Below are 72,089 nucleotides of genomic sequence, written 5' to 3' on the forward strand. Positions count from 1 at the left end.
TAAGAATTTCTCAATTGTCATCTTGAATACCATAAGTACCGATGGACTATAATCCAGAAATAAAAAAGCTCTTGAGATCTTCAATATTCTTTAAGGATATAGTGGGATCTTGAGACCAAAAATTTTGAGAGCTGCTATGAGACGGTAATAGATATTTTCTTTTCTGGTTGTGTTAAGGAAAGAGAGAGTGGGGAAGATATAACCACATCTTAAGCTCCATGGCATAAAAGTGGAATCTATCAATTCTGATGCGATCCATTGGTAAGAACTAGCATGTGGTCCATGGTAAAGAAGGGTGAAGGTTCTAGGAAACAAAAGCCCTGTCAGGCAGCCACTCCAGAGCTACAGTTCGATGCTCTGGAAAGAGGAGCACAAATCTTTGGTAGACAGACAACTGTCAGTTCCATAATGTTCAATACAACAGTCATTATTCTCTTGGAAACATATTTAAATCATTTGGAAGAAAATGCCTTAGTTGAGTTTTCTGTATGCCCCCTTATATAGTAGATGAATCATTCTTCTTTAAATAACGTAGCCATTTTCCAAAAGCAAGATAAGCAAGCCCAACAAAATGAGTAAAAATTATTCAGGTCATTAAAGAGATAGATATATCACACTGTGCAGCGTTTACCATAGAAAGTTATACAGGTTGTTCATCAAATAAAGTTGACAGCCACAGAGCTCCTTGGAAGCTGAAGTCCAGCCAGCTCCTCTTAGCAAACTATTCACCCTGGTACTTGCCTGTTTCACCCCCCAAAGAGGCACACTTTCTTTTTTTAAGAAAAGCTCAAATTTACTTAATGGTATGCTTTTATGTAATTTGCACAAAGGCATCATACAAGCCATAAGCAGCCCTGTCTGCTGACTCTATGAAGACAGACATTTTAAATGTCTAAATTAGTTCCTGATACATAGTAAAAACTCAATAGATATTTGTTGAATAAATACACAAAAGCATTGAGCCATGGATCGATATGTAACTAGAAAGATGCTTATAATGGCATAGTTTAATACTCTGTCATTGACCTTGAGACTAGTCAACATTTTTATTAAAGCCTTAGCTATAGAAAGAGAAATAATAGGCCAGGCGCAGTGGCTTACGCCTGTAATTCCAGCACTTTGGGAGGCCAAGGCGGGCAGATCACGAGGTCAGGAGATCGAAACCATCCTGGCGAACACTGTGAAACCCCGTCTCTATTAAAAATACAAAAAAAATTAGCCGGGCTTGGTGGCGGGTGCCTGTAGTCCCAGCTACTCGGGAGGCTGAGGCAGGAGAATGGCGTGAACCCGGAAAGCGGAGCTTGCAGTGAGCCGAGATCGCGCCACTGCACTCCAGCCCGGGCAACAGAGCGAGACTCCGTCTCACAACAAAAAGAAAGAGAAATAATACTGATTAAATTTTCAGATGAGCCACATCTGAAAAAAAAATTTTCAAAGGAATTGATGACAGTATCAAGGTTCAAAAATAAAAATGACAGGGTAAATAATTAGGGCCCTCACTAACACAAGTCAACTTAATCAAAATAAATATCTCGCTTGTACACAGAATAAAAATCAATTTTCTAAGTGTATGCATCTTGACAAAAAGCAGTTTATATTTTTTAAAAGCTTTAAATTCTTTTGTTGACTAAAATTATAAAAGTAATTAACAATATGATGCAGTGCGAAAAATAGCAAATGATTAATTAACATATCCAAACTTAAAGTAGACTGATTTGCCATTATACATCTTAAGTATTATATCCAGTTTGAGATGTCATACTTTAAAAGCTTGGGTTTTTTCATAAAGGCAGAGTTTTTCCAGAGCAATACTTGGCCTACAGAGATAGAACGAGGGGGAAACAATTAGCGTTTATTCAGTATTTGTCAAGCAAGTGACAATTGTTACCATCTCCCGTGGAGGATTCCAATGAGGGGAGAATAGTAAAGAGGTTAACAGTGCCTACCACTGGGAGCAGCAGTCATGGAATGTTAACCTACTGCATGGTTCGCAGGTGTTGGGATCTCCAAGAAAGACTCACAGGAGTACTGGATGGAACAATGCTTTACTATCATGTAGAAGAGACAGAGAAAGCCCAGTTTCAACAGTGAGTATCAGTTCAGTTTCTTATGACCAGTGGGTCTCGTCCCACAGTTGACACAGGAGATGACTTGCATGCACCCATCTTGGGCAGCAGGTGAAGGACCCCATTTCCTCCCAACCAGGAAGAGACATAGCAGGGGATGCCATATGATGAACATGCTTAAGCAGAACAGAAGAATACACATCACGTCTGGAACAGGAAAAATATTCCCAAACAAAGAGATACACCCAGCACAGGCTATGAAAGCTTTCTATCTCTTTTTAAGAACTGGTTCCAGACCCAAAGCACATTCTTAGCCAACCATGCAAGAATTAAAAGCACATACCCATGATGGCCTTTCGCAGCAATATTTATCTTCAAATATTTGAATAATTGTTTTTGTTGTTGTTGTTGTTGCTTTTTGTTTGTTTGTTTTTGTCTTCCAAAAGAAGTCCAACCTTACTTTGAGTCACTCCAGATGGTAGGACCTGAATTTATACTGGAAAGGTACATGGAAGCATACTACACCTCAAAGTAAGAAAAGGTGTCAAACAAATCTATCAGAAACCAAAATGGGCCATATTTAAATAATTGTGCTTTTTCTTCTAGATCATATTCACAAAGTTGACGATCTTAGTGCCATGGCGAATAATTGTCCCCTTTATCAGGAAACATAGATGACTTTGAAGATTTCTATCTTGGCCAAGATTCTATGCTACAGTGTCATTCTAATTCTAGTGTGAAGTAACAATAATATTAGATAGAAAATAAAACAAACAGTATCTTCTTCATTTATTGCTCTAGCAAAATGTTTATGGATTGGGTCATGTAAACAACTGAGCCCCCATCTCACCAAAATGTTAGAAACTACAAACGTACACACAATTACCCTCTCTAATTCTGTCTCTCTGCTCCCCACCTCTCTCTTGCTCTCAAGAGCGAAGTTATTTTACCAGCTGTAGAGGCAAGCTCTAATGCCACCTATCAATTACTCTGTATCCTTACTTTCTCACTCCCATCAATTTCTAACATCAAACTCCATAAAATGTTAGCATATTCATTCATGAGGTCATCCTGCTTACAGAGAGGGCATCCTATCAACAAGGATATCCAAAAGACATATTCATTAAAGAGTCTTTTTTTAACCCACAGAAATATTGAAGTTATCTTGTGCAGACATGTTTTATTTTTGTCACTTTTAATCACTATACTAACCTAAAAATTAAAAAAAATAGTAAATTTTAGTTTATCTCACTCATTGTATTTATTCCTACACTAAAAGCTAGCTTTCCCCCAAAGTCTACATATTAGGTTTTCTAAAAAGTGAGATGACACAATGATATTATAGAAAGAAAAGTGGATTTAAATTTTCTAATTCATATAAGCTATATACCTACATGCATATACTATTATAAAATTTGGTGGAAATGCTAGAAATAGCACATAGAGTTAATTTTCTATAAAAATTTTTTAGAATACAATAGAAACAACTTGTCTTAATACATTGAATTCAAATAATCTTTGAATGGAAATAACACAAACAGCATGACTGTCATTTATAAAAGGAAACAAAGCCTAGAAATTGATAAATACATACATTACAAATTAAAATTTCACTGTGACATTATTTCTTACCCAGTAGATTAGCAAAATATTTGAAAGTATATCAAAGTATACTTTATTCTAGACCAAAGGGAAATAGAAAAATATATTGCTGGTGAGCATGCTTAAAAGTGGTACAATTGAAACATTTAACAATATCTAGTAAAGTTGCAGATGCATTTGGCTTTTGTCCCTGAAAATCTCATATCTAGGAATGTATCCCAAAGATACACTAGAAAAACTATAAAAAGGTATAGGCACAAAGCTGTACATCAAACGATGGGTTTTATATAAGTAAAAGAGTGGAAACAACCCAAATATGCATCAATATGGGACTTCCTTAAGAAATAACGGCATGCTTCATAAAAAAGAGAGCCCTCTGCTGCTGTAAGAATAAATGAGGAGGCTTCTATATGTTACTATGAAGGGAAACTCTCAGATTTTTCATTATTGGGGGGAAAAAGCAAGATAAATAATAAATGTATTTTGTCACCATTTAAGAAAGGAAGGAATGTGAATATATATGCCTACATTTGACAAACGATGGAATGAAAAACTAAAGTGTGTTTTTTTTTAATACTTAACCTACAGGCAGAGTGAAGGCATAGGATCAATGGCACAGGGATAGGAGCCAGACATCTTTGAATACACCTGTTTTCATATATTTAAAAAAGCAAACTTCCCAAATAAAAAAGAATATAAAACAAATAAACCAAATTGTGTAACCTGTTTTTGACATAACCACCCAGAAAGTGATTATTTCAAGAGCCTGTAATACATCACTTAGCAGTTTATCCCTGATGTGAGATATGCCAGAGGGGGAAAATACTGCAAAAATTGTTTTTAAAAAATTCTTAAATTGATTTCACTAATCAAATTGTTGGTGAAAATTGGCATTGTCTTCTAAGACTTTCATATAAGCAATTATGTGATATCTTCATTCTATCATTGCTGGTATTACTGTGAACTTGTATTTTCCATGTGGCAGAAAGGAGATTTAAATTAGAGTTGATCAAATAAAAATTCTGTGGTTTTAAACTGTAATTGGAAGAATCAGTTGAGCTCATAGTATATTTAAGCTTTTTTAAAAAGTAACCCTACCTCCACTCACTGAAAAGAGTTAAAATTAATGACCTATAGTTGCCTATAAGCTAAAAGGAACTAGGGCTCCTTGGAAAAATGGCCATTCCAGATATGGAGCCGATACATACAAGATGAGACTAGAAGCTTGTACCTCTTAGTAATATAGACATCAAATACTACCTTAGTCATGCCAAAGGGAGTGTAAGTAAATTTAAAGAGGCTTCCATTGGCCAGTGAATGGACAAGAAGGATAATTGCTGCAATGTAGGGAAAATATCAAATATATTTGAAATAATGATTTTGCAATTATATTAAAACACACAAAAAATCTTATTTGGTTGAACTATACTAGATAACACACAGTTAGTTTAAAAATTGTTAAGTAAAAGAGAAAATCCAATCCTTTATTCATCTCTTCTACGTGCATTTTACCCAGCAGTAACCAAACAGAGGATGATGGGAATTTTGTATTTCTGGAAATATGACATGTAATAAATGAATAAAGAATTTAAATAATCAAAGTAGATAGATTACTAATAGCTGTCAAATAACAGAAAGAAAGATAAAATTATGTGCCTACTAATTAAAGAACCTATCACCACCAATGAAGGAGATTCAGGAAAAATATCATACCTGAATATGTTCAAGCTTCTAAATTCAACTACCAATGAATAGGCTACACATTGACCAGACAAATATGCTAAAAGATACTATGAAGATTCAGTAGGCTAAGTTTGGACTGTGGGGAACTCTAAAGGAAAGATTATAATATTTTCCAACACACAAACATCAAAGAAAAACAAAGAAAGATGAAAGGAAAATCTGTATTGAAGGAGAGGTCAGCAGCACATTTCAAAACAAATGCACTGTGAAAACTTTATTTGGATACCTAGTGAATTAAACTACTAAAAAATATATTCATGAGAAATTGTAAATTGGGATCCTAATTGCTATTTTGTATATTAAGAAATTTTATCATAGGTGTGATCATGGTAATGCTTTTTAATTTTTTCAGGAATTTTTATTAGAGATACATATTGAAATACAGATTAAATGTTATTTCAGGGTTATTTAACTCTAACATTGTAGGTTCTTCGTAGGTGAGTGTGTTAGCTCAGGTTCCCCAGAAGGAGACCTTGAGTCAAGAATTCATGGGCACATTTTGTTACATGAGTATACACACTGCTACAGAGAGCAGAACAAGAGTATGTAAGAAGAAGTAAGATTTTATGCAAAGTCCTGCAGAAGGTAGCTTTAGCAAAATCCTGTAGTGGAAGTCAAGAGTACACACAAATCTTTGAGACTTCCTGATTCAATGCAAAGGAGCTATGCTTCTATACCCTACCTCTGACAGTGACTGTTTGAGAGCTGCCCAGGGACTAGTAAATTGCCAAACATTTCTGTCTTGGAAATGAAGGTATGGAGGCACACAAATAAGAAACTGAAGAATTGACTTTGAATGTTGCAATCGCTTTACGTAGAACAAGATTAATCAGGAGTTGATAATTGTGGAGACTGGGTGACAGATGGTGGAAACACGGATGTTCTCTGTATTGTTCTGTGTATTTTTGAAACTGCTTAATCTCATCCCCTCCTTAAAAACGCTTTAAATGATAAAAATATTTCAAAAACTAAAATAAAAGGGCTGATTTCAAACTAGTCCCCATCTAAGGTATACCTTGAGATATCAAGTTGGAGGTTGATGTATCAAGGTGTCAGTGAGGTGCTACAGAAAGGTATCACTGAGCTCCATGGAGGGAGCATGAAACAGATCTTCAAAAGCTCATTTTCTCATTGCCTCCAGGCCAGCATTTTCTCATTGCCTCCACCTCCATTCCAAGAGTCAATCACCCCTACATGATAATCAGTCAAGAGCTGTCACTTGTAAACTCCTTTAGATGGCAGAAGTCTTTACAGAGAAGACTGGTTCCACAAATTAACTAGAAACAATTTGGGAAAAAAAAAAAAGAAAAGAAAAGGTACATTCAGCCTGATGATTCAATTGCAGGCTAAACCAGAATCTAATGATTTGGTCTGCATTTATTCTCAACATGGCTTGGATACAAAAGTACACCCCTGGCTCTCATGGTTTCCATGCAATGCATTTTTAGGTACAAATAATAGCGCTCCTATAAAAAGGACTTCTGTTTACCTCACAAAAATTGCACTAAAACAATCCACCACTCTGAAGCCACTTATTTTAACAAGAACCCTGTCTCCAAGCAAATGAGACTATCTTGAGAGTAACTAAGTAAGATTTTCACATAAACAAAAGCATTCTAACAAGCAGCAAGCTAGGAAAATGGGTTCTGGATTTTTGTTCTGACTCCACCTCTTTTTTCTTTTTTTCAGACGGAGTCTCACTCTGTCGCCAGGCTGCAGTGCAGTGATGCGAACTCGGCTCACTGCAACCTCTGCCTCCTGGGTTCAAGCGATTCTCCTGCCTTAGCCTCCCAAGTAGCTGAGACTACAGGCGCCCACCACCACGCCCAGCTAATTTTTGTATTTTTAGTAGAGACAGGGTTTCACCATGTTGGCCAGAATGGTCTCGATCTCTTGACCTCATGATCTGCCTGCCTCGGCCTACCAAAGTGCTGGGATTACAGACGTGAGCCACCACACCCGGCCCCTGACTCTACCTCTAAACTGACTTTGGGAATATCATTTAACTTTTCTGAGCCTCTATTTTCTTAGCTGTAAAATTAGGAAATAATATTTATATCAAAATGTTACCGTGAATAATAATTGAGATAGTAAGAATGCACATTATAAACTGTTAAGTATTATTCACATGCCTACATATCCACATATCCTTATTCTGAATCCGATACTTTAACCAAGTTCAAAGGAATACTGTATAAATTAGAGAATTAGTCATCAAAGTTATTTTATCATTGTTCTTTCTTACTTTTTAACAATGTGAATTATAAAGCCTGAGAAATGGAACAGACACAGAGCTTTTACTTTATGTAAATTTCTCCTCTGCACTTGCCTTCTCAAAATATGTTTCACCGTTCAATTCATATATTTATTCAAAAAGTTCACCCAACTACACAAGGAATAGGCAAAGGAAATGATGTTTTTTTAAATTTACTATGAGGCTGAGCTGTTCCTTCTTTCTTTTTTTTTTTTTTTTTTTTTTTGATTTAACTTTTACTTTAAGTTCAGGGGTTTATTATGTAGCTAAACTTGTGTCATGGGGTTGGGTTTACTGTGCAGATTACTTCATCACCCAGGTATTAAGCCTAGTGCTCTTCTTTCTTGATCTGTTCTTTGCTTGATTAGCAAGGGAAATGTTAAATGTCTAAACTCTGTGAACACTTCTGAGATGATAATTTACTAATTCCTTCACTTAATGCTTAGACATTGAATTTTTTTTAAATGCCCAGTTGTTCATATTTCTGTCTTCCAACTTCGTCTCAACTCCCCACTAGCCAACATTTCCAGAATGGTCTCTGGGTATGTATTAGTTTTCTGTTGCTGCCTTAATAAATTGCCACAAACTTGGTGCCTTAAAACAACAGAAATTTATTCTCTTACAGTTCTATAGGCCAGAGGTCCAAAATCATGGTGTCAATAGATCTTTTGTCTTAGCCTGTTTTATGCTTCCATAACAGAATACCTGATACCAGGTAATTTATAAATAACAAAGGTTTCTTTCTATCAGTTCTGGAAGCTGGGAAGTTTAAGATTGAGGGTCTGGCATCTGGTGAGGGACTTCTAGCTGTATCATCTCATGGTGAAAGGCAGAAGGGCAAGAGAGAACCCACCCCTAAAAGTGATGTAAAACAACATGGTATAAAAAAGGGGGGCAGGGTCTTTATGCATTGCTGCCTCTCTTTCCTCTAGTTCTCCATCAATACTTTGGTTACCTCATGGCTGCTTACCCCACAATCATCTGCTGTATGGTCTTCTTAGTGTGAACTGCTAAGTTTACTTTGTGGGAGCTGATTCATAGTCTGAAAGAGGAGAGTCTGCAAATCATCTCATCCTAGAATCTAAAAAGTGGCAAGGAATAGAGGCCACATACTTATTTAATGCAGCATCTCTCCAATTAGGACTTTAGCCCAAAGAGGAGAAAACAGAGACACTATTCTAGCTTCTAGAAAATAAGGACACTCTCTTCCTTTCCTTTCTCTGCTTCTCATTGACCATCCTCAGTGTTATGAAAATTGCCACCACACCTTTTCTTCTTCCCATACCTTCTTTTCTTCCTCCAAAATAAAAAGATGTAGAAACAAAAAATACAGTCTCTAAACCTCAAATGAGCTTTCTCAACTAAGTCAGCCAGACTAACCATTGATATATTAAAGAAATTGATAAATAAATTTACAAAATCCTTTTTCAGTCTAATTTGCCTGATTTAAAAGCCTCATACATCTCAGTGCCAGATCCTTGTAGAAAACATAAAAAGTTAAAGATTTTCTGGGTGCCTCACTTTGATTATTTCAGTAACATTGCTAATAATTTCCCATCCCACCCCCATTTGCCCTAAACCTGTTCAGGTCCTGGGCATGAGAAATGCATATTTTGGCTAGATGTCGTAAAAATCTTGTACTCTGTATCCTAACCTTTTTGATAACAAAATAATAGGCATGAAAATGAAAAAGGCAACCGGAAGATCACAATTAGTAAGAAAAAGCACAGAAATGAAAGTGAAGTGGAACTAAAGGCCTCATCATGGATCTTTGTGACGCCAGCAGGTTCCAAGCTTCTAGCAATTTCTCCTCACTGGCCCTGTTTCCCTATTTCTCTCCTGTTTTCTTTTCGTCTTGTTTCCATGAGGGCTCCCCAGCTTGCTTTTCTTCATCAGTACTCCAGCAGTTCCTTCTAGAAGATCTTCCTGTGCTACGGAGAACAGCCTTCTTGCCACAGTTTCACCAGCTGCTCAGCACTGATGCTGGCATCTCCTATTTAGGGCCTGTTTTTTTTTTTATGCCCCCCACCCCGATCCCGCTTCCATACTCAGCAAGCAGCTGATTTCCTTTAGCTCCAGTTTAACAGCATTAACTCAAAGCCCCCGTGTGACAGAAACTTAAAAGAACATCCATCATGGAACTCTTTGCATATATGGAATGGAGAGAAATCTAAAAACCACACAGAGAGGAAGGAGCCCCTTACATGCCTTCACCCATATAAAGGGGGGAAAAAAGTTTTCCCAGCATAGGTGGGATGGAGGAGAAGTGAGAGGCTTTCCTTAAACCAACTCTGAGGACATGCTTGAACAAATTTACAATGCATGTTCAGCTTTAATCAGAAGATCTCTGCACAGCCTCGAAACCTAACCTCAGTTTCCAGCACGCAGCACTCACTGTGCCTTATCCTGTAACATCAGTGAACGCTCGGGTGCACATATGCACAGTAGCTGACTTTACAAAATGGGTAGAAATGGCACTCCAGGGCCAGAGCTTGCCCTTTGTTTAAGGATGGATCAGATTCATGTTACAGTTTATTGTTTTTAAGATTACAAAAGTGTGAGGTTAGTTCTCTTGCCTATAATTCATCAGTCCTTTGAATCATCAAATGACATGATGACTCATGAATTTCTTCCTTCGTAGGTCATATTTTAATCTTATATGAATTTCATATGAAAAATGAGAAAAGCACCCACTCATCATACAAAAGGGACACGAGTGAGTTTGGACTGAAAAAAAGATGACAAAAAGGAAAAAGAACCCGGCCAATAATGCAGCAAAATTCTATTCTTTGACGATCTTATCCACTGGAATAGTCAGAGGTGAGTAAATACACAGTTTTCTTCATATTAGTGAGGAGATCATCCTTCTCTTTAGTCAAATTCAGAGTCTTAGTTTTCTTTGTTTCACCAAGTTTATATTTTTTTCATTTTCCACTTGGTAAAATATAACTTCTGCTGAGGCTGGTTACTTAAATGTTCTATCTTGAGTTTAATTTTAATCACATGGCATTTTAAATCTGAAAATTCACAAAAAACTTTTATTTAAATCATGTAAAAAGATCCCTTTCCTGCTATTGAAATTCAATTATTATAAGAACAGTACCACTATGTTAAAATATAATCACCTTACTCCTTTTGGCTTCATGACAGTGTTCGTGAAGTGCTTAATATTCATGTAACATGCTACCTCACCCTGTAATATCACTATATTTATGGGAAGAAAGTGTAATCCTCTTTACTGGCTCAGGTTAATTCCAATAAAATATTAAATCCATTTTCTAATCTAAATGAGTTCATTAGGAGAGGCATGGTACTGAGAATACCAAACTCTCTACAGAGTTCAGCTTCATTACATTTCCGCACTATGCGTTTCCAGAGCTGTTGTACTACATTTATGAGGATTTATCTGTACTGTTCCAAAAACATTCATCCTAATTCTACTCCTTCTGTGCATGCTAATCATGAATATGTTAAGTGGAAATACTAAGCTTGTAGCCAATCTCATCCCCAGATGGGTTCAAGTTATGATTACAGAAGCAAATTTGCCATAAGCACTCTTAGAGCAGTGCCAGGGAGGAGGAAATGAAGGTCTGGAGCAGCACTCAGGAGAAAAAAAAAGAAAGTAAAAAGACACTTTGAGACAGAGTAGGAGTGTCATAGATGTTAGAGACATAGAGAGAATAAAAAAAGGTATTTCCAGATTGCTGTGTCTCAGAAAGACTTCCAATAAATTATAAATAGACCTGTTCTGAAGAAATTTGAAATACATACAAGAATCAAATCATTACCTTTAAATGTTTGGAGTCTCCACAAGTCTATAATCCAGAGTTGAACTTTACATTATTCATCTTATTATATCTAGCAAATATTCACTCCATTAAGGCTTCCTTTTGAATAAAATAATGGATCTTTTAGGAAGGAAGACAAGACCAACCTGGGATATTCACATCGTAAATAATTATACAATCCCCAAATGTCTGCCCATGGAGTGCCTTGACTTCTTTTATTTATTTACTTATAGATTTTTACATACACCTAGCAGATTTGTTTTCTTTCCTCTAAGGTTAGAGAAACAATAATAGGTTATTTGATTCATGTTATCACAGAGGGTGAAACCATCAAGAATCCTTGTCACCTCCTTTATGTTAGCATGTGCAGTGACTTCATAGTAAAACCATTTTAATCTACATTTTGTGTATTTAGTGAACAAAACAAAGATTTCCCAAATAGACAGGTTGTAGATATCAACCTATTTTCGTAGAAAAATGAGATGAAGATGAACAAGAAGCAAGATGTTTCTGACTGTTGGTTATTAAAGCCAGATACAGGTTCATCTTCATAAAGTCTGCAATAAAGGGTGAGCCTAAAGTGAAAGGCAGCAGCCACTGGTTGTCACTGTTGTACCACAAAACAGCAATTGCCGGTCTATTCTTTCAAAAGGCTGCCTTTTGAGAACAGTTTGAAATGATGTATTTGACTATTTGGTTTATCATTAAAACTGAGCACACAAACCTGCAAGGCTCCACGGATTGCAGTCTAGTATTAGACATTTTGATGTGGGAGTTTGACAGAAAAATAGTTCTATATGAATTACATTGAAATATGAAATAAAGATTTCATTATATATTTAAACAAATACTCTGTTTTTAAATGGTCATGTGAGATACATGCTACCTCTGTTAATTAAAGCACACATTCGTTCTGATGTTTAAACTAAATATCATTATGTTAATGCCTAGTGTGTATAATTGATCACTTCAAGGCTTAGATACATTATTCAAATGAAGTGTTTTCTAATGATTGAGCTTATATCATTTTTAAGCAGTAGATGAGTAGACAGCCTTGACATAATCTTCCCTTTTCCCAAATCTGATTAAAACTGGCAAGACAAGAAATCAATGGGATCCTGAATATAAAATCCCCAAATATTCTGCTGTGTTTGAAATTAATTAAGTATTGTGAGGCAGAAGCCTCAAATCAATAAACATCAATGATGGTAGTGTTAAAGATGGGAAGAGTTGGCAAGAAATCAGCCTGGTGTTCATGGTTGTAAGATGATTGTCTACTCTAAGAAATTAAAGTTTAAAATTAGAACAATTGTGCTTAGGCAAAATGCAGAGACAGGTTTTGAAAGGCAAGAACAATGACTGTGTTTCTGAAGACAGTCTTCTAAATTTGGAAAATTATACTTCTTAAGAAAACATGAACTAGTACTTCAATTGTACCTTCAATGAAATCAGATCTTTCCAAATTGAGTCAATAATCAATTTAAAAAATGGACATTGGTGTCTTCCAGAGATCACAGTGAGAGTGCCATGGAGTAGGTGGGGAAGCTGAAAGTATCAGTGGTGTTTTATATATCATTTCTACATGACTAGCTCAACTACGGAGTCTACTTTCACATGAATTTTCCAGATTAAATACTATTGTTTTTCAAGGTCATTCTTTCTTGCGTTATCTCTATATTCTCTACTTCTTTCCCTTGTTTCTTTCTTTTTAACTTCTTGCTTTCTTGCTTTCTGTTTTTCTTAACCTCAGGCATAAGCTGTAATCCAAAAGCAATGAGGTAAATGCATAATCAGGAAAGAGAATATAATTAATGCTACCTATGTTGTTAAGTAATAAACATTTGTCACATTATTGAAATTTTTCTGATTAAAAATAGGTAAATATGTGAAGAAATCACTACAGTCATACCTCTTGTGTGGGATTCTATTTTCATTCAGAGGTAAACATTTTAAATACATTGATTTTTTCCTTAATATGGCAAATGAGAATAATTGTCTTCTCTTGAAAGAGGCAATCACAGTGGCAGAAACAATTTCACAAGGAAGAGATTTATGTCCAAACAATTACACTATGCCAAGAAAGCTTATCAATAATGGTATCTATTCATATAAACTTCTCAATGTGTTCTTTAATCCAAATGCTTTTAAAGTCAGAGGAAGAGTAGCCACATAATCAATACAGGTACTTGTGAAAAATGACAGTTTCAAGCCTTTACATGAGACCTAGAGAATAAAGATCTCTCCATACAGCCTCTAAATACATATTTTCAACAAACTTGAAATGATTAGGAGCATTAAACTTTGAGAGTCACTCTTTCTGTCTCATTAAAGAAGAGAAGAAATGAATATATGACATTACAAATGTTATAATTACATCATTTTCATGGTCAATGGAGTCAAACGACCAGGGTTTTATGACTTAGATGAACAGCTCAGAATAGAAGGTAGCTTTATATTAATATTTATTTCCTAATATAATTATATATTTATAACGAGATATTTCATAAACCACATGGAATATAAACTCTAATTCAAGAAAGGGATCTTTTAAAAACATGTAGGATGAAAGGGGTTCTCACTAAATATATGCATTCATTGGCCACAATAACAACAACCAAAAAAAGGTCTCCACATTTCTTCTGTCCTGTGTCAGCTGTTGTATCATTGCCCTGTTTACTAAGGTTTTATTAGGTATCCACAAGTTGTTAGTAAATTACTTGAGGAAAGTTTCTTCGTGTTCCAATTCTTTGCATGTCTAAACTACTCAGCTCTATTCATGTAGTAGGTATAGGGTAACCATTTGGTGAATTAGGAAGTTAATTAAGCACACACTGCATACTTCTGTAAGGCCATAGATATATTCTTTAAACATTTAGAGTAAAGCACATTTTTGTAAATTAAATAACCTTCAATTTAGTGCTTAAAGTAAAATCATTTAATATCCAACTACACTCTGGTGCCACACGACCTCCATGTCTTCTGAAAGAGGTGCAATGAATGCATAAATAGCCTCAACCAGATGCATAAATAGCCTCAACCAGAGAAGGAGGGACAAAAAAGATTGGAAGGAAAGAAGGCATCAAGGTGTAGTGCAGACATGGCCAAGCTGAGATTTAAGGCTGTGATCCTTTCTAGTCTCCTCTCCATTTTAGAGTTAGAAGCCACCTTCAGGTTGTAGGGGGGACACAAGCCAGCTAGCTAGAAGACTAGAATTCCCAACTTGCCTGGAGGCTAGGTGTGGCCATGTGACTGAGTTCTCTCCATAGGAATATGAGATTGCACATATCATTTTCATAAAAGGGAATTCCTTTCCCTTTTTATTTTTATTTTCTTCTCTAGGAAGTTAAAATACTAGCACAGTGGTGACCCAGCCTCAGTCTTGATGAACTATAACACTCTAGAGGAAGCACAGTAATGTAATAGAAGAAATCTTGGTACTTACCAGATGGATGAGAAGAAAGTACAGTTTTAGCTTGTCTGAGGTGCTACATTTTTAGCCCCTCTATCTTAGCCTATAACTGAATTAGACCGCACACAAAAATATGTTGTAACTATGTTTAAATGCATTAATTCGCTCCATTTTTTTTTCATCAATGAGTTGACTGATCATAGTGCTGACCAGAAGGAATAAGAGGAAGTTTAATTGGTGGAGTGAGAGAAACTCCAAAATAAGGAAGCATAAAAAGACAGTCAAAATCTTGGAAGAGAATTGAGAAGAATGTTTGTCCTACTGAATAAGAGAACTTGAGGGCAGGCAGCACTCTTCAGTCTAAAGATAAAGTGAAATGTTTAATATTTTAAAGTGAAAAAAACTTAGTTCTTGTCTTCCCTGGGGATAAATGTCATATCCAGAAGATACCTAGAATAAATACAAATTATTTAATAATTACTTAATAAAATTAGATAGCATGCAGTGTATGAATGAAATCAAAAGTAAAAAAAGCCCCAATTTAAAGTAACTTAAAGAATACTTGGCTCCCCGTTGTAACTCATTTAATACAATGTTTTAAGACACACACTTTATGTCTTAAAAATGAAAGTGATACCTGACTACTTCCAATATATGAAATAGTTATATCTTAAACCTAGATTTTAAAGTACATATACTAACACTGTGAGTTTCAATTCATGAATATGCCATTTAAGCTAGATGTTTTAGGTCTCATATTTGTGTACGCCACTTTTTCCTTCCTGTGAACCAAAAATATCCATGACTTTAAAGTTGAAACAAGCTACCACCGCTTAACATTTGTAAAAACTTGATCTTTTGAGAAGTCAATACAGAGAATAAGCAAAACAGGGTGTTAACAGTGCAGAAAGGGGTTTTGTAAAGACAGAGAAAGCTAAAATAAAATTACGAGATAGGTCACATTTATGTTCACAGTCTTTCATTTCCCCCACCTCCCTGTTTATCACCCTCACCAAGACGACGCCTATGAAGCAAAGTCAACCAGCCCAGCCATTGCCTGACTGGCCTCCGGTGGTTGCCAGTCACTCAGCTATATAAGGATTCTATTCAAATCTTTGTCAAACTCCCAGATTCTGAACCAAGTTATTTCCCTCAGCTATGCAGGAAGAGGGCATGTGTCATCTTACTCCAACCCTGCACTCTGGCCTTATGTCTTCTCTCTTTACCCTTAGCAAAATTTCCTGAGTGACTCTTATAGCCCAAGAAATTATCTCTATATAGTAAAAATGCCTGAGTCTTATGTTTCAAAAATCTCTCTGTATACAGTATAAATGTCAGCGTAATTTTGCAAGAAACTGTCTCTATGCTTTTTAGCCAAATAGATCAACTAGGACATAAAGGGAAAAGTGATGGCCACTCCTTTCTCTTTTCCTCTATAAAATGAATGTGTGTGTGTGTGTGTGTGTGTGTACACATATATGTATAATTTTAGGTAGACTTTTTGATCACCACATCTGGTTAGAACAGAACAGAGACTCTAATGTTGAAATTATGAGACAATATGGTAAGGGAAAACCATGTAGTAGGAAGTCCTCTGAAAATTCACTAGGAATAAATTCGTGTGATTTGTTCATACCCATTGATGTAATTTTTTTAAACTATGGCATACATAAAGTTACTAAATCAGTGAGAGTTTGTATTTGCAAAATTGATTCAATTTCAAGTCAAATTACATTCTTTTTATTAAAATAAAATATTAAGTATGCTTTGAACCTTCAACCTGTTATCATTACATTTTACCTATCTACTATTACAATGATTATTCAATCTGTTCCATTCTTATTTTCCATTCTATGCTTCACGCATTTATAGCAATGAGAATTACTGTATATTTGAACTCTTCATCCTCTCAAGCTGCTACGGAACAGCTAAAAAGAAAAGGAAAAAAAACAACAACACAAGACTGTCATTGTTCTTATCTCAACACTGCCACATAGACAACCTTGAAATATCTAAGATTTTCATCCTTCTTGGAAATGGTTTTCAGCTTAAAGGCATTTGACCTGGAGTGAGGTTATATTTCAGTCAGCCTACTGAATGGTATATAGAGAGGCCCGTCAGCAGAAGCTTGGCAGAAAAATGTGAATACAAGTTCAAGTGTCTGGTAGCTGAGAAAACTGGAGGAGGGCAAATCAGCTTGAATATCAAAGCTAAATTCTATCAGAATGGCAAAAGTCATTTCTAAAACAAGACATCTCGGGAAGGCATTAATTGTGAAATCTCAAATAAGAGTTAACCTATTTGACTGAAGGTCATCTTAAAGAGTTCTGAAACCATTCCTTGGGACACAAGCCTAAGACATTTTTATTAGGGGTGAAGAGATAAGATGCATGGCCAGAAGGTGTTGGTATAATGTGGCATGTAACCTCTTACAGCATCGTGGATGAAAATAACTTATTTCAAAAGCCAAGAGCTTGACAAGGATTCTAGGAGAATACTGACATGGCATATGAGCAAAGAGTCTAAGGAATTTTATTCCAGGATGTCTAGTCAGGATATTTATAAACAGGAATCAATTCTAAATTGACAGTAGAATAGACTATGCCAGGCTGAGCAATGATGATATTTTCTGATATGTGTAGAAATGATCAGGAGAGAGAAAATGTTTAAAACTCATAGATTGGCACCAGGTTAATCAAGACAGGTGTTAGTGCCTAGGTCAGTATTCTGTGTATTCAGAGATGATGGCACAAAAGCCATCACTGCCTGGTCCTATGCAACATTTTTTCTCAAATTGAGCAACCTGATCTGTGAGGGCTGCCCATAAGCGTTGTCTGCTGGGCCACTTGGCAGCAATTTTCAGTCTATTTCTGTAAATTGAGCTTCACAGTGCCCTTTGAATGTTTCCCCTTCCAGATTGCCGGGGCTCCAATGCTGTTTAGTTTACAGGGCTCACTTTCAACTCTAACTGCCTTCCAACATAATGGGGCCTAGATAAATTGAATGGTGCACCTCATTTTTATGAGCCCAGTAAAACTCCCACCAGCAGAGCAAGTGCGGGTTCTTTTCAGGTTTAGTGGAAGATAGAGGAAAATCATCAGAAGGGCAGTTGGTTATCTGTTTCTAGGTTTAGAACAGTGGGAGATTCAAACTGCCCCAGTTTCTGGCCCAGAGTTTCTTTCATGATTCTGTAAGATTGTTGTAGGAGGTTCTTCAAGAATAAGTGAGCAGGAGTTCTTATGCTTCTGCAAGCTTGTGCTTAAACTGACTGAACAGTAGTAATCAGATATTCCCTTCCTAAGAATGGGAAGGTGATATGCACCAGGAATTTCTACTTGGGTCTTGTGCATAGTGCCACATTCCAGTACCCATATGTTGGGAGCTTTAGCCCAGGTATCTCTAAAATGGTAACAAAGTAACTCTTCCTGTTCCCTCACTAAGATTTGAAATGCATGAAATTACTCATTATTGACTCTGAAAAACAACAGAAATTTGTTGTTGAGAGCAGATAGGAGTAAATCACTGCCTCCCATTACAAACGGATAGCAAGACATTCCTGTATATGGGTGTACCTGTCCTTCCTTCAGACGCATTCACACAAAGGGCTGGGGGAAGATATCAAGGAAGACCATGAAGGGAGCATGATTTCTTTATAAAAACTGGCAAGCGTTAGAAATAGCATGTCTGTTTTCCTAATAATTTCCTCTCTACCCTGGGAGTTTTCACCAGTAGATATTGGTAGAAAAGGAGAGCAGTTTGGTTACAACAACACATTATTGTAATCCTAGTTCAATTTGTAAGTATTACCAAGGAAGTGAGCTCATAAATTGAATATTCATTTATTGTACCAATATTGATAAGTTAGGAGGCCAACACTTTGAGTCTGCTAAAACTCATTTACTTGCAATGACCAATAGGCAGAAAGAAAACTAACAGCCCCGTAGTACATCAGCAATCCTCGAACATGCGTGACTGGACAAATCAAAACCCCTCCTTCCTTTGTGTGTTTTTTATTCCATCTGTGTGCACTTAGTGCCTCTCTCAGTGTTCTAGTTCACACTTTCCTGCAGGAAAGTACCAAAACACGGTCCCATATTCATACCCAACTTGGCTTACATATCAGCTATAGGAAATGGCTTGGGGTCCTTGGCACCCTGTTGCCACCATCACAATCCTTTCTTGCAGGTAATCCCAAAACCAATTGTTTTTCTTCTAAATATACATAAACCACAGCCTACTTTTGTGAATCAAAACTATGTTTGAACCAGGATTTTATTTTCTGTTATATTAGAGACATTGGTTGATAATAAACTGGCTTATTTTTATTAAAACTCATATTTAGGTCTACTTAATTTTTTTCCGAAAGCTTGTTTCCTTCCAGTCATTAATTCTGTTTATTTAAAAGTAATATTTGTACTTGAATACATTAATAGTTTCCATTGTTGCTATTACTACTTATCATTTTATTTCCCCAATCTTTTAAATCCAAAACACTAGTACTCCTTGTTGTAGTTACACCTCTATGAACCCAAAGTATTCCTTAATACCACTCGCACATGAATATAAAGGCTTCTAAATAAAAGGTCTGTTTGAAGAGTTTAAGAAAATGACTGTGAAAATTTCCAATAATGTGGATTGAAATAAGGCAATGCCTCAGTAATCATAAAAACTCAATTTATCTATTTCAAAGCACACCATTTAGCCACTTTTCAGTAATTCGCATATTCTCCTAGCCCTTCTTGCCCAGGCTACCTGAATCTGTGGGATCCTCCTTTGATTTGAATAAAGTTCCCTGAGATTGTGATAAAACCACTGAGGTATAAGTGAAGATAAACATCACACACTATTTTACAGAGTTAGAAGTGATTATTTTTCTCTGTTACAAATTTCTCACTGCTGTTTTATCTATGGGATCTGCACTTGGCAGTGTGGATGGGATCCCTGTATTTCAGTTTCACCTCTTCTACTTTTGGTGATTTAGTTTTCTTAGGCACCACTCCACTCACAACTCCAGCTCTCCTTTTAAACTGGAGCTTAAACATAAGCTTTTCCTTTCAAGCCCCCTGCAGAAAACGTGCTGTTTCTCAATTGTCCCTAATAAAACTGAATAAAGAACACACTTCACTTTTGTATGTTATTTTTACTTTTGTTTTTAATAATAACAGTAGTCATTTTCTAATCGGCATCTTTATTCAAACACGATTACTCCTAATCCCTTTATTTCTTTTTAGTGACTCTTACTAATTTTACTTGAACAAAACAGAGAACATTTCTGTATCTCTTCTTTTTCCTGACTCCTTTGACAAGAAAGGATAATGAAAATCCAATTTTATTTATCCAGTTTTTTTCTTCCCACATGGATGAATTCTTTTGGTTCAAAGGGAATTTAGCTAAGGTTCAGGTTTATATCAAAGGAGAAATCCAAATTTTGCACTCAGTACAATGTCTGGAAAACTGTAAGTGCTTTCTAAATATTTATTAAGTGAATAAGCAAATTAAATATTCTCTTTATTATTGCTATATTGATGTAGCAAAATAAATAAAAACAAAAAATGTCATTCAGTTAGCAAAAGTATACTATGTTAATAAGATACAACCAAAAGAGAAAAACATAACCAAATATTAATATATTAAAAATATAAGTTTCTACCTTTTCTCAAAGTTAAAATTCTTCCTGTATTAAAAAGAATTGACCAATTCTAATGTAGATAACCTTTCCATCACTACCATTTTCAGACTTTTTTGAACATACAGTGATCTATGGGAGAAAAACAAAAACAGAGTTCTAAGATTCAAGCATTGGTATACGTAAAAGCTCCAACTGTAGAAAAATATTTATATATGAAGAGCAACTGCAACCTTGAGTAGGCTCCCCAGGCTGCCGGTTTTAAATCAAAATGAATCAAATGTTGAGGAAGATTCTTGATTTTATATCACCAGTGGCCCCAAGGGCAGGGGTAGAAGCTCAATAAATACTTGTTGAATTGACTTTCAACACTTTGAGAAAGTAACTCTTTGGGGAATTGATGTTTTACTTTCTCTCAATTTTTCACAGCCCATCCTGCCTAAAAGAGAGAGAAAAAAGAGAGAGAGAGAGAGAGAGAGAGAGCATCATTTTTAATATTTGCTTTACATTTTCCATGTTTTTCTTAAATATTAACATTTCACAAATGGCTTAGTTAATAATTCTAATTTTTATTGGTTTCAATGACAAAATAGTGAAAAAAAGGAAATGAAGTATAATTTTTTAAAAGGGAATGGAAAGAAATACTTGAAAGGAGAGAAAATCTGCCTGAAGTGGCAAAGAGTTTTATTATCATATAATATAAAATTGTGGGTTTGCATATGTGCAAACATAGATACACTGTATAAATTGGAATTTACATTTGGCACAAATGAAATATAAAAGAGTTGAGACATTTTCACTGGGTTAGTTTCATAATATTTAAGTAGCAGAGATGATTTTCTTTGGGAAATTTAAAATATCAGAACTGTCTAATAATTACTTTAAAAAACATTTTCCAGGAAAATATTTCCTTTCAGGTCACAAACTATTTGAAATACGCTGTTTTTTCTAATACAAAATTCAGAATACTGTCTCCCTGACTTTTAGAGAACTATTTATTTTCACAATATCACAGTATTTATATTCTCAGGAATTCTGATAATTTCAATTTTACAACAACAATAATATGTTTAGGAGATGAGAAGCTATGAAAATGTTGAAAAGTTTTCAGGATTTTACATATTATAAATGTACATACAAACATGTCATATTTATAATTACAGATGACATTTGGATTGATCATTTTTATTTCAACATTTAAAATCAGATTCAATAAATTCTGTTTTAGTTTTGTTTTGTTACAGCAAAGAAATGATAATGGTCTCAAAGAGCTGTAAAGCTCATTCTATTGAGGCTGATATTTGCCCCTAATTTTTTTTTTAATGTCGGATTAGTTACCACCTTGGAATAGTACAGCTTTAAGAAATCCTCAGGGGTTTTTTTTTCCCCCCTTGATAGATGTCATATTGAAGACAGTGGGTTGTTAGACCTTGGTAAGTAAATTTCACTATACAATACTTGCCTGTATGTAACTGAATTAACACTTTCAGGATAGCAGTGAGTAAACTGAAAGTCATCATCATTAAGTAAGGATTATATGGGTGAGCAAGTTATTCTTAGGCTGTTGACTCCTGGGAAATACAGCCTCCTTTCTTATTCCTTATTCTATCATATAAAGGTATAAATTATTTCAGTAACTAGATACAACTAAATTTTCATCAGAGAAAAAAATGATTAATAGGGTTAATTGAAAACTAAACTTAAAATGAATATCAAATATTTTGCATATTCAAAACGCATAATGATTACAAGATTACTTCCTATCGACTGGGAAGCATTCTGAGTTGTTTGTTTGTTTGTTTGTTTGTTTGTTTGTTTTAACAGCATCTGAAAATATTAAATGTGGTTGTTTTCCTGATTATATATCTATTGTTCCTTGAAAATATTTTCTGCAACATCTTTCCGTTAAGCCAAAAGCAAAGTTGCCTATTCATGTGCTGCCCAGAAGTCAAAGGAGGTAATTAACCGTTTTCCACTTTATCTCCTTAGGCAATACCTGAATTATCTATAGAATCTAAACATTTTTCCACTTCCACTACTTAATAAAGAAACCATAATTTCCATATACAGTGTGGTGATTTCCTTCTAATGAGAAATGAATTGGGCTGTTTATACAATTGCTTCCCTTTCCCCAGCTGCAAAATTCTCTGGGGGCTTAGTTGGTTTAGCAGTGACTAGCTTTTAGTACACTCATAATACCACAGTTTCTAGATAAGCAACACCTATGTATACATATATATATACACACACACACACGTATATACACATATATGTATATTTACATATATACACATATATATATTTACATATATACGCATATATATTTACATATATACGTATATATTAATATATATACACGTATATATATCGCATATATATATTTACATATATATGCATATATATTTACATATATACGCATATATATTTACATATATACGCATATATATTTACATATATACGCATATATATTTACATATGTATACACATATATTTACATATATGTATACACATATATATATTTACATATATACACATATATATTTACATATATATACACACATATATATATAAAAATATCAATTCTTAAATTTTCAAATCACGTGTTAAATGATGCCTAACCTTTGGCCATCACAGCAGGCTATTCTTCTCTAAGTCAATAGTGATAATATTTTTACAAGTTCTAGAATATTTATAACAAAAACACATTTGGAAAAATAACTGAAAGGAAGGCTGCTAAAAGTGTCGCTGAGAAGATATAGAGAAATCCAAGCCCTACCAGGGTGATCAGAGAGTTCTTCGTAAAAATCAGATCAGTGAACAGCCAAAAGTCTGCAGGGCTGGAGTGTGATTCTAATTGAGGAAACTGGTCAACAATATAAACCTTAGAAAAACATGTAAATGGGATCGCAAGATGTTTGTGTTTATCTCATTCATAAAATAGGAGAAACACATTACACTAGGGGAAAATTAGCATTTAAATCATTTAAAAGGCATTTTCTGTTATGGTTATGGATGTTGCCCTAGACTTTACTCTCTATGAGTGAGATATTCCTTTCTAATACTCACCACCATTTTGTTCTCATTCCAAATGTATCCATTTAGCAGTTCCAAAGCATCCTGATACTGAGGAGGGCTTCCACAGAGTGGTGGAGGCAAATTTTCTTGGAATTGGAAAGATACTTGTAAGTTAATGTGGGATAAGCTTGATTCATACATTGGTCCTTGTACATTGTATTAATGCGAGTCAGTCCCTGCCTGTACAACATCAGCTTTAAGTGAATTAATAGAAAATTGTTTTGGAAAGTACAAAACTAGGGATCAGACACGGAAGCAAAACAATCCTTATCAAGTGGAAGCCACTAAGTCAGGACACGTTTGTGAAGAAAACTGGCCTCTCTAGATGACATTATCAGGAAGTCCTCACTCACCGTGATCCCTTGTGGGCCAGGAGTCATGTCTTATTAATGTTGGTTTTTCTAGCACTGAGCAATTGCCAGTCACATAGTCAGTGCAAAGTAAAGTGCTATGATGTGATTGAATGTATGCCTAGGTTGTTTCTCTCTCAATGTGACACACATTTGCTCATTGTGTTATTTGCTTCTTATTTTTTTTTTTCCGAGACGGAGTCTTGCTCTGTCACCCAGGCTGGAGTGCAATGGTGCAATCTCAGCTCACTGCAACCTTCACCTCCTGGGTTCAAGTGATTCTTCTGCCTCAGCCTCCTGAGTAGCTGGGACTACAGGCACCCGCCACCACACCCGGCTAATTTTTGTATTTTTAGTAGAGATGGGATTTCACCATATTGGCCAGGCTGGTCTCGAACTCCTGACCATGTGATGGGCCCACCTTGGCCCTCCCAAAATGCTGGGATTACAGGCGTGAGCCACTGCGCCTGGCTTGCTTTTCAATTCTTTAGTTTATCCTAAGATGGATACATTTAACAAAATTTTTATTTAATTATTTATTTATTATTTATTTATTTATTTATTTATTTATTTATTTTGGATGGAGTCTCACTCTGTCGCCCAGGCTGGAGTGCAGTGGTGCGATCTCAGCTCACTGCAAGCTCCGCCTCCTGGGTTCACGACATTCTCCTGCCTCAGCCTCCCGAGTAGCTGGGACTACAGGCGCCCAACACCACGCCTGGCTAATTTTTTTGTAATTTTAGTAGAGACAGGGTTTTACCGTGTTAGCCAGGATGGTCTCCATCTCCTGACCTCGTGATCCACCCGTCTCGGCCTCCCAAAGTGCTGGGATTACAGGCATGAGCCACCGCGCCCGGCCCATTTAACAAATATTTATGGGGTGCCCCTTACATGCCAGACACTGTTCTACATATTTGGAGTACACAAATAAAGCAAGCAAAGATTCTGACCTCTGTGGGATTTACTCAGTCCCTCTCATTTAAGGGCTGCCATCTGTCTCTGGTGACCCTCTTCACTGTTTTCCTCAGTTTTTCATTTTGCTGAAGCTCGTTCTCTATACATAGCGATGCCTCTTCCTTTACTGACTGACATTCATATGTTGAATCATTTTATGTTCATCTAGCCCATATATCTGTGTTATTTCATATTCCCGGTTAGATCACAATAACTTTCATAGCAGTAATTGTGTGTTAGTACCAAATCCAATGCTTGGTTTTGAACTAAGCAAAGCTCTAGATGGTCTTAATACAGATACTATGTGGGTGCAATCTCTGATAGTGTCTTAGGTCAGGTTGTCCTCCAAGAAAGACTTTGATAAAAAGAACGGTCTGCAGGACGCTTATTAGAGAGTATCCTCAGCAACAATGTCTGTGAGGAAATTAGAGAAACAGAATTAGAGGACGAAATAGAATTTGTTTTGTAATTAAAGCAAACGCCCGAAATTTGACAAGTCCTGGAACTAGGATGACCTGTTAAGAGTTGTTTCTAATTAAAGCAAGTTAAGCTTTAAGCCATCATATTTAATAATCGTTGAACATGGGCTATTGAGGACTCACTGTGAGCTATCAGGTGGCAACCCTCAAGAGTAGATGAGAAATGAATACCTTGGTTTTGCATAAAAGAATCTGAGCAGTGTACATAGCATCCCCTATAATCCACCTCTAGGGTTGCTGTAGCCCCTGGCTTTGTTTTAGATGTTCACCATATCTGGAGACATCTCCTCCAGGATTCTGGATGGTATCTTTTCCTGATGAAACTTATATGAAGATGGTTAGTGAAAAAAATATATAGTATTATTGCTGCAGCTGCTATCAGGGTAATGCTGATATTTATTTATAATTCCTTTCCTCTGTTAACTATTCAAGATTTCCCTTACCCTCCACTAGCACCTCTGTAAGCCTAAATGGTTTACTTGGGGATAGCCCAGACCTTCATTGCTGAGGGCTCCGAGTCCCTAGCCACCATCTCTTTCTCTAGCCATAGCTTCAGTGCTGCTCATTTGCTGTAAAAATTGGGTAAGCAGTAGCAAGAGACATCCAAGTTGATCACCTGGGAGCCATGCATGTCCTTGCCTTTCCCTGTTATATAATAACAGTTCTCACTCTTCCTGAGGTCAGGGTGAATTATCTCTCCCAACGTGGTGATTCCTTTTCTTGCTTGTTGGTCTCCTCCTGAAAGGAGTCTCTAATGATCTGGTGGCAAACAAAGCTGAAAACTGAAATGGGGCTCTTTTTGTGTCCCCCAGCAGGAGCATTCCACTTCTGAGCATTATGATCCCCAAGCTCACAGAGTCTAACAACTTATCCAAGTAAGTCAATGGGAATAATGGGTAAGTAGGGCCATTTTTACTTCTATCCCTTGGTGCCTGGACTCAATATTGTCCTTTTTAAAATACAGACCTGTCCTGAAAATTGGTGCTCCTTCTAAACTGGCACCTCAACTATGCTTACCAAAGGCCCTCTGTTGTTCTATTATACTAGCAGCTTCTGGATGGTGACGTATGTGACAAAACCAGTGGATGCTGCTTCCTTTGCTGTCAAGTGCGTCATTTGGTCTGTCCTGATGTTGTATAGGATTCATATTAATGTATTAAATACTTTGTATGTCTGCAGATATAAGGACTGGCCCAGGCTGCAGTAGGACTGGCTACATAATTTGTTGTTCCCATAAAAAATAAAAATGTGGGGTCCCTTGTTCATGTGGCTATACAGGTCATATGCCAACAAAATTAGCCATTAAATATAGGCATAAATAATAAATTCATAATGGAGTGTGTGTTGATTCTAGGCCAAAAAAAAAAATCACTGCCTTTTCCAGGGAGCAATGGGTTCAATGTAATCAATTTGCTGCAAAATGACTGGTCTCAGGGGATAGTACTGTTGGTGGCTCAACGTGGTTTCTTTGCTAAGATTGGATATTCAGCAATGCCAGATTAGCCTTGGTGTATGGAGCTTATGCTGTTGGGTCTATACATAGCTTGCATCCCTGTCACCATGGCTACCCTATTCATGAACCCATTGTGCCAGAATTATTTTGGCCAATGTCAGAGGCTGGCTGACAACAGCCGGCTGAATCACTCTTGTCTAGCTAGTTATTTAGTGGCTCTTTCATGGTGGATAACCTCTGATGAGAGTTAATATCACATCAAAATGTTAACACATTGCCATCGGTCCATCAACATGCCTCTTACTCAGATCACAAGCTTCCTTATCTATTTTCTTCTGTGCACCTCGCCAATAAGCCAGGCTATTCACCAAGAATATGATTTAGTATATAGTCTTACCTCAAACAACTGTTTCTACTCAAAGTAGATTATTGGGTATACTTCATGAAGCTCGGCTCATTGAGAGAATCTACTTTCACAGCCATGCTTTAAAATCATTCCTGATTTGGGTTCAAGAGCAAAAGTAGACCTTGCATATACACACTGAGGTCACATATCTGTGAGCCAAGCTCAGCTTTTCTCCTCTACCATCAGTTGATCATACGGAATCCCCCATGGGTATGTAGGTGTGAGCTAAGAAAGAACAAAAGTGTAGCAGTGATAGTGACAACAGCTTATGGATGAACTCTGATCCTGCTGGTGCTAGAACTTGAGTGTAATGAACAGGGTTCTTCAGAGAAATATAACCAATGGAGGAGAGAGAGAGAGAGGGAGAGAGAGAGAGAGAGAGAGATTTATTATAGGATTTGGCTCATGCAATTACAGAAGCTGAGAAATTTCACAATCTACCATCTATCTGCAAGCTGGAGAATCAGGAAAGCCAGTGGGTGTCATTCAGTCAAAAGTTCTGATCTGCGTTCAAATACCCGAGAACCAGGAGAACCGATGTCTGAGGGCAGAAGAGAATAGACGTGCTAGCTCAAACACAGAGAGCAAATTCACCCTTTGCTATAGTTTGGCTGTGTCCCCACCGAAATCTCACCTTGAATTATCACCTTGATTATTAAATCCCTACATGTCAAGGGTGGAGCCAGGTGGAGGTAATTGAATCATGGGGTTGGTTTCCCCCAAATTGTTCTCATGGCAGTGAATAAGTCCCATGAGATCTGATGGTTTTACAAATGGGAGTTCCCCTGCACAGCCCTCTTGCCTGCCATAGTGTAATACATGTCTTTGCTTCTCCTTTGCCTTCCACCATGATTGTGAGGCCTCCCAGCCATGTGGAACTGTGAGTCCATTAAATCTCTTTCTTTTATAAATTATCCAGTCTTGGGTATGTCTTTATTAGCAGGATGAAAACAGACTAATATACCCTTCCTCTGTCTTTCTGTTCTATTCCTGCCCTCAGTGGGTAGGATTATGCCCCCCTACATTGGTGAGAGTGTCCTTCTTTACTATACCTAACAATTTTAATGCTAATATAGTCTGGAAACACACTTGAAGACACACCCTAAAATAATGTTTTACCAGCTAGAGGAGCATCCCTGGCCCAGTCAAGTTGACACATAAAATTAACCGTCACACTAAGCATATTCTTTCTTTCTTATAAGAGATTGCCACCCAATCTTGTGTGTGACAGAATTCACCTCATAATGTTTAGTTTCATGATTACTCAATGTTCCATGATTAGGCACTTTGTCTGTGCCAGATCTAAGTAACATGCAAGAAGCTATTTTCAAATGGTGTATATTTTTATTTTGCAGATCACATGGCCTTGCTTCAGACACCTATGGCTCCAAGTTGTTATTCTCCTGTTAGGGTTTGCCATTAGCTCTGCTCGGCAACGTTGCCTGTCACAGGTATATCTAATACTCTAGGGCCTTCTAGATGATATGGCCCAAGCGAAAGTACTATTTGCACCATGGGCCAGACCTACTAACACAGCTCTTCTCTGGACCCCTTTCAAACCTGGCGGTTTTCCATGCTACTCAGTGAATGGATTAGAGAAGCATTTTTAAGTGTAGAATTTGTCAATCCCAAATCCAAAGAGACCTACAAGGTTTTGTACATCCTTCATAGTAGTAGGAAGTGTGAGAGGAAATAAGTTGTCCTTTACTTTATAGGAAATGCCCCCAGCATGTCACAGAGCACTAATGAAATGGGCTCCTGAATCTCTGCAGGTTTTTTCCCATCTTTTTGAGTGCATATGATTGAAAATGCCCTCATTGTATTTGGAAATTCTTGCTCATCTTGTCTGATTACATTATATAATCAATGACCGGGCAATGTGATGTTCTGCAGAATATCCTGATGGCCCAAACTAGACTGTGATAGGATGAAAGAGAGTAAACACCCACTTGGGTCAAGACTGCAGAGGTATCCTCTTCTCTGCCACATGTGAATGTGGACTACTTCTGGTCCTCCTTACAGACAGTGATAGAAAAAAATCCATTTATCTGACCAATGGACATGTATCAGGTACTTGAGTCCACGTTAATCTTCTTTAGCCAAGATACTACATGTAGGAGAGCAGCTGCAATAGGGGCAAATACTTATTTGAATTTGCAGGAGTTTAACTACCCTTTAAGATCTGTCTTTCTTTGGTAGTAGGCTAGTAAATTACATGGAGGTAAGATAACGATTACTACCTCTGTGTTATTTAGAAATTTTAGAATGTCACTAGTATATTATTGTTTTTAATGTATTATATTCGCCGGGGGTTACTTTAAAAGACTTCCACTTGCCTTTCCTTACTGTCAGCTCTTATGCTACAGGCAGATAAACTGATGTTGGGGTTTTGCCAACTACCAGATATGTCCATTCCAGTTGTACACTTGGGATTGAGGAAGGGGCCCATGGAGAGGTGCATGAACACATCTGGGCCAAGCAAGCCATTTATTACCTGACTCTCCCATGTGCCCATGAAAGAAAATTCTAATATAAACCATAAATGAAAAAAAAAGCAAGAAGTAATTGTACAATAAAGGATTTTAATAAAAATATGTATATGAGGTCATTAGTATTCACCAATATAGTAACACTGTCCCTCCCAGTAAGAAGTTCCCATCAAGATAGTATTTAGAAAATCATATGAATTTTTTTTTTTTTTGAAACGGAGTCTCACTCTGTTGCCTAGGCTAGAGTGCAGTGGCGTGATCTCGGCTCACTGCAAGCTCCACCTCCCAGGTTCACGCCGTTCTCCTGCCTCAGCCTCTCGAGTAGCTGGGACTACAGGGGCCCACCACCACACCTGGCTAATTTTTTGTATTTTTAGTAGAGACGCAGTTTCACCATGTTAGCCAGGATGGTCTCGATCTCCTGACCTCATGATCCGCCCGCCTCGGCCTCCCAAAGTGCTGGGATTACAGGCATGAACCACCGTGCCCAGCCTCATATGAATGTTTGATTCCACTAATAATCTATTTTAAAACAAACAAACAAAAAGAAAGAGGAAATAAACAAAACATCAGGAACTTTGTTTCATTAATTATAACTCCAAGCATTTTGAAGGATTGATTCAATATGGAATCATAAATTTGAAAATAATTTTACATTCAGTGGATATTCAGATTATTCGGGGTAGGAGAAAGATAACAATCAGCAAAACATTTAAGTGATCTTCTGGACAAGGAAGAAGCTTGGACACCAAGGGGTACAAGAGTAGAAAGATTTGGCCCTTATACATTCCTGCTTCATTACTACTCATTAATTACACTACCACCAATGTAAATTTGCCATCACACTCTCACCTAGTCATTCTGTATTACAGAGTTCTTTTATTGCAGAATCTGAGCTTAGGTTTTTCCTTTTTTCGTTAACCCATCGTGTATATGATCTGTCTGACACATGTTCCTGTCACCATAGCCTCAAACACAGCCTGGCAGTTGGTAGGCCTTCTGTAAATAAAGATGGACCAAATGAATGAGGGCACATGTCATGATCTGAGAGTACAGCGCTCAAGAAGCCTCAGTTCTGGTCCTTGTGGAACAGCTTTTCAGTATGGAAGATTATCATGTTAGCGTGTAATCACAGTGTAATACTATTAGCCAAACGCAATATAATTGGAGCTACTACAGGGAGCTTCTAAAGCTTGGGGCTGCAAAATAAGGCTCTCCATAAGGAGTGTCACCTCATCGAAAACCTGGAAAATGAGTAGCAGTCAAAGAGGCTATGTATGGGGTGTGACTGGGTTTGTGGTGACACAGGAAAGAGCATTCCAGGTGAAGCGTTACAGCTGATGAAAAGGCCTGGATTCAAGAGAGAATTAGGTAAACAGCACTTGGTTTGCCAAAGTCCCTTGATGTATGTATATTTTTAATATTTTGTAGGTTTCAACTTCCAATCCTTCAGAATACTAAAAAGCAATAGACAATGAAAATAATAAACATGATTTATATTTGGTATTAGGCATATACAACAAACACCTTGATCTTCAGAAAAGCTAAAGATAGAATCCTTATGAAAAAAGATTTTGATTCCATAAGGTACAATATTCCATTTCATTATGCCTTCTTCTAATGTTTATAATGATAAATAGGTTGTCATCCTAATTCATCAGAGAAACATTTTAAAAAACCCCATGAAGACTAATAATATGATAATGTGTGTCTATTATACGCCACCTTGAGGGGAAAATCTATAAGTAGTAAAGTAGTAATTTTGTGTCATGTAGACATTTCATATTATCAAATGGCAGAGGCTGAAAGTTAAAGTGTTTACCAGTTTGTAGGCAAGGTGAATTATTTACATGATGCAGTTTTATTTTTACAATCTATTAGATTAAGAATAACTTAAAAAGACATTTGATTGTATCTAATATTCTGGAAAAGTGTGAATATAGCACATTATTTTATACTTACAAATTAATATCTAACAGTTTTCTCAGGGATTTTATATATATTTACTGGAAAATGCCAACAGATGTTTTGTTAGAAGCCTATCGCCTGGTTTATACTGATGTTAAGAGACAGTGCAGGAAATCTAAAAAATCATGATTTAGCTATAAACTTTTTTAGTATTCTGAGTTTATTGTTTTGACATATTGACTATGAGAGCCACTGCTTATGGAGGAAAACTCTATATTTCCATTGTCACTTGGTCTGAGTCATTAGCAATCTTATGGGCAAAGTATTTTTAGGGTTAAAAAATATAGAAAGAGTATAATGTCCTTTAAATGTTCTTTCATGCTGGTGTTTGGATCCTAAAAGTAATGGAAAGAATGCTGCAGCCGTGGTGATATGAACAGCATTGAACAATGTTGTTTTATATGCAATGATGGTGCATAACAGGAGAAGCCAAAATGAGTCAGACGAGAGTATATCAAGTCCATTTTCCTCGTTTTGATTCAGAGGTTTTTTGCTAAAAATCAGAAGCCAGTCTTAGTGGCAAGCTTCAGAAAACTTGCACAGCTCTGATAAGAAAGGACATCGCTTATAAATATTCATTAAAAATTACCTTTTCTGGATCATGAATTTTTCAAGCAGACACTGATTTGACCTCTACAAGGAACAAAATCCAGCCTATAGTGGAGTGTCTCCTATTTCTGACAAAAAAAAAAAAAAGGTGAAAAATTGGTTTTCCCAGCTAAGCAGCTACTTTGTACACTGTGTGAGGTCCGAGGTCAGTTACCTCTGTGCTCCACACACTTGAGCATTAATATTCATTCGAATTACAATCTTTAAATTCTAAAGTCCTGTTCTTACCTCTTTGAAAAATTGATTGTAAGGCAGGCCAAGGTTTGCATTTTAACTAATTTTTAAAGTAACTTCATCTAACTTCTCTGTTGCTAAAAAAATGTATGAATTCAGTAATTTTCTTTTTTTAAAAAAATCGCATCTGCCTGTTTTGAATATATATGCCCTCTCACTAAGGATAAAAGCCACTTTTTCCTGGTAATTATCTGCAGAGTGGGTGAATGGATGGAAACGTCTATACTTATGTCTATCAGAGAGCTATTGTCATTTAATCTTCATATAGCGCCTCACATTGGGTACACACAAAAAAAGCTTTGCATTATTTTGGGTGTGGCTTTTGTTGTCATTGTTCTTCCTTCAGGGTCACAGTGGGGTAGTCAGTATTGCCACCTGCATTGTTTAAATAAAGTAACTGATAACTAGAATATGAATTATGATAGCTAATAATGTTCAAACTTGGCATCTAAATCAGGATGTTTTTCCGGAACTTATCTCAGGTTCTTGTTTCAGTTTAAATTCTAGACCTTATACTGAAGGTTCAGAATTCATGTTTGGGTTACTTCAATGAGTAACAAATAGTGGCCAGAATAACATGTCAAAAACTGTAGTTCAAGCTGTCATGGAGTAATTCTGATTTTTTTTCTTATGCAGCTAAACAACAGTAACGGTTTTCTTATTACACGGAATTCTAATCTCAACTTCTTCATTTTCTGGATTTGTGACCTTGAACTTAATTTTAATCTTTCTTTGTATTGCTTTTGTATATGAAAAATGGAGGTACCTAGTTTAGAAGATATACAAGGCACCTAGATTTATGCCTGACACTCAAAAATAGTTATGTTTTAGTATAGAATTGCTTGATTTGAGTACCTTGTAATTTACCACAAAGACTGGTAATATAACTTCTTCTGTGATGTAGTCTTCAAGACAAATGACAACGGGTCAAACTGGAAGTTTTCTCCTTTGCCCTCTCTAAAAAATGTCTGTAAGGAAGTAGCAGAAGAAAACAGGAAGTATCGCCAAAAAGGTGATTGAATTAGAGGTCCTGTTTCTTCTAGATTCTTCTATTTTTATTCAAAATTCAATCCATACTACCTCCTAATTTAGGTGCACATGTGATTGATATAGGACAATTCTTTGGGGATGAAACCTGCATTTTGTATCAATGGCCTTGGTGATTTAATAAGTAAGGTGCTGCTAATGCTGCATCTTGTTGACCTTCTCTCCTTTTCTAAGTCCTACATATCGATGCTTCTAGATACAAGAACCCTCAGCCTTTCCTTCCTCGATACAATCGTGTATGACCCCACTTCCACTTCTTTAATTTCAGAGGGTGGAAAAAAGAAGAAAAGTTATGTAGGGGAGGCCCAGAACCAGTCTGGAGTTTATCTGCTCCTGCTTCCATTACCCTTCCAATGCTTTCTTCACGCCAGGGCTGCCAGATTTAACAATGGAAACGATATGACATCCAATTAAATTTGAATTTCAGATAAACACTGAATTTTTACTATAAATATGTCCCACACAATACTTGTGACATAATAAAAGTTGTTTGTTGTTTAGCTAAAATTTAAATTTAACTGTGTACCCTGTATTTTATCTGGCCACTTTCTTGTATTTATTCAAAGATTTATTCAAAGAATCTCTTACATAAACATTTCTTTTAAACTTTTGCCCATTATCCTCCTCACTCATATAGAATGACTGAATAAGTCCCCAATGTAGTTTGTACTTCCTTTTTATACTTCAGATTATGCCTTAGATGTAAATAACCAGATACATTCCCCATGCTTCTATTTCTACTGCAAAGCCATACACAACTAGAGGGAGTTAGGGTCTGCATTCACCAACCTAGATAGAATTCCTTAATGGTCAAACATACCCTTAAATATTTGTTAGGATGTCATCTCGTAGGCTCTCACACAATCTGTTAGCAAACCCATTATGTTCTGTTTATCTTCCAACATTAGAAAATACTGCTATTATGTTGTTGATGATGTAGTTGTTACTGAGCACCAAATGAATCAGGTGGCTTGGTATTGGCACCATGTTGTATGAGAAATACATGATTAGTCTTTGGCTCCTGATGGTAACCTAAAAATGTTTGCTTATGTAGTTTTTATAACAGAATTTGATCTGTTGTCAGAAATATTATTTTATTACATTTTATATTTCTAAGAAAAGTCAGGAAGGATGGGAAGAAAGAAGCAGGGAAGGAAGGAAGGAAAGAAGGAGGGAAGGAGGGAATGAGGGAGGGAGAGAGGGAAGGAGGGAAGGAGGGAGAGAGGGAGGGAGGGAAGGAAGGAAGGAAGGAGGAAGAGAGGGAAGGAAGGAAGGAGGAAGAGAGGGAAGGAAGGAAGGAAAGAGGAAAGAGAGAGAAGCAAGGAAAGGAGGGAGGGGAGGAGAGAGGAAGGGAGGGAGGGAAGGAAAAAGAGAAAAGAAAAAAAAGAAAGAGAGAGGCAAAGAGAGGGAGAGAGGGAGAGAGAAGGAAGGAGGAAAGAAAGGAGAAAAGAGAAGAGCTTTCATATTTGTAGTATTCAGAACTAGCATTTCCTACATAGTATCCAAGAAAGACCATGATATAGAATGAAAATTCACATAGAAGCCATCTTTAGATAAGAATCAAAAGATCATCAAACACATATAATATTTAGCGAATATTAATATATGGCATCTTAAATGTGAGAGAACACAAATGTAGTGCACAAAATTTAGATGAATGCATTTTTTATGAAGACAGGCCTAAAAAATCACTCTACCATAGTGCTTCCAGTACGAATTTTATTTTTTTGGTTAAAGAAGCATGTTTTGTTTTTTAAGAGCTACTCAGACTTTTTCTCTACCAGTCAAACAAAACAGATCATGAGAATCCAAACATGTATTCAGACAACTTTTGTAACAGGACAGTTCATATTAGAAAATGATCGCCCTGCTATGAAACTAGCTCTCAGCACAGGGGCTTTTGGCTACATCACTCTGCAAGCACCATAATAGCTACTTTTTCTCAAATGCTAGAGTTCATTTTTAATATTAAAAGCAATATTTCACTATTCTATTATCTTTTTGTTTTTACATGACACTTAAAATTAGTTTCTGACAGATACAACTACCCATACATAGAATAGTGTATTGAGCCGATGTGTTTGTTGTGAGAAATACAGTCAGAAGAGAATTTTATTATGTTTTACATTTGATTGTTTATGCACGACAGTACATTTAAACTGAGTTTCAGCAAGCCAGTTGCCAGAGATTCAAAGCCTGACAAATAGCACATTCTCTTCACAAAATAAAGAATGTACAGGAACCCACACCAGCTTACAAGTTATTCTTTATGAACAACAGAATTGCTTTTTGCCTATTTCAAACAGAACCCTAAATGTGCCCAGCACAGCAAGAGAGAGCATAGGAAGCAAAGAGAGTTTAATATTCCAGCCCAGCTCACTGGAAACAACCACCACAAAAAACTAAAATGACAGAGCAGTGTTCTGTAGAGCAACATGATTTGTCTGCTTTAAATGGAGAATAATGGTTTTAAGTTTAGAGCAGAACTAAAGGGCTCAATTACTATTCATGGATTCTGAATTGTTCTACTTTAGAAACTCCTTTAGCATGAAATGTTCATCAAAATCAATGCATGAAACTATAGAAAAAAAAAAAACCCAGTTTCCCATATGAATAAAGGACTTCCCAACTAAGAAAGTCTATTAAAAAAAAGTATCACCAGTTTACACAAACCCACCTTAGGCAGTAGGACTAAACATTTTAAAATAATAATTTTTGGTTGAATGTTGATAGGTAGAAAATTTTATATATATAAAATCCAAAGTCGTCATATAGAAGACTTTAGTACTAAGCTACCATTGATTTTCTTTAATCTTTAAAAACTATACTAATGGTTATCCAAACTATATGGACATGCTTTTTACTGAAACAAACCATTGTTCTTGGAATTGAGTAGGTTTACTGAAGACAATAGTGTAACAGTAAATTGAAAAAATATATGATTTCTTTAACTATTTTTGTATCTGACTGTAAGGATCTGATTAGTAGCTTTCACACTAAAGAACAATAGAGCTGTGAAAAAATTATTCAGTAATAGAACAGTTGATAATCCTTTGGTAATTAGAGATAAGTGACTTTTGTTTGCTTTTTTCCCCTATATATTCCCCCAAATATTATGTTTTTCTAAAATTATGCAAAAAGAGGATGACATGACTCCCCAATCATGTATTTAGAAAAAGAAAAATGCCTATTAATTTGTGAAATATATTAATTTAGATTGGTTTCCCCTGACTTACTTTCTCATGAGGATAGTATAATCTGAAAATCATTGGTAATAAACTAAGGTAAAAATGCATTACTATGTACAGACTTCTGTAGGAAAACATTTGCTTTTATATTGACATTGGCAAAATTTCATGTGGACTATTATGGATTATAATTGCATTTCATTTTGCTATATTAAAAAGTGTCAAATCCTAAAACCAAGCAAAACATTATCTGTGTTTTTTTTCATTATGTAGGAGAATGGTAAAGTCCTGAAGGCAATTTGAAAGCCTTAGTTAACCAGCTCCTTCTGTTTGCATATTCAATCCCTCAATGTAACATATGCATAATTTTATCATCATTGTGTGCCATCTGGAGTATACTGATTGAACTGCAGTTTGAAAATGAGGGTTAAGAGATAATTTGGTTGCACACATTTAGAACTGAAATGTCTCTCATGGAGCAGAACAGAGTTATTTAAAAACATAACTATGACTAAAAGATGAAAATATATTCCATAAACTCAAGAAAACCAAGGAAGACAATTTTAAGTCCTCAAGCTTTTCACTTTAAAACATCTTAAAATTTTATTAGCAATGGTATTCTACGGGAATTGTGACAAAAAACATTTGTACCTACCTGTTAGAGCAATAATTATAATTTTTCAACCTAGTTTACATATTTTATTTAATTTATCTTGGAAGATTTAACCCATTATCAACAAGCAATATCAGTTAAAACATTGGTATACTAAATTTTTTTCACTAACTGTTACTTAATGTTAGGTTAGGCTTAAAACTTGCATGAGTTCATCACATTTGAGTACCACAGCTGAGCACTAATTGCCATAGAAGCTCATGAGTGCCATACTGAAGACTGAAGATTGTCTAGTCCAGAACTTTTACTTTCAGATGCCACAGTGTGATGTCAAGTGAGATACTTTATAAAATGAAATATACAATTTTAAAATGAAATTACCTCTCATATAGTTTTAAGAGCAGTAGTTTCTCATAGCCTCCTATTGGAAACCTTATTTTTTTTTCATGTTTTCTAATACCACTGAATGGCTGAGCCACCATATTATGATGGGTTACTTATATTACATGGTCAAAAGTATTGCCATCAAGAAGGAAATTACATGACCTAGACTTGCTAAAAATACTAATAATTTTCGAAGGGCTTTAGGTGGTGTATGAGCATTAGCCTACCTGCATAATACATGCTATTCTTTCTTACCTGAGGAAGAGAAATTTTCTCTAATTACGGGTTTCCCAATTTATGTAAGAAAGAACCCTATTATCAAACAACCTTCTGTTACTCTATTACCAAGCAATACCACCGCAGGTGCTGCTTTCTTGCTCAAACTAAAGGCAAACATTGAGCTTCCCCCTTTAGCATTGGAGTCTTCTCCCTCCCTTTATTCCTTTAGTAGGCACAACATTTTCTGGGATATTCTGATACTACTATGATTCATTTGCTCCACAACAGAGGAGATGTCAAGGCTTGAGCTTAAATACTTTTAACTGTGAGGTAGAAAGTGCGAGTGGACATTCTCAGACAATCATGGAATCCTCGCCACTGAGTGAGGCAATTCACAACTGCATTTCCCCTTTATTTATCCAGAAGAGCAGAGAGGAGCAAGCATCTAATCTATTACGATCCCGTCACAGAACATGACATTCTAATTCAGTCAGTAGGGGCTCACAATAAATTCAAAACCACATTGAGTGCCTCCCTGGTATGACAATTGATTACATCTCTTAACCTTTCTGCATCTGTGGTACCATCTGGAACATTTAGTGCTTACATTTTTGCACACAAAGAACAGGTAACAGCATATAGACCCAAATACAAACTCACTCCTTCTACTGTAAGGCTGCAACAACAATAAAAAGAAAACAGTAGGCAGAATAACTTTGATTTCACAAAAGATGTCATTCTAAAGAAAATTGAACACATAACCCCAAAAATAATACGTTGTGGGATATCTAATGTAGGATTATCAATTTAAAAAGTTATCCATTCACCCTTTCAAAATGGATTTAGCCGTAGAAGAGACAAGAAATACATCATATAAGAAACTATTATGTACATACATTATACTTTATTCAAATCTAAGTACAGTAGTGAGTACTAATATCCTATATTAGTATACAACTTGATCAAAGCTACAGAACATTAAATTATGGAGTAAAAATACAGACCCAGTTCTACTCCCCACATCATTATTCTTTATATTGCATTATTAAATTTCATCCAGTTTAATATTAATCCTTTTGACAAATATTTATGAAATGCTATAAAATATGTTAGGAACCTCTGTTAGTTGATGAACAAGTGGCAAATCCCTTTATTATACGTAAAGAATTGTGCTAAGTAAAGGATAAAGCTTGTTCCAAGCAAAAGTTTAGAACAGGGTTTCTCATTTGGGACTGGATAATACTTTACGTTACCCCAGAGCTCTCCTGAGCATTCTAGGATTATCTAGCAGCATTTCTTCACTACTTGGCATGCCAGGAGCACTCACTCCTTCAGTCATTACAAATGTCTTCAGACATTGCCAAAGAATGTCTTCTGGGAGCAGCCCTTTACTCCCACCACTAGCACCACTGAGAACTATTTGTTTAAATTAAGGTGGATGGACAAGTTTTTATGAATTACATGAAGATTGTAAACTCCTGGCGGGAACAGGAATTGTCCTAGTAAGCTGCAGCATTTAATGCAGGAACCCTCTCAAAAAAGGAAGGGAAATACTGGTTGATAAAAGAATAAATGAATGAAAAATGAGAGAATAAACTGCAAAAAAACATTCTTCAGTTAAAGCCAGAAATTAACACTATTGCAAACACTAGTAAATTCAAATAAGTGAGAGAAAACAGGCTGGTTTTCCTCTTTTAGATTTCTTGCACTAGTTCCCAGACAGAGGAAAAATAGAAAGTATGTGAGAAAAAGCATTACTCAAATTGGCACACACTTCTGCCATCGCCGTGCTTAGAAGTTCTCTTCTCTCATTTGTCTTAGCCAGGCTCTTGGCGTCTGGCAGTGAGCTCTCATGACCCATCGCCAGCTGTGAAGTATGGCAGAAATTCACAAATAATTGTTTTTTCCATAAAATAGAAGGATTATAATGTTAGTCTTTGATAACATCATTCTTACACTCTTGTGTTTCTAAGTACCTTCTTAAGTGAAAGGAAAAGCAGATTTATGGCAACACATGGGGAAAACTCAGCACCCACAATCTCTGTAATCAGTGTAAAAGCCTTAGTGAGTGTGGTTAGGGCTGTACTGATGTACACTTAACTGTTGGGACAATTACGAATCATTGCCGTGCTTGAACATGCAACTTTATAATGACTTCCATTTCCTCTCTAAATTTATTCATAGATAAATTTTTAATAATGATAGAAGCAAGGACAGATGAAGAATAACAAATCAAAACACAAGATTATTTTAGGGCAACATTCACATCCACATTAACAATGGAAAAACTGGTACTTTGTATGTGCTGTAAATATAAACAATTTATTACACAGTAATAGCAGGTAATCTTGAGTTCTTTATGAATTCCATATCATACTATTTAACTCATTCAACAACTTTTACAGATAAGGAAATTGAGAAGTAGGAAGTTTACCAATGATGCTCCCTTAAGAGGACACAGGGTCTCTCTGAACATAAGGCTCTTCTAAGGCTTCCTCCCTGAATTCTGTTTCATTCCCAGATCCCAGAATGAGCTTTCAGATGCCAGTGAGTGTCTCTGGAATAGCATGTCAGTGAGACCCAAACAGGACACTTAACTCCAGTACTAAAGATGACAGTTCTTCAAGAATGGTCTCCAGCTATTTCCTCTGAGCAGGATTCTGATGGTAGAGGGCTTCTGAGGCTTTGCCAGCTTGAAGCAGGATCAAATCACACCCAAGCTGTGATCTTAGTCTGAAGAGAGCTGAATCTTAGTCTCACAAACAAGAGCACAGAGAAGAGGTTTGGTTGGCAATTTGGGTATCATGAGAACATACTGAGATCTACTGCCCCTGTACCTGTTTGTTGGTTACCCATTGCAATCAGACTTGTTTGGTCTCCCAAGTTTTTAGTAGAAGAGTATATATACACTCTATATTCAAACCATTTCTCTCTTGTCAGGCACATTTCTGAGTCACCTACTCAGTTGTCATCTTTATTCATGGCAAGATGTCCATTTTTGACAATTCATTGCTTTTCAGCATGAAAAGAGAACACCACTGCTTAAATATGGAGAAAGTTCCACTTTCGACAGTTGAAGTAAACTGCAGCATTTTTATACTCATCAGTGAAGAAAAGGAGGTTTGCAAATCCTCACATTCCTGCTGTTTCTACAAAGTGCATTACCTAAGGATTATGAATTCTAAAGATTTTACAAACCAGGAGAATTTATCAGGGGACACAAAGAAAAAAAACTTTCCTGTCAAAAATTGTAATTTCTCAAGAAATTACCAATGAATTACAGTCACTTATGAGATCCCATTTTGCAATATGTAATTAACAGATCAAGGCAGGGTCCCAACCACAACCAACCACTTCAAGTACATAGCCCCTGCACCTATGTGCATGGGTGACTGATCAATTTGTCCTTCCCCAGTCCCCATTCTTGTAATTGCATTGCTGGCTGGCATAAGAAGGAATCAAGCTCATTTGGCTCCTGTTTCCTCTAGTCAAATAGAGGGCTCCTTTTCAAACAAATGACAAGTTGTTTGAGTACCTAATGTGGGCTACACATTTATATTACTGTTGCAAGAACACAGTTCCTGGCAAAGGAAACAAGATATCATTTCTTCCGCAAAAGGCTGCGCTATTTGTATCTATCTGGAAAAAAAAAAAACCCATATGAACCAAATAAAAGGGAACTAGGGGAGGATAAAAGAAATGTGAAAGCAAAACAGGACGTGTGATTGACACATACCTATAAGACATGCCATTGGCTAAGATACTGAATGGGCTTCCGGCCTCGGAGGAACCTGCTTTTTCCTGGATCTTCTGAGACAGTTAGAACTATAGTCATGAGCTGCATCATGATGTTTTGGTCAATGACGGACCACATATTCAATGATGGTCTCATAAGATTTTAATGGAGCTGAAAAATTCCGATCACCTGGTGGCATTTTAGCTGTGACAGTTATCATGCAACACATTACTCTCGTATTTGTGGCAATCCTGGTTAATCAAACCTAATGTGCTGACTGTCATTTAGAAGTCTTCATACATACAATTATGTATGTACATAATACTTGATAATAACTATGTTACTGGTTTGTGTATTTACTATATTATACTTCATCATTTTGAGTGTACTCCTACTTATATAGAAATTATTAACTGTAAAACATCCTCAGGCCAGTCCTTCAGAAGGTATCCAGAAGAAGGCATTATTATCACAGGAAATGACAGCTCCATACATGCCATTGACCCTGAAGACATTCTAGAGCAACAAGACGTGGAGATGGAACACCCCATGAATGTGTGTAGGCCTACGCTAATGGATGCATTTTTATCTCAGCGTTTAACAAAAACAGTTTTCAAAGTAAACAGAAAAATGAAAAATTTTGAAAGTAAAGCCTTCAGCATAAGTTTATGAAGAAAATATTTTTGTATAGCTGTACAATGCATATTTGTTTTAAGTGCTATCACAAAAGAATTAAAAAATTTAAAAACATTAAAAGCTTTAAAGTAAAAAAGTTATAGTAATATTATTGTATTATTGAAGGAAGAAAACTATTTTTTATAAATTTAGTGTAGCCTAAATATGGTGTTTATAACATCTACAGTAGTGTACAGTAGTGTCCTAGGCCTTCACATTCACTCACCACTCACTGACTCACTCATAGCAACTTCCAGTCCTATAAGCTCCATACATGCTAAGTGTCCTATACAGATGTACCATTTTTTAAATCTTTTACCATCTTTTCTATACTTAGATATGTGTAGATACACAAATACTTAATATGGTGTTACTATTTCATTACACTTTTCAGAACAGTAACATGCCGTACTGATCTGTAGCCTAGGAGCAATAGGCCATACCCTATAGCCTAGGCGTGTAGTAGGCTATACCATCTAAGTTTGTATAAGCATACTCTACGATGTTTGCACAATGATGACATCACCTAACAACATGTTTCTCAGAACATGTCTTCATCTTTAAATTAAACGTGACTTCCAGAATGATCTTTGTTATTTCCTAAACCAAATATCTTCTTTCTTGAAAGCATGTTGATATGGTTTAGTTCTGTGTCCCCACGCAGATTACAATTCTCATTTTGAATTGTAATCCCCATAATCCCCACGTGTCAAGGGAAGAAACTTGTGGGAGATGGTTGGATCATGGGAGCAGTTTCCCCTAGGCTGTTATTGTAACAATGAGGGAGTTCTCAGGATATATGATGGTTTTATAAGGGCTTGGCCGTTCCTCCTTCGCACACTCTCTTGCTCCTGCTGCCATGTAAGACACGTTTGCTTCCCCTTCTGCCATGATTGTAAGTTTCCTGAGGCCTCCCTGGCCCTGCGGAACTGTGAGTCAATTAAATCTCTTCTCTTTGCAAATTACCCAGTCTTGGGCAGTTCTTTACAGCAATGTGAAAATAGGCTAATACACATGTTGAAGAAAAGACAAGGCAAGACAGAGATGAGAAAGGAAAGAAAATGAGAGCAAGTACTCTGCCTGTTTTTCTGTCAGCATCTGGCTTATTTGGTGACTAGGAAAAATATAGATGGAACAGTACTAGATAAATATAGATTTAAAATTATAGCTTTTTTTCCTCTCTTCACTAATTCTGTTGTTTGCAGTCTACCTCCTTTGTTCTTTTCCTTCTCCTTTGTCTTTAAATGTTTGTGCTCATTCAATTGTCTTTACAATATACACATCCCCCTGGCAATCTATACATTCCTAAAAGTTCAATCACTACCCATCTACACCAGGAGTTTGCAAACATTTTATAAAGACAGCCAGATAGGAAGTACTGTTTGCTGTGTGGGCCTTATAGTCTCTGTCATAACAAAGGTATTTGTACTCTGCTCTGTCATTTAGAAAATGCTCCCACAGATCATATGTAAACAAATGAGTGTGGCTGTGTTCCAAAAAAGCTTATTTACATAACACTTGCAAGGATGGATTTGGCCTGCTGGTCATAGTTTGTCAATATCTGAGCTATACTAATAACTCAGAAAGTTTTATCTTTAGTCTAGAGCCTTCTATTCTGACACTTTCTTTCTGACTCAAAGCTGTTTCTTCCTTGATGTCTCACTGACCCTTCAAACCTCATTCACTGTGTTCCCCAGCAAATCCTGCTTCCGTGTTCTATATTTCAGGGTTTGGCACTACTTTCACTTCCATCTCCCAAGCCAGAGACTTGGAAATTTTCACTAACCATTTTCTTCCTTGTCCCTCTTTAAATACTTTTGTCAAATTTGCCATCTAAATATAATCTTAACTTTCCTCTCACATAATGTCTTCACACCTGGTCGTTTAACGCAGTAAAGAAGGATCATTTCTTTCAGTTTTGCCTTCGTTCCAGCTATTACAAGTGTGCTCTTTGTAAAGTGTAAACATGATCATGTTCTGCACCTGTGCAAATCTTCTGGGGCTCTCCAAAGCCTGATACATTGATCCTAAACCAGATTCCAGGGCCTAATTTTAGACCTCCTTAATGAGAAACCCTGGGGATAATATATAATTATTTAAATGATAATTCCCCTGCAGGATGGTACTGATAAACCTGACGCTAACTTACCTTTATATGAAATCTACATTCTTGGATATGTCCTGAAAAAACCTTCATGATTTAGTACTGGTATACTTTGTAAACCTTCATGATTTAGTACTGGTACACTTTGTAAACCTCAGCTCTTTTCCCCAGCCTCTTATGCACATGCAAACGTTTTTGATGATCCATACCTACCTCATTGATCTCTTTACTTCTAGGGACATATTGGCTATAATGACTATAGGCATACTGTCATTCCAACAGCCAGCACCTATATACTTCTTTGTTAGAGAAATGTCCTTAGGCTGCTGAGACAGCTCTGTCTGCTCACACAAATACCTGAGAATTATGTCCCCTCAGGAGCCACCATTAACCAATGATTGCAGGAGAGAAAGAGTAGATATATTTACCAGCTCACTGTCCCCTGATTGAGATAACTCTTACAATGTGACCTAGACTGTGTTCAAAACTACGAAGTGGGATTGAGCCAGTTATTTGCCATGGGGATTTACATGACATCGTGCTCTTGTTCGACCTCTGTGATGGCTAATTTCACGTGTGAACTTGACTAGACCACTCTTCCCAGATATTTGGTCAAAGACAAGTATGGATGTTGCTGTGAAAGCAGTGTTTTAGATGTGATGAATGTTACAATCAGTGACTCTGAGTAAAGCAGGTTACCTTTCATAAAATAGGCCTCATTTAATCAGTTGTAGGCCGTAAGAGAAAAAGACTGAGGTCTCCTGGAAAGAGGGAATTCTGCCAGACTCCCTTCACACTCAAGCTTCAGCATCAGCTCTTCCCCGGGTCTCCAGCCTGCCAGCCTAGCCTGCAGATTTTGGAATTACCTTATGTGACTGCGTACAATCCTGTGGATAACGCTGACAAATATAGCCTCCTTATTTTCTCTTTTTTTCCATGTCCCCACTCCTGTACCAGGTTTTCTTGGAAACCTTCTGAAAAGTCCCCACTGAGTAGACTAAGAACCACAGATTTAGTGAAGAGATTAAAAAGAAAAAGCTAAGATATCTATATGTTTCATATAGATCGATTTGATAGGAATCAAAGGGCCAGATTTCAGGGCACTGAACGTAAGATCACATTCTATACCTTATTCACACACACACACACGCACGCACGTCTTTACCAAATGCACTCTTAAGCCTCCACACCCTTATCTATCCTATTCCTGCTTCCCCTTCTCTGCTCCACACCTACCAAAAATATTCTATTAATTATTTAAGACCTGCCTGATAGATCTCAACTTCTAGAAGACATTTTCAGAATTCTCAAGTAAGTTTGAATTACCTGTCTTTTTCTCTTACCACGCTTAGGGTTCATTAAGGCAGAGATTTTTTGAGTCCAAATTTAAAGTATAGTCACCTAGCTGAGTACCTGACACACAATCAGCACTGAACAACTTTGTCCTGGATAAGCATTAGAAAATGAAATCATAATCCTATAGTATAAAAAAGAGTAAGTTTTGGCCGGGCACGGTGGCTCATACCCGTAATCCCAGCACTTTTGGGAGGCCGAGGTGAGCAGATCACTAGGTCGGGCATTTGAGACCAGCCTGGTCAACACGGTGAAACCTCATCTCTACTAAAAATACAAACATTAGGCGGGCGTGGTGGTGCATACCTGCAATCCCAGCTACTCAGGAGGCTGAGGCAGGAGAATCGCTTGAACCCAGGAGGCAGAGGTTGCAGTGAACTGAGATTGCACTCCAGCCTGGGCAACAGAGCAAGACTCCATCTAAAAAAAAAAAAAAAAAGAGTAACTTTTAATATTCCTTTGCCTCACAAATCAATATTGTGTCTGAAAAATATTTCTAAACAAGTATTTCAATAAACAAATAAGTTCAAATTATTATGAGAGTATAGATATGTAACAACCAAAGGAACTCCAAATAGTTCTGCCAGTTAATTTTGCAAACAAAAATGAGAAAGCATTTTTTAAAAATGAAACTTATTTTAAAACCTTATAAGGTAGAGTCTTAGAAAAAGCAAGGGAGTACAATTTCAACAGTAACTATAAACCACAGACCCTGCCCACCACTCTCTATCTCCCAGTATATTTTCATTAACTAAGTAAAGACTTTAAGGAAGGACCTTTTGCAAATAGTTCTTTGAAAAGATATTGCCAAGGAGGAGGAGTCATTGATAAAAGAATCAAGAAACTCTATTTTAAAAGCAGCTAGGTATTATGTGTATAAGTTAACAGCTTTAGAAAGAAGGAAACTCATTTTACCACATATCCACATATTTCATTACCAGAGAAGTCATTTTTTTTTTTTTTTTTTTTTTTTTTTTTTTTTTTTTTTTGAGACGGAGTCTCGCTCTGTCGCCCAGGCTGGAGTGCAGTGGCGCGATCTCGGCTCACTGCAAGCTCCGCCTCCCGGGTTCACGCCATTCTCCTGCCTCAGCCTCCCGAGTAGCTGGGACTACAGGCGCCCGCTACCACGCCCGGCTAATTTTTTGTATTTTTAGTAGAGACGGGGTTTCACCGTGTTAGCCAGGATGGACTCGATCTCCTGACCTCGTGATCCACCCGCCTCGGCCTCCCAAAGTGCTGGGATTACAGGCGTGAGCCACCGCGCCCGGCCAGAAGTCATTTTTTTTTTACTGCTTTGCACATATACCTAGTACTATTAGGTATCTATACATATATGTACTTATAAATATATAAAATCTTATATATATTTTATATTTATATATATACGCATATAAACTTAGGTGTTGAACTCACCAATATTCATACAGAGTCTAATGATTTTTTTTATTTAAAATATGTGTAGAGAGTTTGGGTTCAGAAAAAGGAGATAGTATTAGAACCTACCACATACAGTTATTAAGAATTAAATGAATTTTAATCTAATTTATTGGCATGTGGATTCTTGATCAATATTACTTATTATTATGGTTTTATGCCCTTTATAAGACAAATGTTTCCTTGTTTTATCGTCACCAGAATTGTCACATTTGTTTTAATCACAGATGTTTTGTAAAGGTCATATGCCATGCTGACCAGGTCATCTTTCAATCTTGTTGAAACATGTGAATCAAGCTTTTAGGATGTAGATTAATAACGCTTTGCTGTCAACAACCTAGAGAGAGATCATGATGGCCTATTTCGATTTGTGATTTTGTTCAAAAATTTGCTTTTTTTGAAATTATTTCATTTACACAACTACTTTTAATTATTCTTTTTATAAATATCTGGTTTAATACTGCCAAAAAATAACTCTAAAAGGTAAATTTTGGTTAGGTTTATTAAAGAACAATATTTCAATGTGACTTGATCAAAGAAAATCAGTTATATTAAGTCCTTAGTTTGATTCATCTAATCTATTATTTACAAAAATATTTATATTTTCACAAAATATAAAAGCTAACCCAATTCATTTACAGTATCATATGACTATAATTTCATTTATAATCAGTAGATACTTCAATGATTTTCCTGATTTTAGATACTACTCTGATATTCCTATCTTACATAGCAGTATTTTAAAATGACTAATGAATAACCAGTTGATCTTTCCATCACACGATTATATAAATAACATTTTGTATTTGCATCTTCAAAAAAAAGTCATCTTCCAATGATCAGCTTTGGATAGTTTATTTACTAATGAACTATGGTTGATTCAAAAGGCCTTGGTAAGGATCATCTTAGAAGGGATAGCTTGTGCTACATAAACAGATGAGTAACAAAAAGCATTTCATATAGTTAAGGCCACTAAGTGGCTCCACACCTTAATGGCTTTAAACTCCATGAATTTCTGAAATGTCTGCTACACTTCATATGTATCGCTTCTCTATTAATGTAGGATAAACTGTTTCCTTGATAGCTGAACATAGCTATAGCAACTATTTGAGTGGTTAATTATTGCAAGGTAGGAACAAAATTGAAAATCCCAGAGAAAAGGTGTATTATTTGATCAAGACTAGAAAGTGCTTCTTTTAAAGCGTTCCAATGCAAATCTTAAAACTGGGATATTAATCTTCGTTCAAGGTTATTAACAAAGTAAATTGCTATAGTAGTATATATAGAATAAAAATATGAGGCTGGGGTGCAATATTTTGTTATCGTAAGTGAATAAGTTAAAATACTTGAATAAGTTATTTTGGGTTTGAAATAGTTGCAGTTTAATACTGCTGTTTCATTAGTTTGTAAAAAGGTGCATTTTTTTCCTTAATGTAAATGACAAATGACAGACAAACTTCTACTTCATAAATTTCTTATTAAGTTGTTGGTGTTTGGGAGGTTAAAATATTTTTTCTATTGGCAAAATAGAGCATGTGGAAAATTTTCACACTATGATATGGAATTCTAAGGACTCTTTCAAATAGAGCAGCAACAAGTGAAAGACAATATATATTATTCAACTTTTATTAAGTAATGTGACCTGTGCTCTTAATGTGGAAAGGTAACACTCTTTTACTGTTTCCAATGCTTGTAACATGTGACGTCATCTAAATAACCTGGAAGAAATAGAATATTATGACTAATTGCAATAATATGAAAATATAACATTTTTTAATGTTCATAAATTTACAAAATTTTAAAAATCATATTTTAAAACACTAGGTATAAAATAGAACAAGAATTAAAATAATGATAGAAAGTTTCTGACATTTTAAAAGGAAAAACTTTCTATACCAAAGTTAACACTTTTAATGCAGAAGAATTAGCCTTAATCATACTTTTCAGTCAGAAGTCAGCTTTTTTTATTCCTAGGCCACTAAAACATATTCAACGGCCTGAATACCACACACCATGATAATGTATTAGACATGAAATTGACTTATTTAAAGATGATAGCATGTTAAGTGTGAAGAATAGAAATATTTTTAAATAATTGAGTTTTTTTTCATTGAAATGAAGCAAGAGCATCAAAGATAATGACCAAGTGTATCCAAAGAAACGTAGGTGCTTTCAAATCAACAGGACAGTTTAAAGGATGGGCAGAGAACTCAAGGATTTGCTTAGTATAGGAAATTTGATGTGAGAGCCAAGGTTAGACTGAAACAGACAAAAAAGAGAATTAACATTTACGATGAATTTACTCTGTTGTGCTTCCTCTACTAGACAATTTACAAGACCACATAGTATCATCAAAACAACTCTGGGAAGAAGTTTTACATTTGAGAAATCTGTAATACAGTTAAATTTTAAAATAATAATGATAAAACTCACACAACAAGTGAGGGTGATGACCACCACCTTCAGATTCCATAGCCTTGCTCTGTACCACCATCCATTCCACCTCTGGTATCATTGACAAGCTCAGGAGAGATTATCCAGAGCTTGTTGAGTAAAACACTGTAGGCACAGCCAGGATTGCGAGCAGGCACTGAGCTTCGTCAGAATTGAGTCTTCCACGAGTAATTTTGGATTGTGCTGAGTAAACCACTTCTACTGATGACAGGCTGGGCTATCATCTTTAGTTAACAAGTTTCTTATCTCTATCAAGACCATGAGCTACTAGAGGAGGTAGATGACATAAATGTGATGATGATCTCAAACTATGACTGCATGAGTGAATAAGCATGAAACATTTTCCTGATATATTATCTCTGCTATTAACACACTAAATGGTTTTAGAGAAATCAACCCACCATTCTGGTCTTCAATTCTCTGAAATGCAAGGGTTGACTATAATAACTTCTTGCTGTTTATTTATTATTGCTGTTCTTTGTTTCTTCCTATCCAACTAATCTGTGTTTGTCTGTCATGCTACATGCTCTGAAATGTTAGCCTAAACTCTCTCTTACATGGTATTACCAAAAATTAAGACACCAACTATAATTTTTTTAGAGAATGTCTTTTTTTATTCAGAATATTTTAAATTTTATAAAGTAAATGATTAAAGGATGGACCAAACTACTTTAGCTTTTTAACATAAAATTTTAACAGATTCTTAGGGTATCATTGTCATTACTTTAAATAATTTTAAAGCAAGCAAGATGCTTAAGCATCCAAGACTATTGCTGCTATTCTGAATTAGCCCATGCTACAAATGATTTGATGTTTCCCCCACTATGTTTTCTTCCCCCTCCTTACCTCTCACTTCGTAATTTCCTTCTTGGAAATCATAACATACTTATGTTTCTTATATCTTATCTGCTGGGACCTAACCTAAGAAGAAAATAAGAAACTGAGCAAAAAGTTAATTGCACACATAGACTAAAGACCACTCTCAAGCCTTAGTGTGACTCCATAATGTTTTTATCTTTACATTTAAATCTTTTTTATTTAATTCCATTTTTTCTATGAATCTCAATTTCTTTATTTCTGTCTGTTAGATAGAAAATATACTAATACTGGATCTTCTGTCTCAGAAATATATTAGCTGAGACAATATAAGTGGTGTCTTGGGGAAACTGAGGAATAGTTTAAATAATAAAGTTTGTATCTTCTTATGATAAACAAAATTATCTTCTTTATATATGATACCACCTAGTTAAGTTTAGTCACTGCATATATTTCCACATGTTTTCTCACTATTTGTTGACACTTATTTTATAAATTTTTTCTTCTTAGTAGAGACTCTAATCCATTTTTAAGTCTAGGTCTTTAAAGACTTGTCCAAGATTCTTGAGAATCATGTACCATAATATGCTCAACTTGATTTAATAATTTACTTCTTACTAAATTTCAATAGGATATTTTTAGTAATACCACAGTGACCAGACAAAATGAGTATATTTCTAAACATAATAATAACATGCATTTAGGTTGCACTTTATAATGTCCTGTAAACTTCATTACAGATTGTCTTATTTCTTAAAATGTTAAACTTATATCTTCTCCTTTTCCTGGAAAGAAGATATTATATATTCATACAAACACTTTTACATGAATGTTCTCAGCTCTTCCTGTAATCACCAAATATTAGAAAGAGCTCAATGTCCGTCATCAAGGTTATGAATAAATAAAATGTAGTATATCTAAACAGTGGAATACTGCTTAGCAATATGAATAAATGAACCATGAATACACGCTACAATATGGGCGAGTCTCAAATAATTACGCTGAATCAAAGAAGTCAGGCAAAAGCGTGTGCATGCTCCCTGATTTTATTTCTATAAGGTACTGGAAAATGCAGACTAATTTATGGTTTACAGGAAGCAAATCAGTGGTAACCCAGGGTACAGTGAACAGGCACATCAATGGAAAGACTATGGAAGAGAACAAGGAAAACACTGTTGTCATCCATATTCACTACTATGGCTGTAGTGATGGTTTCACAGGTATATACATATATTGAAATTTATCAGATTGTACACCTTAAGTATGTACAGTTTGTTATATATCAAATATACCTCAATAAAAGCTGTTAAAAATTTTGTCTCATTTCAATCTCAATATCATTTTGTGAAATAGTATTTTCTAATTTTACAGTTATTAAAACTGTGGTTTAGAGAGGTTATATTAAATTGCACCTTAAAAATCTGTTATACAGAATTTTAAATATAGGTTTATCTCAGTTGTATACTCTTTCACTCTCAATATTTTCCCTTTAGAAGACTATGATTGATTTAGTACAACTATTATCATATACAAAACTATCGACTACAAAATCTGAACAAGTGTTATATAACATCTATTCACTGTTTAAATATAATCTTCAATCTTTCTGATAAAAAAAGAAAACCCCATTCTTACATTTGCATGCTAAAACTTTATGGTTTAATATTATATCTAATAATAAACTTAATAAACTTACCAGTTTAATATCACATACAGTACCACAAAGATGAAAGGGGAAGCATTGAAAAGTTATGCATAATAGCACTGAGACTTCAAGTGAACATCAGCCAGTAATCAGAATCTTAAATGTCCACTACCAATTAAAAAAAAATGAGACTTCCATGAGAGACTCAGTTAATGTGCTACACACTCTCTATAATAGAGAAAACCTTCTAACTTAGAAATCAAGGTAATAAAAAGTAAGAGATTTTACCTTCCTCCTGATTCTTTCAAGACCCAAGGTAGGCTTTTCTATCTATAATGATGAGAACTTTTTTTATTCTTTTTTTATTATTATACTTTAAGTTCTAGGGTACATGTGCACAACACGCAGGTTAGTTACATATGTATGCATGTGCCATGTTGGTGTGCTGCACCCATTAACTCGTCATTTAACATTAGGTCTATCTCCTAATGCTATCCCTCCCGCCCGCCCCCCACCCCACAACAGTCCCCGGTGTGTGATGTTTCCCTTCCTGTGTCCATGTGTTCTCATTGTTCAATTCCCACCTAGGAGTGAGAACGTGCGGTGTTTGGGTTTTTGTCCTTGCGATAGTTTGCTGAGAATGATGGTTGCCAGCTTCATCCATGTCCCTACAAAGGACATGATTTATCACAGAAGTCTGACTCTATAGTCCTTCCCTCAAAATAAGTTAAATTTTATTCTACATAAAGCCAGGGAAAGGCTGATTCTGACGATTTAGGCAGGCAGGGAAATACAGGTGACAATATTTAGAAAGACACAGTTTACTTGTGTAAACTGATATACATGGTGTAATATGACTGGTAGAAGTACATTACAAGGACTCTAATTTTCAAATAGTGCCTTGGTTTAGAGCTTCAAAAAACATGAGAATGGCTTAGGAGACATTTCCATCTAAGTTAAGCAGAGCATTTAATAAATTCTACTAGTTAACAGTAATTACTGGAGGTATCATTAATGATTCCTAAATGATAATGATGTCTGATGATACTTTCTCAGTTGTATATCCGAGAAAAACATTTCACAGCACTCAAATGAACATTAAATCAACACAAGTTTACAAATCAACTTTGTTGTCAAATTTTGCCTTGGATTTGATAAATTTCTCATTATTGAAGTATGAATATATAGGAAGGAAGGTAATGAGTCCTGAATAAAACTATTTCAACATTCAAAGATGAAGTGAACATTATTTTGTGGACTCAGAGAAGGAATAACAAACTCTGAAAATAATTTATTTCTGTAATGAGAGGGGAAAAACCTAAAAATGGTTAAATGTGTTTAAAATAGTACAAGTAGAGATACTTTCCATGAAATGTGTGCAGAAATCTCCAGGAAGAAAACAAGGTGAAATGAAAGACAGCAGGATATAATACAGATAAATGAGAAAAGCTAAAATTTTCTGAGTGATGGAAAGAAAAATTGCCAGGAGGCTAAAAGTTAAACAGCAAAATCAAAGTTCACACTTTTGGGCTTGAAAGCTAGCAATGAGCATTAAAATAGATTTACTAAATAAATGAATAAAAAATTTAGAATATGTACCTCAAAGGCAAAGTGATAAAAATGACAAAAGAAAATGTAATAGATATAGAATATGAGGTAAACATTAAAACTCAAAATTAAAGATGATTAGAAGAAAAATTAAAACATTGAAAGAGGAAAAAATACTAAGACAGATCTAAAGAAAATTGCACTGACTGTTGGGGATGGTAGGGTTAAGCTGTTTCAGATAGTATTAATGAAAGAAGAATGACAGGCAAATGTAATTATCTCATCTACAATTTGAGAAATATAATAATAAAGTAAAAATATATGCAAATAACTTGTTAGAAAAAGAAAAGACATAGCTATCTACAAATGCAGACTCCAACCAGTTCATGTTTGTCCACTGCAAGATTAAGTGGAAAAGATACAGGAACAATGTTTAGAGTTTTCAGAGGAAATTTTGTGGATGTCGACATTTTGTGCCCTGCTAAATCATTTTAATTAGTGAGGAAAACAAAAAGATAATTTCATGTAACAGTTATCCTAAAAATATATAGAATGATATTTTTAGAAATATGTAGCATACAATAAGTCTAATTAAAACTAAAAGGGGCAGTCTGTAAAGACAGAGATGTCTAAATAATAACTGCATACATAGTTATGAAAATCAAAACAAATATCAAAAATCATTCTTTAACAAAGACCAGGTATACAATCTAACATAAGAGAAAAAAATATAGCCTTAATAAGGACACTGTTTGAAAGTTAAGGAATAAGGCAGAGGATATACTAAAACATTATTTTTTAAAGTAGTGAATAATATGATCAAGGGCTGAAAAAGTGTAAAATTCTGAACAATAAACTGCTTTTACCAATTGCAGTCAAATTTCCCAACAACCGATATTAATATTGTAGTTTTAAAGATCAAACTAGTCAAGATATCAGACATATTCCTAAGATACAAGATTTAAGCTATTGAATTCTTAGCAGTGGTCTTTACTGCTTCACCATTCTTTGCTTCAAATATCGTAAGGGAGGATTCTCTCTGCATAATGGCAGCTGCCTAAGACTGAATCTCTTCATACATCCTTTACGCAGATCTATGAGAATAAGTAAAACCACTCACAACCCATACCTACAGTACAACTAAGAGATAGAGAATTCTTCAAACTTCTAAGTATACATCAGTTGAAAAATAACTATCCAAACCGACAGAGCTATCTCCAGATCTGCCTGAGCTGAAAGTTAGGAGACATTTATTGGAAAAGATGAGGGGGTAGTGGGGGACTATAGAGACAGAACACAGATAGAATCATCCACAGAAAGTGAAAGCTCTACACAAGGGGGTAAATATTGAAAACAGGTGTCAGATGTGTTGGACATGGGTAAAATGGACCTAACAACCAACAGGCAAACTGTGCACTGGGAAAAAGTTTTGCAACAAATATTGAGGAAAAATATTTAACATTACTATGTTCACAATCAAAAAATGAAAAACATGAAAGAGAAATGGTGAACTGATGTTAAATCATATTCTCCAAGAATGAGAATTGCAAATAACTGATAATCTTATAAAAATAGCTAACTTCACTAGTAATCTAAGAAATATATATTTATTAAAAAACTATAATTTATAATTATTAAAATGAAAAATATTAAGGAGACCATACTCAAAATTGTCAGTGGTGGGTTTATAAATATTACCAGAAACTATAATGCAGCATATATGACTTTTAAATTATTTAATGACTTTATTAAATGACTTCAAATATTCATTATTTGTGGCCAAGTAATTCTAATTCACAGAAATTTATTCCAGGGAATAATCTCAGGGATTGGTTTAAAGGTATTTTTTAAAAGTTATATATTGTAATTTCAGATTATGGATAAAATAAAAATGATATAAGGAAATAAAAATAGCGTTAAATCTTAGAGATAAAATTTGGTATAGGGACTTAAATAATGGTTTAACAAGTTATTTTAGTTTTATGAGTAAATGCTAACAATGTGCCAGTTGAAAAATGCGGTATTCAAGCAATAACAAATTCCTAATCATCTCTTACTGCTTTGCTCCAATGGGGAAAATTAACTTTTGGTGTTTTAAAACCAATTAAAAAACAGTGAGACCCTTTCCTCTACGGAGAGGCAGACAATTATTTGACTGTACAACTACCTGAAGGCATACTTACATAGAGGTTTTCACTTCAGATTTTCAAATTACATTGTTTGTACTCGGGTGAAAATAAATTTTGTGTTGAAATGATCACAGATGCATTTTTAATAAATGTGAGAAATTAGGTACAATATATTTACAATTTTAAAACATTAAATCAATGCTTCCTTGGAGTTTTCTGAATGAAACTTAATTCCCCTAAGTACACTAAATGTAAAAGAGCTTCAAGAATTTGTCTGAAAAGGCCAAGATTGAAATAATAGGAAATTAACTGTTCTCTAAGACTAGAACAGTAAGGAGCTTTATTACTATGTTTAGCAAGACATCACATTACCAAGGTATTTAAGGAACATTTTCTTAACAACACATTTTTTTAAAGTAACTTTTCTTGAGAACAGACAAAAGAAAGAATTATAATAATTATTTAGTCACAAGACAATTTGTAAATGTTACATTTGATTGTATCATGACAGACTCTGTGTGGTTTGATGCCACAATGAACTCGCTCTTTACCATTGCATAAGGAATATCATTTCACATTGAAACTGGGCAGGGATTGTTAGAGTTCACATTTCACTAACATGAGTTGAAAATCTAATTGACATTTTGCTGGATTGCATCTATACGGCACTCCACTGTAAATGGCAACTTCACAAACTGTCTCCTACAGTGATCATTTAAATTGAGATATCTCAGGGGCCATGTTGTTCACCCAGCACAGCATCTTCTGTTTGTCTAAATTTATTGTTCATTGCCATAGTTAAAAACTCATTACAAAATTACATTTTTGTTAGGCTTTAGACAATAGTAGATGTGTTGGGAAAGGGAAACTATTAAATTTTATTTTGAAAGAAAACTACTGCCAAAGTGTAAATATACAAGAAGGAAATCACAAGAGTAAAAATATTAATAATTTTATCCTAGAAGTTAAGAATCTATGGTGGCAAAATCAGTTAAAAATAAAATGTAAATCTTCCTGCTGTTTACCCTCATTATCCACTGATTAAACTGAAAGGGATAAAAATATTGAGCTGTTGTTTGCCTAAAACAAGGGAAGTATGAGCATGTTATGATGTTTACTAAGATAATAAATAAGTCAACTAGGACTAGATATTAAAATTAATTACAAAATAATCACATTGGGTACAAATGCTTAAAATGGTATGGTTTAGTATGTGCATAGCAAAAATAAAAAGTTGCATATTTTGTTGTTTTTACAAAATAATAGTGTATCAAGCTCTGGTTCTTGATCTTTTTTATACTAGTTAGATATAAACTTACACTGGATTTTTTGATACTCTATGTAAGGGAAAGATAATGAAATTTTCTTTGTCAGATAAAGGGGGAAAAGGCCCCTGACTCTCCTCCTCTTAGAGTGTTTCCTTGAAAATACCATAGGCCTGATAAGAAGCCCAACCTCTTGATTTTACAATGGAAGATCAAAAACTTTATTTCTGACCCTTGAAACTGTGAGTACATACCTACAAAAATTAACTCAGGAATTGCTCATGAGATATACAAGTTTCTATCAGAAGGTGCATCCATTTGTCTCTCAAAGAAATAGGAGAAGTTTTATTTGCTTTTATCTTCTACTTTTTTCTTTTTTTATTGTTTATGAAATGTTTTTATTTTTTTCAGCCTTATTAAGGTATATTTGACAAAATTACATATATTTAGGATGTACAATGTGATGCTCTGGTGCACATATATACTGTGTGGAATTATTACCACAGTCAATTTAGTTAACACATCCTTCACCTTTCATAGTTACACATCCGTGCGTGTGTGTGTGTGTGTGTGTGTGTGTGTGTATGGTGAGAACATTTAAGATGAAGATTGTTTTAAATGTAAAACTTTAGAAAAGATAAATTAAAATGAAGTCATTTTTAAAGTACTCTCTTGTATGCCTATTTAAACAGTTTCAGTCATTTAGGATGGTTATCAGGGGGTAATAGTCACATTTTAATCTATGTAAATCACCACCCAATATCCCCCTCATTCCCCAACTGAAATCTAGATCCATTTACATCAAGTACCACATTCCCCTTGGACTTTATCAATACAGGTAGATCCACTCTCATTGAATCATTTTAGAGGTTCTAACTCAGCTCAGTGAGAAAATTATTTCATCTTTATCATAAATTATCCTATTTGGAAGATAATATTTTCCCTGTAGACAATCCTCCATAGAAATAGCATAGGCCCAGCCGGGCATGATGGCTCACGCATGTAATCCCAGCACTTTAGGAGGTCAAGGAAGGTGGATCACAAGGTCAGGAGATTGAGATAAAACCTGGCCAACATGATAAAACCCTGTCTTTACTAAAATGCAAAAAATTAGCCGGGCGTGGTGGAGTGTGCCTGTAGTCCCAGCTACTTGGGAGGCTGAGGTAAGGGAATTGCTTGAACCCAGGAGGCAGAAGTTGCAGTGAGCCGAGATCATGCCAGTGCACTCTAGCCTGGAGACAGAGCCAGACTCCATCTCAAAAAAAAAAAAAAAAAAAAAAAGAAATAGCATAGGCCCACGACTTAACCATTAGAACAACTAAAATTAAAAAGACTAACAACTTCAAATATTGTTGAGGAAGTAAAGCAATTGCAATTCTCATGTACTGATGACAGAAGTATAAAATGATTAAGCCACATGACAAAAGCTTCTAGAATTTTCTTATAAAACTTAATATATACTTATCTTCTAACCTTCTGACCCAGTAATTTTACAATTCTTTTCCTAGTATTTTCCCAAGAACAACAAAAAAGTGTGTGTGTGTGTACATATATATGTATATATGTGTGTGAATGCTGCATATATCAACAAATGACTTGTACAAGAATGTTCATAGCAACTTTATTCATAATTGTCCAAAACAGAAAAAACTTCTGATGTTTATTAAGTATGGATAACATATTTCTACAAATGACAGATACATGCAACAGCACAGATGAAATGTGAAAAAAAAACCCTATGCTGAGTAAAAGAAACAGTCACAAAAAAGTACGTATTTCATGATATCATTTATATGGAATTCTAGAACAGTGAAAACTATGATGAGAAGACTGAGAATAGTAGTTGCTAGATAGGGAGGATTAAGGGCATAATAGAACTTGCTGGGGTAAAATTTCTACATCTCAATATGAATTGTGGTTACAAAGATTATATTTTTGAAAATACTCACTGAATGGCACATTTCATATTTATACATTTCATTGTATGTGAATTCTACCTCAAAAAACCCCAATTGACTATAATCAAATACTGAACTCTAATGATATTCTTGAGGATGTGCCTGCTAGTCAGGTATGCTGAGGTCAGAGACGTATTTTGAAGGCAGAAAAAAGATGAATTTATTGTTTGATAGAAGGATATATGGATGCATAGGTATTTGATAAAAATATAAGTGTATATATTATGGAATCTAAGTGATGAGTATTGAATGTTTGGTGTATAATTCTTTTAATATTTTTTAATACTTCAATGTCATCATAATAAATAATGAAGTAATAGAGGGATGTCTAAAATCCTAATAGGCATAAAATCAGTTGTGACTATCAGCACATTAATTATTTGTTGGGTGGGTAATCAATGGCAAAATTTTGGTATGAAGCTATTGAAGCATTTTGCTGATTTTTGTCCCTCCATATCCTTTGTCTCCTCATTCTTTTCTTTAACTTTGGCACATTTCTCAATATCCCCTGCAAATAAGTACAGAAACATTATTAGGTTTGGATTAATGATATAGGGGTGGAAATAAAAAATGTCACTTTGGACTTGTAACACTCCAGTGCATTTCTCTAGCTTCTGTTTCTCTTTATTTTGAGCTAGAATGCAGACGGAATGCAATGACCCATGTTCAACCACGCAGACTCAGACAGCAACCTAGAAAAGAGGCTTGCAACCTATGGTCTGCAATCCAGTGATCCAGTGCCTGTTTTGTGAATTAAATGTCTTTGGAACACAGATGCACCCTTTGTTTACATATTTTCTATGGCTTTTACAGTACAATGGCAGAGCTGAATGGTTGAGTCGGACATAATATGGTCCTAAAGCCTAAAAGTTCTCCTATGAGTCTCTTTACCAAAAACAAATGAAAAACAACAACAACAACAACAACAAAAACAAAAACAACAGTGCTAACCCTTTCTCTAGAACAAGTAGATCCCCGAATGAGCTCAAAAAATAAAAAAAAGCATGGCACCAGATAAGAATGGCCAGACTTTTTAAAAAATAAATTTCTACCAATTTAGCTGCTGGTTTTTATTTGTTCTTTTGTTGTTATGATTCTTTTTTTGTTGATCTTTTTTGCTCTTTTTATGTGGAATTAACAAACAAGTATTTTAACAGATATGAGTAATATTGTTTCCAGTTTCTTATTGTTTTATTGTGTTTTATTGTTTCAATGTCATCTGTTTTGTTGTCAGTACATAAGCTAATTTTAACATCTTCTTATTAAAAAATAAACTACTTGCTCCCAGAAAGCAGTATTTCCTGGTATTTGGCATTTTGATGCTGCAAAATAATGACTTTGATCATCCAGATTGTTTCTCTGTTTTAGTGCCACTCATTGGCTTTTGGCATTTCAAAGAAAAACTTTAGAACTCTTCTTCATAATCCAAAGAGGCAGTCTTTCCCAATTAATTTTTAAACTAGTTTTCATCAATGACATTACATTTCAGTGCTTACCTGTTCTGAGGGAGCACCAGATAATGGCTCTGAAGAGCTGTTTCAGAATACATTTTTTCTCTCTTTTATGCAAGAACTGTGCCAATAGTTTTGCCTAGAGAAAATTATCTGTTTTTTTTTTTACATCCTAAAGATTGATTTAACAGACATCAACACTGCTATAAACAGAGACAAGATGCCCTACTAGAGAAAGCTGTAGACTTAGAGTCTGAACATCCATAGTGAAGTCCAGGTCTGGCATTTATACCAGAAGACTTTCTTACGTGACCCTTCTCTGGTCTCAGAGCTCTGATGTACCTAAGAAGGAGTCAGATTACCAGATGATCTCCAGAGTCTCCGCCAGCTTTAAAATCTCCATGACTTAAAATTGCTTAGTAAAGGTCAGTGGGTAAAGGCCATATATAATCATTTAATATCACACCTCTGTATATTTTATCATTTTTCTCTGTATGTTTTATACAGTTTCTTAAAAGAAAACTTACTCAACAGGTCAATTTTAAAGCAAAAGTGCAGTTAATTTTGTACTGCCCTCATATTTTATTCATCCTCATACTATCATCTTTTCCTATCCACAGCAATTAGCAATGAGTAGAGCATCATTACACTTCAACAAATATTTAGTCCAACCTTGCACCCTAAACTGTATTATTAACACAACAACCAGAGTCATTCTTTAAAAATATAAAGTTATATCAAACCATTCCTCTACTTAGAATCTACACAGATGTCCCATTTAGAATAATAGCTAATGTGCTTACAATGTGACTATAGTGTAGTCTACAAGGCCATAGAAAATCTCTCCCCACCTACTCTCTCCCTCATTCATTCTGCTCCAATCTAATCCTCCTGGCACATCATTGCCTTGGGTGCCTTGTACCAGTTGTTCCCCTAGAAATCTACATGGCTAACTTCACTTCCTTCAATGTTTTGCTCAATCTTCGCCTATCCTCAACAACTTAGTTTAAATTTTAGCTTCTACCCGACACCCCTGTCAGGTTCCCAATCCTGACCACCCTTCTCTGGGTCTTTCTGCCATAGCAGTCATCACCTTGTAATATCCTACATATATACTTATTTTTGTGTTGTTTATTACCTGCCTTTCCCCACTAGAATATAAGCTTCATAAAAGCAGGAAATTTTGTCAGTTTAGTTCGTTGAGGTATTTCAGGCAATTAAGAGTGCCTGGCACAAAAGAGATACTCAATAATATTTGTTGAATAAATTTAAAGCATGAAATAAATGGCTGAATTAGTAGATCTTTTTTCTCATTTCCTCTTTTACTATACCCAAAATATACACCTTAACCATGTCCATTCACTATAGCTGTGGATGACGACAATGAAAAAATATTCATTGGAGGCAATTTCAACATTTTTGAAAAGTATTCCCAAATCATTAACATAAATGCAGAATCAATTTATTCAACAAAAGAATTTCAAACATAGAAAAATTTTTTCTTTGTGTAACACATTGTATTAGACATGGGTGACAACAAAAGAAAGCCATGTTCCTGCCCTGAAGGATTTTTTAAACTCCCTAATTGAACAGACACAAAACACGAGTTAAAAATAAGTCTACACATATTATTCAAGGGGAAATGAAGAAGGACTAAATACAAGGAAAAGGCTGAATGTGGTTCTACCAAGCCTTTAGATTCCACGCTGGAATACTAGTGCTGTGAAGTGGCCCTCTTAAAACCCATTGGCAGTAAATGATGATTTAGTCTTAAGAAAGTGTGGGGGCAGAACAGAAGATTAGACAAAAGGATTTTAGTAGTCCTAATATCCAGTGCGGTGTTTCCTAATTTTCAATTTGTAAGAATAGCTTTTGTTTAGAATTGTGCTTCTCTCTTTATTATAAGAAAGAATTATTTCTCTAGAATCATGGATTTCTGATATCATATTCCCCTTTACCTTCTCCTGTGACTAATGTGTGTCTCAAGTTATTTGCCATTTTCACTTTAAATAGAATTTATGAAGGTCCTGCTATTGCTTTATAAAACTTTTATTTTCATATTACTCTTTGTTTCCCAAATCATCTACAGTTAACTGTCTAAAAGCTTTTATCAAAGGAAAACCCTTTCACTGATATTGTTCTGCTTTTACTGTTATAATGTGTACTGTTATGACTTCTAGATTATGTTAATATGGAAACTCTCCAAAGTCTAATACTCGCAAAGCACATCATTGTTCAACCCGCCACAACCCATGCATTTACTCATAGCAATAAATTCAATCACATTATTTCAGTTATGGCAGATTTACATTCAATCGCTATCAGTCAGTACATTGACTTTAAAATTTGGCTCAGAGTTTTTCATTACCTCTGTGGAACTTCTCTTTCATTCCTATCAGAATTGGCCTCCATTTATACGTGCCCTCAGTCCTTACTTTCTAATAATAAATCTCAAATTCATCAACCCCCTTGTCAGGTATCTCATCCATGGGCAACAGAGCATTCACCTGTTACGCCCCAGAGCTGTGGAATTCCCTGATCTGAACACTCTTCTCCAAAACCCCTGAGCTTTATAAATCCCTTTTTGAGTCTCACTTATTAAAATTTGCTTTAAATATTTGATCTGCCACTGACACATGCTATACGCTTGGCTGTCATAAAAAAGAAGAAGAAACGTATTTTTATTTTCCTTACCATGTATGAGAAGGATTGAAATTTCTTCTTCTTTCTTCATGTTTTATATTTTTCATCATTCTTTTCTTTCTCCTTTTCATTACCAGCAGAACAATCAAGCAAAATAGGTTTTGGTTACTAACTAGGGCTTAGAATTAAAGATTTCATACGCTACTAGGCTATAAGTAAACTGGCCACAATATCATTAATTACTTTGCGGCCTTGAGATGGGTATAGATTTTGTTAAGGAGGCGACATGAAGTTAGAAGAAAAATAGCTAGTTCCTTATAGCCACCCTCCTCCATTGCCTAGCCCACATGGCAGATTTCTCTTTTATTTTTATTTTAATTAATAAATATTCTGGCTTACCTCCATTCATCTGCCAGAAGAAAATAGAAAAATACCTTTAGTGGCACTAAAGTAGATATTATTTTTGTACTGCTATGGTGATAATGCTGCTATCTCAAGCACTGATAGTTTTAATCCAAAGTAGTCTATTCTTCCCAGGATTTGCCAACATTAAAATAACCTTTTTCAAGTTTCCCTTGATACATAGCTTAGTGCTATGCACACAGTAGGTGTTTTGTAAATGTTTGTAGAAAATGAAATCAATTACTTCTGTCTCAGCTCTTTAATTTTATTTCTATTCCTCTTTTAAAAGGATCCAGCTTTCTCTCTGATTCTCTACTCATTAGAGTACAGTTTTTCTATCATCCTCGTCTCTCTCCTACAGCTGCTGATCAGCCTATTGATTAGGAACCAAAAAGTCAGCCAACAGCCCAAAAAGGGCATTATATTCCAGCACAATTTCCCTCTAAGTGCTTAATGTTCTTTAAACCCCTCATTCAATTAGATGGCACAAGCTATTACATACAAGTGCCCCACCACAGAAAATTACAAGCTCGTATCTGAGAGATACAGAGAAAGGAAGGCAAAGAGTAAGTTAATAGGACATTGTCTGTATGTTTGGTAAATCCTGTGGAGTTTGGGGCTCAAGGTTAATATCAGAGTGCCAGGCTATGGAATTTAAACAGCAGGTAGATTTCAATAGCACAGAATATGAGAGAGAACAGAGTACTGATATATATATTATTCTGTTATTTGAAATGGCTACTGTGCAAAATTCAGCATTTCCTCTGAAACATTTTGAAGCAGGTGATTTAGGCCATGGAAAATAATGGCAAAGTTAAAACTTTTTTTAAGGTTAAGGTAACATAACTGAAGTAGGTGACCTGATTGAATTTCACTAAGTGGCAAAGTTTTGAGAGGTCTGTTGTATTTAAGGATAGTAAAAAGAAAGCATTATTTCTTTGTGGGAAGGACTATAAAATTAACATCATAAGACATAAAACTTAACATATGAAGATTATTAGCCATGACCATTGTAGGTAGACACTGGATTTTACAGAAGAATGGAAATAATGGTGCTTCCACTAACTATTGCGTGTCTCTTTCAATAGAAAACCACATGGCCAGGGTAGTAGAATGAAAGCTGGTTTTAACCCTACTCACCTCCTCTCCCTGGTGCCTTTGTGCAATGCACAAATGTACAACTGTACTCGAACACCAGAAAAAGTTCTTATAAAAATATAAAAACACGAGCAGACTAGACAGTTTCATCATCTATTCTGGGCAAAGTTTGAAGTTTATAACTACGATACAACCTTTTCTTTATGTAACAATGGAAAATGCTTACAGCAAAATTAATAAATAACAGGCATAATGATACAAACTTTGCCAAATCTCAATCTTTAAACTGTCAACCTAAAATAATCAAAAGAGTTAGAATTTAGATTAAAAAGAGTAGATTCAAGCTCAAAGTTTGAGGATGGTCACCCTGGAAACACAAATGCCAAAGAATGGAGGTCAGTGTTCTGAAGTGCAGAAGTTTGGGATCATTGACATAGATACAATTTAGAGAAGCCAAACAGAATTTCAACATCTTTATATATAAGGCTTAATGGATAGTTATAACAATCTGATTAATTGAGGTGGTCTTTTTTTTAAAAAAAAGAGGTTGAAACAGAATTTCAACATCTTTGTATATAAGGCTTAATGGATAGTTATAACAATCTGATTAATTGAGGTGGTCTTTTTTTAATAAATTAAAGGTATATTTAATATTCTACACCAAAGATGTAACAGCCACGGGGTTTTGAGTAACATCTGGTCTGAGTCAGATACAGGACAGTAAAGTACACAGTTAATCTATAACAAAGATCAGTGATTAAAAAGCAGGCAGGTCTGGTCTCTGGTTTCTCCTAGTCATTTACAGAAAAAGAACAATGGGGAGTAAAATTAATGTATAATCTAAGAAACAGAGGTTGGAGACATGCTATGTGACTCAGTCGCTAGGGCTTAACTTCCCCGTTGGCACAATAAATTTAGAGGGTCCTGAAATTTTATTTTCTTTCACAAAACTAACTTTATGGAGAAGGTAAATTTATTTTATCCATTTCACAAAAAGAAAATTTTAAATGAGAGAGTAAGCAGTTTGGCTGATGTCACATACAGTTAGTAAGTGTCAGAGACAGGATTGGAATCCATAAAACATGATTATACAATGCTTAACCATAATATAAACTACTAACCTAAAGCAGATTATAGTGTTTATTCGTTTCTTTATTAAATAATAATTTATTCTGTAAAAAATTAAGAATAAATAAACCCAAAAACGAGGACTAAAATCACCCATAATCTCATTACATAGAAAACTACCATAAATATTTTAGAGATATTTTCAGGTTTTTTTTCTATCGGATAATTTCTGTTAGATAATTTATATGTTGTTTGCACCCAATCTTTATTACTTAACATTTTCCACTTAAATTTAACACTTCTATAATTTAATTCAAGATACTCTGGTTTCTCTTCAGATCATATAAATTTTTCGCCTTTTACTAATTTAATTCAAGTACATGCATATATGCACTTTTTATGCATAACATCTTACCCAATAAATCTCATATTTTTAGTAATGTTTCCAGTTTTTGTCTTTGCCGTCAATAAAACAATCCTACAAACATCCTTATCACTAAATATTTAGAATCATGCTTATTTCCTTACTATTTTGAATACTTCTTACAACTTGCTGAGTTGACCTCTTAAAAGTTATACCAATTTACAATCACGAACTATATGTAACAATACCTGTCTATCTCCACACTAACCAACTGAGGATATTTTCATTTTAAAACAACAAATAGCTTTCCAATTGATGAGACAAAGGTGGTATTTCAACACTATTTTAATTTTACTTCTTTAATAATACGTAATTTAGGATATATATATTATATATATTATATATATCCTATATATTATATATATATTACATATATAATATATATTATATATATTATATATATAATATATATTATATATGTAATATATATAATATATATTATATATGTAATATATATAATATATATTATATATGTAATATATATAATATAATGTAATATAATATAATAATATATATAATATATAATATATATAATATAATATATATTATATATATAATATATATAATATATAATATATATATCCTATATATTATATATAATATATATAATATAATATATATAATAATATATAATATATAATATAATATATATAATAATATATAATATATATGATATAATATATATAATAATATATAATATATATGATATAATATATATAATAATATATAATATATATGATATAATATATAATAATATATTATATATAATATAATATATATAATTATATATAATATATATTATTATATATATAATATATATATTATAATATATATATATATTTTTGAGATGGTGTCTCACTCTGTTGCCAGACTGGAGTGCAGTGTTGTGATCTTGGCTCACTGCAACCTCCGCCTCCTGGGTTCTAGCAATTTTCCTGCCTCAGCCTCTTGAGTAGCTGGGACTACAGGTGTGCACCACCATGCCCAGCTAATTTTTGTATTTCTAGTAGAGATGGGGTTTCACCATGTCAGTCAGGATGGTCTCGATCTCTTGACCTTGTGATCCACCCACCTCAGCCTCCCAAAGTGCTGAGATTACAGGCGTGAGCCACTGCGCCCGGCCTAGAATATTTTTTAATGTTCATTGATCTTTTATATTTTGGAGAGTAGATTGCCAACATTTTGCCTATTATTAGGATATTGTCCTTTCCATTAACTTGAAATATCTCTTCATCTTCAAGAGTATCACTGTTTACCACATGTATTACAGCTGTCTTTCCCATTTCATGATTTGTACTTAATTTTGGTTGGGATGGTTTTGCCATGGTAAATTTTAGTATTTTACACTTAAATCTCACAATCCTATTTTCTTTATGATTTGTAGAGTATTGCTTTTTGTGGTTGGAAGGCATTACTACAGAAAGATCAGATAAACTTATCCTTTTTCTAAGTTTTTTTTATGTTTAAAATATTAACACATGGAAATTATGTTACATGGTATGAAGTAGATATTTAATTCTCACCTTAAATCATGAATCACTTGATCCAAAATTGTTCACTGAATTACCTAACGTTTGTTTACTAATTGGAGGTGCCACTTCTATCAATTACATAATTGTTATATATCTGGGGGTCTGATTCTGACCTTTCTGGCCTTTTCCTTTGATCAGCTGCATAGATTATTTTACCAACTACTAAAAAAGCCACCCCATATTGATGCTGTTTCTTAAAGCTTTCTTGGTCATCTGGCTTCTTATTTTGAATGAATTATAAATCAGAAATTCTTGATCAGAATGTGTAAAAGGATGAAAAATATTAAAAGAATACGGAACCCATCAATGTCCAACCCAATGAATTCAAAAGGAATGACCTTAATATTGAGGTTTTTAAAGTGTTAGATGAAAATAAAAGAAATGAAAATAGATAAGGTAGCCTGATCTGTTAGCTGGATCATCATATTGTAAGTGTTTTTATTTTAAACATACAGAGTAATCACATATGTAAAAATTATCCCAAGGAGATGTTTTGGAATTATCTCTGAAGGTCTGTATGAAATACATGAAATATTTAGCTTAAGCCACTGTGCTACTGCCACTACTATTATTAATAATAACAAGTAGACTATGGGCAGCATTAAATAAAAGAAACTGGATAAATGTAATTAGGCTCACCTTGTGAAAGTTAATGCACTATGTAACTCAAAGTCTTGAGCCTTTATTAAAGGTGTAAGATTTTTATTGAAATCAAGGGGACAATGTAAAGATTCACTTAAAATATATCTTCTAGGATGGACGTGGTGCCTCACACCTGTAATCCCAACACTTTGGGAGGTCGAGGCAGGTGGATCACTTGAGGTCAGGAGTTCCAGACCAGACTGGCCAACATGTGGAAACCCTGTCTCTACTAAAAATACAGAAATTAACTGGGTGTGTTAGCTCATGCCTGTAATCCCAGATACTAAGGAGGCTGAGGCAGAAGAATTGCATGAATCCAGGGGGTGGAGGTTGTAGTGAGCCTCCTGTCTTTTTTGTGGTTGTTTTGTTTTCTGTTTTAACATAAAACTTTATCAGAAGCAGCTAGCTACCTATTCAAGTAACTGATTCACTTAAAATACGTCTTCTATTACTTCTCTCTTTGTATTTTTGTTGCTGTTGTTGTTTCGTTTTTTGTTTTAACATAAAACTATATCAGAAGCAGCTCGCTACCTATGCAAGTACCTGAGTGGATAGGGCCAGGCTACAAACTGCTCCTCCAGAGATTCACTTTGTTTACCAGAGAACACACATATACACTTTGGGTCTCCCAGAAAATGCAGCTCCCTAGTAAATGTCATTTGTTAGAAATGATGTATTTCTCTTATTACCTATTTCAGTAGTCAGAAAAATGTTAGAAAATTTTACCAAGGCTACATACCAAACTGTCAGAGTTGTTCCAGGAAAAAGACAAGCAAAGGGAATGCTCATCTTTCAAGGGTACTCCTATTTTGTCACTACTTGAGAAATATAACACCTACTGTCCCCGAAGTTTTTCCCACCTGCTAAGGTTGTGAGACACACAGACTGGTCAGCCAGCTTAAATTTCACAGACCAAGTATGAAGTAAATAAGCCATTCTATTTAGCTTTGAAAAAAAAAATCTATTGGAAGTGACAGAATGGCTGATGAATAGAGAGTATTTTGAAGTGTGCAGCAGAAATTGGCCTTGGTAAAGGACTTCTTTTTAAAGGACATTCTTCCTTTTTGTTGTTAGAATGGATAAAATTGGGCAATTTTCCTATAACCACTTGATTCTTTTCCTCTGCTATCAAGATGGAGTTTCCCAAGAAGGGAATCACACTTGTGATTCACAGCAAAAAATGAAAAGTCAGCTGATTCACAGGAAAAACGGTGCATTCTTCATCCTTTTTGTGATCAAAGGAAAATATGGTTCGGTTTCTGATTTAGGAAGCCGCCATTCACAAATGTGGCAAATTTATGCCTATAGGAGCAGATTTAGCTATCAGTTTCCTGCCCCACGGACAGAGTTTCATTTCACTGATCACTTCAGAGTACCAACTGACCAAAACTCACAAACCTGGCCCGGCGCGGTGGCTCACACCTGTAATCCCAGCACTTTGGGAGGTCAAGGTGAGCTGATTACCTGGGGTCAGGAGTTTGAGACCAGCCTGGCCGACATGGTGAAACCCCGTCTCTACTAAAAATACAAAAAAAATTAGCCGGCCATGGTGGCGGGTGCCTGTAATCTGAGCTGCTCAGGAGGCTGAGGCAAGATAATTATTTGAACCCAGGAGTCGGAGGTTGCCGTGAATCGAGATTGCACCACTGCACTCCAGCCTGGGCGACAGAGTGAAACTCCATCTCAAAGCAAAAAAAAAAAAAAAAAATTCACAAAGCTGCCTGATGCTATTATATTTCTTCAAGAGTAGAATGATGATAACCAAAATTAGCCACAATTTAAAAAATTATATAATGTTACTATTTTCCAGGCCTTTTTCTAAGATCTTTTTACATATTAACATTTAATTTCCATAAAACTGTAAGATAAGTAGTATTATTATCCCCATTTTTCAGACAACAAAACTAAAAAAAATTAGGCAACTTGGCCAAAGGCCCAAAGAAAATTAAAAGTACAAATGATACAGAAATTCTCCCCCTTACTAGAATATACAATACCACTCCTCTAGAGTTGGGTACTATTCCACTATAAAGAAATAGTCTTCTATATATTATTTGCATGAGATCAAAGGTAACAAAGAGTTCTAAACTTTCTCTCTCAATTCCTCTAACAGTGCCTTACGAAGAGCACATATTATGGGTTCACTTATAGAAAATATCCAAAAAAAAAAAAAGCAAATATGGGGAGACAGAAATATACTGAGAGAGAAAGTAGATGAGATGTTGTCCAAGCTTGGGGATGGGCATGGCGAGTGACTAAAAAGACACAAGATTCATTTCTAAGGTGATTAAATGGTTCTAAATTAGATTGCAATGATGAATGCACAACTCTGTAAATATAAATATACTAAAAATTATTCAAATGTACACTTAAAACAGGCACATTTTGTAGTATATAAGCTATATTTCAATAGAATTTTTTTTCAAACAAACAAACAAAAAAACTAGCACATTTCATTTCAACCACTCTGCAAGAGAAAGTGGCACAGTGGTTCTTTCCCAGTCAGAAGGGTGATATTCTTGAAAAATCTCATCATAGGTAAAACAATTTTAAACCTGATTGAGGAGAGCTTTGGAAAGGAACTATGACTGTCGTACAAGGACACCCTATTATTATTTTATTTGTTCTAAATTAGTAAACAGTTGGGAAGTTATCACAAAGAAAATGTGGGGGGTGTGTGTGTTTAAGAGAATATCAATGCCATATTATACAGCATGTTTTAATACATAGTAATTGTGGATACTTTACCAATATTCTGTATTTACCACTTCCTATTCCCTAGAAATATTCTTCTCTCACTTTCTACATGAAATTTATTAATATATTTTGTGTTGCTTTCGACAATATGCACAACAGAAGTCATCCTTTGTGTGTGTGGTCGTTTTTCTAAATGTTCTAGCTCAAGTGGCCAGTTAGTGATCTGTAGTTGTAAAAGTCTGGATTCTTGAACAAAATTGCTGTAACATTGAAGGGATTGCCACATGGCCAGTACAATGACTTAAAAGGTAATAAATATATCAATCCCTTCTGAACATGTTTCTTTATATTATATTATAACATTCAAATGTCCCCTTTTAACATTTTTGCCCATGATAGAATTGCAGTTTCAAGTATGTCAAATGTCCTGATTCTTTTTTTTTTTCAGACGATTAATTACCTTGCTTCTATGATTTATTTCAGGTGTTCACTACTTCTCTCATTATAGGTAATTTACCTTTTAGAAAACCTAAATCACAGTTAATTATTCTAGAAAGATATTTATTTTACTCTCTATGTATGGCTAATACTTTACTGGAGAGAGAAATTTGAGGCAACTTGCCTCCCCACAAAATTTAATATTATACAGTTTTTTCTGTATATTTTGTGAACTCTTCTTTCTCATTGGGATATTCCTTAATGATTCTCTTACCTTATTAGGTTCACACTTAAAACATCCAGGTAGATGAGAAAATATGTAATTTTGATGTTATTAGGATTTTTGCTACCTGCTTCAGTAAATCATTCTACATTTAAAAATCTGTGTGCTTATCTTACAACTAAATTAGTTCTGTCTGAAGGAATTCCAAAGACAAAGGGATTTTAAAAGACTGAAGGACTGGAGGTAGAGAATATAGCAAATATTCAGCACAAATCATCGATGTCTACATAGACATAGGAGCAAGAAACTAGAACTCCATCTTAAGGGAACAAGCATAGTGTAGGGTTTAGGAGCATTGGCTTGGATCTAGAATATCCCCAATTTGCTTCTTGCTTCTG

General features: G+C 35.1%; 1 long non-coding RNA gene across 5 annotated transcripts; it reads left to right on the forward strand.

Moving 5' to 3' along the window:
- The first annotated feature begins 273 nt into the window (after positions 1–273).
- LOC107970489 (uncharacterized) lies at positions 274–60,087 on the forward strand. Of its 5 annotated transcripts, none has more exons than XR_008547018.2 (7): positions 9,447–10,227; positions 10,307–10,485; positions 22,313–22,445; positions 23,591–23,670; positions 26,159–26,221; positions 58,760–58,883; positions 59,712–60,087. It is a non-coding gene; the product is annotated as an uncharacterized LOC107970489 (long non-coding RNA). The 5 variants fall into 5 exon arrangements; XR_001713079.3 differs by lacking the exons at positions 58,760–58,883; positions 59,712–60,087 and adding exons at positions 13,331–13,393; positions 28,561–28,648 and having other exon boundaries at positions 9,457–10,227; XR_008547019.2 differs by lacking the exons at positions 58,760–58,883; positions 59,712–60,087 and adding exons at positions 13,331–13,393; positions 26,394–26,662 and having other exon boundaries at positions 9,457–10,227.
- The last annotated feature ends 12,002 nt before the right edge of the window (positions 60,088–72,089 follow it).

Source organism: Pan troglodytes, chromosome 2, assembly GCF_028858775.2.
Source record: "Pan troglodytes isolate AG18354 chromosome 2, NHGRI_mPanTro3-v2.0_pri, whole genome shotgun sequence".
In the NCBI taxonomy this organism is placed as follows: Eukaryota; Metazoa; Chordata; class Mammalia; order Primates; family Hominidae; genus Pan; species Pan troglodytes.